The sequence below is a fragment of the Schistocerca americana genome, chromosome 2, assembly GCF_021461395.2.
Source record: "Schistocerca americana isolate TAMUIC-IGC-003095 chromosome 2, iqSchAmer2.1, whole genome shotgun sequence".
NCBI classification, from domain to species: domain Eukaryota; kingdom Metazoa; phylum Arthropoda; class Insecta; order Orthoptera; family Acrididae; genus Schistocerca; species Schistocerca americana.
Window position 1 is genome coordinate 539,245,081 of NC_060120.1, and position 72,089 is coordinate 539,317,169.

Below are 72,089 nucleotides of genomic sequence, written 5' to 3' on the forward strand. Positions count from 1 at the left end.
CGAGGCAGGATTCGAACCTGCGACCGTAGGGCTGCGTTCACACTGCCAGCCGGGCCGGGCTGACGCGTACTGGCTCGGCTCGTGCCTAGCCAGCTCAGGCCGACGAGTAGTGCATTCACATAGCGCGCCGCGCCGAGCCGGGACGGCGAAATGGGGGAAAATCCACTTCTCCCATTTTCATGTTTTAAAAATTCTTAGCGGTATATAAGACTTTGCCACATCGTTTTATGAACTTATTTTTTCCTTAAAAGCGTTACTTACGTCGTGAAAAAAGAAAAAGTCTACTTTTCGTTTCGCGTGATTTCTTAGTTTCGTAACGCTTCCCAACCGATTTTGAAGAAAGTATGCGGCTAAAGAATCTGATTTTGTACACGTGGTAGTGCAACATCTTAGCTTCGTATTGAATCATTTATCTTTCCATATTTCTTAACAGTCATTGTGAAATGATGCTATTTGTCAACGTTGTGCACTTGATTTACAAATCTTGTACTGAAAAAAGTTATGTAGCGGGTAGCTTACTGTTAGATCCGTTTTAGACCATACATTGTTGGGAATGAAATGTAGCTAAAAGTACCAAAAAGTTTTTGAAATGATAATGATACTGATATCTGTCTCTGGTCTCAAGTAATGCGAGCTATTCAGTGGCGGCAGTGCCGCGTCCGCAAGCCACGGAGTTCGCGCGGTTACAGCTTGGTTTAGTATAGGCATATAATGCAGCACAGATAAAAACTAATTACTAGTGATCAGCGCAGACCTAGTGCCGGCCCCTCTTATTATTTTAATGGTCTCACTCTCTAGATAAATCCAAATGTATAAGAATTTTTCCCTCGGCTACTGGACAATCATCTGCTATGCTTTTACAATTGGCCACACGTTGCATCACAAAAGACAAACAATTATTTGTCATCAACATCCTGCAATTAGTATGATGTACATTTCGTATTTCGAACTAAAAGATAACTGAAGCGCAATTCTGTAGTCTCGTTGTCTACTTTGGCAGAAAAAGTAATGGAGAGTTAATGAAACTACTATAGATCGGCACAGATGTGCGTTTGATTGTTCTTCATTGTTTTTTTTTTCTTCCTTGGCGGGCTGCGCTGCACTGTCAAGGTAATCCCCACTCTTTGGCTAAATGGCTGGCGGGAGGCCAAATAAATAAATTTAAAAAGATCCCCACCCTTCGAAAGCCGACAAGCAAGTCAGTAGAAAACGCAGCTGCAGTCAACAGTTGCTCGCCTTTAGCTAGTCTGTGCTGTCGTGTAGAACAATGTCTTCACTCTTTTATTGGTATTGTTTTGACTCTGCAGTAACTCGTCGAGTTTTGAAGTACAGAAGAACTAGGAGGTTATGGATTCATCCCATAAATAGCGACAGACATTTAGGAGAGTTTTTTTCTTTATATGAAGAACTTAAAAACTATCCTGAAAAATTTTATTCAAATTGCAGAATGAATCATAATACATTTCAGTATGTGCTGCAGAACATTCAAGACAAAATTTCTAAACAGAACACAAATTTTCGCCGAAGTATAACAGCAGAAGAAAAATTGTGTATAACGATAAGGTAAGATTCGTTAGTACACACTTTTTGGTTTGCAGTAGAACTTTGTACAGCATTCACTACCTCCAATTAATTGTAGTCATGCTTTTGTATTTTAAATTTCACAAACGCTTACCTCTGAGGGGAAGAGTGTTTATGGGACTCCTGAGAATCATTAGGAAGTAATTAGCTTCGTCATTTTGGGTAATGTCTTGCTGTGCCTTCAACGAAGAATTGCAGAAATACTCCTTCAGAATTTTCCTACTTTTTTTCTTCTTTTTTCTTCATGATGCAGCGCTTGGCAGTGGTAATGGTTCATCATGTGGAGCCGCTGATGACCTCACAGAATTCTTTTAATTTCCTTGTAAGATATACAGATTGATAGGCGAAGAGTTTTGAGATAATGCCCTTTGACTTAGTGGTTCTATTTCCACTGATAAGGAACTGCCACAGCATGACTTTACAATGCATTATCATCTGGTAGGGACACATTTCCGTCCCTCAGTGACACTCATATCTGTGTCCGTTTACAAGTAAATGCGAACTATTCAGTGGCGGTAATGCCGCGATCGCTGGCAAGCTATTGTTGTAAATGCATGTAAATACGGTAGATTAAATAAATGAAATAAAAGTAATTTCGCATGTATCATTACAATAAACGTAATTTTTCCTCACTGATTGTGAAATGTGAGGTAACATCTTAAAATAAAAGAAGTGTGCAGTCACACTTGTGAAGAAAGCAGAAGGGAGACGTGTGACGCGTGTAGTGCAGAAGCTGTAGTGCTGCGCCACAGGCTCGCGCCGGCAATATTAGCGGTCGCGCGGTTCAGGACTGAAGCGCCTAGAACCGCTCGTACAAAGGCTGTGTTGGTTCCCCAGGCACATAGACTTTACTCTTTACGGCCCTGACCTGCTTGCTTCTTGTCATGCTTTCTGCACCTAGTCCATACCCTGGGATTACAAGATCATATGTATTTTCCACATGGTTTGCCAGAATATCATACCATTTAAGCGATAATTCTCAATATAAAGTACATAGCAATATGCTACCAATTGCTTGTTTAGTATAATTCCGAAGATAAAGAGTGGAAATTATTCTCTAGAATCCCAATACTTTAGGGAGGTGCAGCGAGGTAGAACTTGCTGCAAACCACTGAGTAACTAGAAACTCATCTCATCTGCGAAGATATTTACGCGAAAACTCGAAAAATTAGAGGAAACTGGTAATTTCCCACGTATTTTTTTAACGAATACCATTGTCAATGCTTTAACAGATTGCAAATCATCCTACTTTACGAAGTCAACTAAAGTGTATCTCGTGTCTAGAGAACCAGAAAACATCTCTTCCACGTGTCTTTCACCATATAGATGCGCACAAGACACATGACAATCGATATTCACTCAACCAAATAAACACGGAAAAGTGTAGAAGCAGTCAACTGGACAACTTACATGGGAGGGAATAACTGTCCAGCGCAAATACACGGCCATATTGAATCTTCTCAAATTTCCAGGGAGAACACACGCGATCACGAAGATGTCCAACACAGACTGTATTAGTTCGCTATTCGCCCGCTTAGAGGGCGACATGGTTAGGTCAGCTGCATTCCTGCACCTTGGCCGGGCTGTCCAGTTCGAACGGCTCCCGCCGTAAGCCGGAAATGTCAATCGTTCCGGCCACAGGCTACAGCCACTACGCGCGCTCTCACATCACAGACAGAATCGTCCTAGGAAACCAGCCACATACATTTTATCACTCTACTTACATATTACGACTGCAGTCTCAATCTGACGACATTCAACAATGAGTGAAGTTTCGGAAATACCCCCTCCTGATGACTGTGGCTCTGCAATTACAAATATCTATATCCTTATTAATACTGGACATAATTTTCCACGTAAAAATATCTTTCATCCCCTTGCAGCTATTGCAATTTTTCAAGTCAAATCCATACCTTCCTTACGACAGGATATACTCATTTTCTTTGTAGGAACACACACATCCTTTATAAGCCTACGAATCACAGTGAATCTATCACATATCCCCTACTAAGTATAACACTTCGCAGATAACTGAATGTTGGTGATACCAAACAATATTGAGTGAAAATCCACGATGGATGGACATGCCTCACTTTATTTTTCTGGCGAGTGGTACCAGTGTGTTTGATTAACAGAACCGTAACCGTCTTATAAACAACCAGCTATTAATAAAACGCGAGTGCAACGGCTATGTTGCTGTATTCCTGCCTAAAGAGCAGTCTTGTTTCCACAGGCATATTGCCAACGATATTCATGTTAAAAACTATACAAGCTTTATAAATCGAGGTATGGTTTTGTTTCCGAATGAAGTTGTCTTCCACACAAATCCCATGACAATGAATGCAAACAGTGATCATGGGGCGTGTATTAACACACCAAAAGTGCAGTGATGGCTCGTAATAAAATTCCTGAATTTAGAAAATGATTCGGCTAAGGAACATGGTATTAACCCGGTATTTGCATCTTCCTCACGCCGCCGCTAGATATTTCTCTAGTATTTGTAATGCATTCTACCCTGATGCTGTGTCAGAGGTTCTGCGATATGTCAACTGGGTTATAGGCGATGGTTAATTGAAAATGATCATGTACAGTAGATGGTGTGCTATGGGACAAATCAGTTGAAAAAATGCAATGCTAGGTTGAGGTAAGAAATGATCACTGGCTTTTCAGATCTCTAGTGTTACGCCTTCTGTTAGTGCTGTCTGCGATTTGGAATCAAGTCTCTTCATTCATTCACATATCTGCGTTGGAGCCTATGAAGATGTCTTTCAGTGGTTACAGCCACTAGTGAATCACATTCGTGGCACTCTCATACCTCTAAAGGAGTCACCTTTTCCGAACCTGTCTGCTGCAGTAAAACTTCAGCGTGGTTTTTAGACAGTCGCTATGCATCTTTTAACTGTTCCTCACTCTCTGCCCCGCCATATCTGCAGCTTTGTGCATGTGGGCTGAAGTCGGAGAGCGCTGTATCCACCACCTTCTGCAATCTGTGTAGAAAGAGGGTGAGCTGAGTTAAAGCAACAGGACTGTGTTTTGACCACTCTGTGGAACTGGGAATATGTTGTCGTAGCTCCACCAACTGTGTACAATGAGTAAGGTAAAGGCCAAACGAAGCTTTCTCCTGCAACACGAGGTAGTAGTAGGAAAAGACAGTACAAGTAGTAACGGTAACTGGGAGAAGGATGGGAATTTTGCTTCTGCATTATGGTATGTCTCCAAATTACATACAGGTACTGCAGTCCAAAGGAGATCTGCGTCTCTCAGGGTGCATTCACGTCTGTCACCCAAACATTCTATCATGTACCATCCAACAGAGAATACAACACTACGAACTATAAAAAAACCTGATAACTTCAACAGACAACTCAATAAGATTTTACCATGTCCCTGTCTTCCAGTATATATATATATCGAAAACAAATACCGCCTGTATGCTGGCATCGAGCAATGTGGCAATCTTATTAAATATACGGGTATTGACCCACTCAGTGATTGAAGTCACTTGTACAGACCAGTGTAAAGTTTCATTACCTATACTATATATCCCACAGACTATCACTCGCAAGAGAGGGCCCCTATTTTCCTGTGTTGTTTGATATTTTGTTTTCTTCTGGCTGTAACACGTCCAACCAGCATAAGAGTACAGCTCTGTACACTGCCATACATTTTGTTTTTTCCACCACGACTTTGAGCTTTGTGGTAGGTTCTAAACTGACATTAACACGTTTAGATCCGTTGGCTCTAACTGAAGCTGGACATCACAGTGTAAATATTGTTGCTGCTGCTGTCACAAAACACACACATACACAGGATGATTTCAAATAGAAGAGACTGACAACATACGGAAACTGGAAGAGTTTCGCTACGTTGTAGAGCGTTTCCAAACAGCTGTCCGAAGGTGATTGACGACTTCTACGTGTAAATTCATCTTTCTCAGTGATGGGATAGCTCATGGCTCAGTGTTCAGTTTCGATTGCTTCCTAATGTTTCATTCATGTATGCGAGCATTATTTCAGTGCTAGCCATCCCCGGTAGGTCTTGCCCCTCCACAAAGACTCTTTCTCCATCTCAAACAAGCGGTGTCAGTTAATCATTATGTGGTAATCAACAGCATACCAGTGGATGGGATGGAAAAGACACTGTCGATGTACTGTAGCAAGCATCACAGTTGATGGTGCGATCAATTTTAGCAATGTTGCCAGCTTTTTTCGAAATTTCAACGCCTACCAGTGGCATGGCAGATGGTTCCCAGTTTCTGTCTTATCACTAAAGCCACCCCTCCACTATTTGGCGAGTACCATTGCGAATGTAGATAGATGACTGTGCAGTACTTGCATTCATAGTTAATTCTGGAACATATATATGCCAAAGTATACCAGACAGCGTCCTACATATTTCTAACACTTCGATCATAGAGCGTAATTTATGTTTACGATCGCCCACCTTTCCCTATGTCAATGAGAGTCACAGAGAATTTTCGCATTCTTAGGATAAAGTTAGAGACTGAAAGACCTCCTCACACTCTCTTTGACCAACACTCTCTGCAATACTCATCAATTTAATCTGCAGCTGACCAGAAGTAGGCCGTTACATTCCACGTCTCGTGAAGGACCAGGGCGAGCCGAATCCATGACTGCTGTTCCATTCCAATCTTACTCACGGCACCGAACCAAGAGCGAACGTTGAACAGGTTAGCACCCCTTATCAAAAAATGGCTCTGAGCACTATGGGACTTAACATCTGTGGTCATCAGTCCCCTAGAACTTAGAACTACTTAAACCTAACTAGCCTAAGGACATCACACACATCCATGCCCGAGGCAGGATTCGAACCTGCGACCGTAGCGGTCACGCGGTTCCAGACTGAAGCGCCTAGAACCGCTCGGCTACAATGGCCGGCCAAACACATGCACTCTTAAGACTACACAGCTCTGCACTTAAAACACCCCATAATCATAGAGAGGCACCGTTTCCGACTTGGTAGTCGAGTGGAATGCAACGCCGTTAATATTCCAATGCAAGAAATACACTGAAGCGCCAAAGAAACTGGTATAGGCATGCGTATTCAAATACAGAGATATGTAAACAGGCAGAATACGGCGCTGCGATCAGTGACGCTCATATAAGACAACAAGTGTCTGGCGCAGTTGTTAGATCGGTTATTGCTACTACAATGGCAGGTCATCAAGATTTAAGTGAGTTATAGTCGGCACACGAGCGATGGGAAGCAGCATCTTCGAGGTAGCGATTAAGTGGACATTTTCCCGTACGACAGTATCACGAGCGTACCTTGTATATCAAGAAACGGATAAAACATCAAATCGACATCTCTGCGGCTGGGAAAAGATCCTACAAGAATGGGACCAACGATGACTGAAGAGAATCGTTGAGCGTGACAGAAGCGCAACCCTTCCGCAAATTGCTGCAGATTTCAATGCTGGGCTATCAACAAGTGTCGGCGTGCGAACCATTCAACGAAACATCATCGATATGGGGATTCGGAGCTCAAGGTCCACTCGTGTACCCTTGATGAGTGCACGACACAAAGCTTTATACCTCGCCTGCGCCCGTCAACGCCGAAAAAAAAAAAAAAAAAAAAAAAAAAAAAATTGTTCAAATGGCTCTGAGCACTATCGGACTTAAATTCTGAGGTCATCAGTCCCCTAGAACTTAGAACTAATTAAACCTAACCAACCTAAGGACATCACACACATCCATGCCCGAGGCAGCATTCGAACCTGCGACCGTAGCGGTCGCGCGGTTCCAGACTGTAGTGCCTAGAACCGCTCGGCCACCCCGGCCGGCGTCAACACCGACATTGGAGTTTTAATGACTGGATACATGTTACATAGTCGGGCGAGTCTCGTTTCAAATTGTATAGAGCAGATGGACGTGAACAGGTATGGAGACAACCTCATGAATCCATGGCCCCAGAATGTTAGCAGGGGACTGTTTAAGCTGGTGGAGGCTCTGTAATGGTGTGGGGCATGTGCAGTTGGAGTGATACGGGACCCCTGACATGAGCTGATACGTCTCTGACAGATGACACACACGTAAGCATGCCGTCTGATCACTTGCATCCATTCATTCATGTCCATTGTGCATTCTGACACACTTGGGCAATTCCAGCAGAACAATGCGAAATGGCTCCAGGAACACTCTTCCGAGGTTAGACACGTATGCTGGCCACCAAACTCCCCAGAAATGAACATTATTGAGCATCTCTGGGATGCCTTACCCACTCGCTCTTACTCTTACGGATTTATGGATAGCCCTACAGGATTCCAGCATTGCTTCAGGCATTATTCCAGTCCATGCCACGTTGTGTTGCGGCACTTCTGCGTGCTCGCGAGGGCCCTACACGATATTAGGCAGGTGTACCAGTCCCTTTGGCTCTTCAGTGTATATTTCCAGTGGATGATACATATTCTCCTTGCACGTTTCTCTACGATAAACTACGTTGACAAACTGTAAAATGAATAAGCTACTTCCTTAAAACGTAGAACCTTTGTGATACACACACTATAGAGCTTTCCACAGGTTTATAGTGCCCAGTGTACATATCTGATCAAGGTTCAGAAATTATACTATACTCGCATCAGTCTTATAAAACGATCTTTAGTAATGGAGAATGTCTCTTAAAAGGAAAGAGACATATACATAGTAACGGTGTTTGACATGTGAAATTACACGTTATGCCGCCACTAACGCCATAAACAGGACTTAAACAGATGTACACACAGGGATTGCAGTACCTCGCAAACACCTGTCGCTAGTTTAGAATAACCCTAGTTCATGGTGTGGGTTTCTGTAGTCATGTCCTAGTTCATGAACCACGGGCAACGTATGAGTGGCCTAGTAAGTGGTCCCGACAGTTGGGATACCAGTTACTTAGGAATAAGGCTGGGCATCTCTGACATATTCTGAGTCGTGGTCACCTTTGTGCTCAGACGGCAAAGACTACCAAATCCACCGGTTAGTCCCTCAGCCGTTAGGGGTAGAACCCAATGGGACTCGGGGCAAGTAAGGCTAGCAACCTGCTTCCCTGGTACTTTAAATATGATGCTGGCAACAATCAGAGCAAAATGCCTCGGACCTTTGGAGGTGACGGAGTCCCACCTCTAACTGACAAACCAGGGACTCCTAAGATACGACTTGGCAAACAAATGGTAATGAGATGGGGTGCTATTAATATGAATGGGGGCTACTCTGGGAAGAAGGTAGAGCTGGCAGAGGCTGCAAGTAAGATGGGGCTGGACGTTTTAGCTGTTAGTGACATTCGGGTAAGGGGTGAGAAAGAAGAGGACGTGGGAGAATACAAGGTCTACCTGTCAGGAGTCAAAGCAGGAATAGCACAATGGGGTGTAGGGCTTTACATCAGGAAAGACATGGAACCCAGCGTAGTTGCAATAAGGTATGTAAACGAATGACTGATGTGGATAGATTTGACAGTGTCTAGCAAGCAAATTAGGATTGTGTCAGTATACTCGCATTGTGAAGGGACAGATCAAGATAAGATGGGTAGTTTTTATGAGGCACTCAGTGATGTAGTTGTTAGAGTAAAGGACAAGGACAGTGTTCTGCTCATGGGTGATTTTAACGCCAGGATTGGAAATCGAACAGAAGGGTATGAAAAGGTTATGGGTAAATTTGGAGAGGATATGGAGGCCAACAGGAACGGGAAACAACTCTTGGATTTCTGTGCCAGTATGGGCTTAGTAATCACAAACTCCTTTTTTAAACATAAGAACATTCACCGGTATACTTGGGAAGGCAGGGGAACCAGATCTGTCATTGACTATATAATAACAGATCAGGAATTCAGGAAGGCTGTGAGGGACACACGTGTATTCAGGGGATTCTTTGATGACACTGATCATTATTTAATCTGCAGCGAAATTGGGATTCTGAGGCCGAAAGTGCAGGAGGTCAGGTCCATATGTAGGAGGATAAGAGTGGAGAAACTTCAGGATAAGGAAATCAGGCACAAGTACATAACAGCGATCTCAGAAAGGTACCAGTTAGTTGAATGTAGTCAATTACAGTCATTGGAAAAGGAATGGACACAGTACTAGAAGTGGCTAAAGAATGTCTTGGAACAGTAGTGTGTAAAAGTAGGATGAAGCAAACAGCTTGGTGGAGTGATACAGTCAAGGCAGCCTGTAAAAGGAAAAAGAAGGCGTATAAAAAATGGCTACATACCAGAACCCAGGTAGACAGAGAAAGCAGTTATGTTGAAGAATGAAACAAAGCCAAACAGATAATTGCAGCATCCAAGAAGAAATCGTGGGAAGACTTTGGAAACAGGTTGGAGACTATGGGTCAAGCTGCTGGAAAACCATTCTGGAGTGTAATTAGCAGTCTTCGGAAGGGAGGTAAGAACGAAATGACAAGTATTTTGGACAAGTCTGGAAAACTGCTGGTGAATCCTGAGGATGCCTTGGGCAGATGGAGGGCATATTTTGAAGAGTTGCTCAATGTAGGTGAATGTGATCAGTAATGTTTCAGATTTCGAGGTAGAATGGGATAGGAATGATGATGGAAATAGGATCACATTTGAGGAAGTGGAAAAAATGGTCAATAGATTGCAGTGCAATAAAGCGGCTGGGGTGGATGAAATTAAGTCGGAACTCATCAAATACAGTGGAATGTCAGGTCTTAAAATGGCTACACAGGATAATTGAAATGGCCCGGGAGTTGGGACAGGTTCCATCAGACTGGACAAAAGCAGTAATCACACCAATCTTTAAACATGGAAACAGAAAAGATTGTAACAACTACAGAGATATCTCTTTAATCAGCGTTGTTGGTAAAGTCTTCTCAGGTATTGTTGAAAGGAAAGTGCGAGTATTAGTTGAGGACCAATTGGATGAAAATCAGTGTGGGTTTAGGCCTCTTAGAGGTTGTCAGGACCAGATCTTTAGCTTACGGCAAATAATGGAGAGGTGTTATGAGTGGAACAGGTAATTGTATCTATGCTTTATAGATCTAGAAAAGGCATATGACCGGGTTCCTAGGAGGAAGTTATTGTCTGTTCTACAAGATAATGGAATAGGAGGCAAACGTTTGCAAGCAATTAAAGGTCTTTACATGGATAGTCAGGCAGCAGTTAGAGTTGACGGTAAATTGAGTTCATGGTTCAGAGTAGTTTCAGGGGTAAGACGAGGCTGCAACCTGTCTCCACTGTTGTTCATATTATTTATGGATCATATGTTGAAAACAATAGACTGGCTGGGTGAGATTAAGATATGTGAACACAAAATAAGCAGTCTTGCATATGCGGATGACTTAGTTGTGATGGCAGATTCGATTGAAAGTTTGCAAAGTAATATTTCAGAGCTAGATTAGAAATGTAAGGACTATGGTATGAAGATTAGCATTTCCAAAACGAAAGTAATGTCAGTGGGAAAGAAATATAAACGGATTGAGTGCCAAATAGGAGGAACAAAGTTAGAACAGGTGGACGGTTTCAAGTACTTAGGATGCATATTCTCACAGGATGGCAACATAGTGAAAGAACTGGAAGCGAGGTGTAGCAAAGCTAATGCAGTGAGCGCTCAGCTACGATCTACTCTCTTCTGCAAGAAGGAAGTCAGTACCAAGACTAAGTTATCTGTGCACCGTTCAATCTTTCGACCAACTTTGTTGTATGGGAGCGAAAGCTGGGTGGATTCAGGTTACCTTATCAACAAGGTTGAGGTTACAGATATGAAAGTAGCTAGGATGATTGCAGGTACTAGTAGATGGGAATAATGGCAGGAGGGTGTCCACAATGAGGAAATCAAAGAAAAACTGGGAATGAACTCTATAGATGTAGCAGTCAGGGCGAACATGCTTAGATAGTGGGGTCATGTTACACGCATGGGAGAAGCAAGGTTACCCAAGAGCCTCATGGATTCAGCAGTAGAGGGTAGGAGGAGTCGGGGCAGACCGAGGAGAAGGTACTTGGATTCGGTTAAGAATGATTTTGAAGTAATAGGTATAACATCAGAAGAGGCACCAATGTTAGCACTGAATAGGGGATCATGGAGGAACTGTATAAGGGGGGTTATGCTCCAGACTGAACGCTGAAAGGTATAATCAGCCTTAAATGATGATGATGGAACTGAAACTCGATTTTATGCTCAAGATGCGGCAGAGGAATGGAGTAAGTCGCATACATCTCCGCTCGTCTAGAGGAAAGTGCCGAGACAGGATGGACATGTTTCATCATCATCATCATCATCATCATCATCATCATCATCATCCTGTTATCAATCGCGAGTAGACAGTGTTCTAAGTCACACACAGAACGTGCAGCCGTATACGAGTCGAACGCAAGCTATGCCACACGACTGATGCACCCCAAGAGAACAACGGAAAAAGATGGTTAAATGACCTGCACAAACATCTTCCACTCTCTTTAGAATGCATCATCAGTCTACCATTAAATTATACCTCGTTACTACTGCATCTCAACCGATCACTGCATCCACTTCCTGTCATCCTTTAACGTAAATGCAAGCAAGTTTAGAGGCAGATTGTTCCCTTTTTTCCAGGAAAGCATCAAAGACAGCAGTCAACTCACGTGTGTCATTATTACCTCAATAGGCACACAGTGGAAAGTTGCCGTACAAAAACTGTGTTAGCTGACACCGCAAGGTTGTGATTAGCGGAGAGTACAAGGAAGCACATTGTAAATACTGTTTGTTAGTATTTAATCAGTCCTGCACACGGTCAAACACGCTAACCATTCTGTAATTGTATATTGCAGCCCCAGAACTGGTAATATGTAAGAGTGTTGGGTTAGGTTAGTGTTGTTTAACGTCCCGTCGACAATGAGGTCATTAGAGATGGAGCGCAAGCTCGGGTTAGGGAAGGATGGGGAAGAAAATCGGCCGTGCCCTTTCAAACGAACCATCCCGGCATTTGCCTGAAACGATTTAGGGAAATCACGGAAAACCTAAATCAGGATGGCTGGAGACGGGATTGAACCGTCGTCCTCCCGAATTTGAGTCCAGTGTGCTAACCACTGCGCCACCTCACTCAGTATATGTAAGAGTGTCTGTTGGTCGATAGCTATATGGAAAAGCAGAAGTGATGATTTTGTATGGTGCAGGATATAAACAGTGTTTACATCATCAATATGGAACATGGTGATGTAGCCCAGTTGGAGATCGGTATCACACTAAAAAATTCAAGCTCTCCTAGACAGTATTGGAGCGGTGTAAGTGAGGAAGTGCCTTTGGCGGTAGTTTCTGTATTTCATGATCTGTAGAACATTTTTGCAGGGTTTAACTGTCAGTGCAATATGGCTGCTGTATGTTTTTCTTCGATCCATAGAGCCTAGTTTTGATGGTGAAAGTCTCATAATTTGCACATCTGCAGAAAAAAATGGCAGACAGTGCTCCCACATCGGCAGCAAAAGCACTTTGGTGGGTTTCACACCGAAAAATTCAAGCTTTCCTCGACAGTAGCGGAGCAGTGTAATTGAGGAGGTGTCTTTGGCGATAATTTCTGTATTTCATCACCTGTAGACAACATTTGCAGGGTTTTAACTGTCAGTGCAATATTACTGCTATATGTTTTATCAATCTTAACAAAATAGTTTTACCACTGAAAGTCTCGTAATTTTTCCATCTGCAGAAAATGGCGGACAGTGCTCCCACACAGCCAGCAGCAGCGATTTGGCTGGTAAATTCAGTAAGAGCCAATCACAATGCTCCATTCACAACACATCCTTTGTGCGGGGTGTAGGGGCCTGTACAGACTGGTTCAAACAAGATGGGGAAAGGTATCTACCGAACGTCCTGCGACGTCTAAGAGTAACGAAATGTCTTTTGTAGAGTGTTCTAAGACATGTCCACGCATACCATCAACCTCTGGCAGGGTGCTGCCCCTCATTTGCCATCGTGGCAGACCAGCAGCTATAGGACACCAGACATTAACCGAAAATTCCAGCTATTTTTCTCGTCTGTAGGACAGTGCTTCGACTTCTGTTTGTGTAATTGTTCTGATTTTCCCGTCTGTGCCTAGACACGTCGAGAAGTGAGAAAAATAGCATCCCCAACTCCAGCAGCAGCAAATATAAAACTGAGCCCACTCACCATATAGGCCTCAGAAATTTTTCTCTGTCTGGCAGTGCCTTCAAACAAGCATCTGAAACTCGAAAGCTGGTAAGTTTCAGAGATATTCATTTCGACTTCCAAACATCGTCGCCTTGACGTCTAAAATCAGGTATTGCAGCTGATATTGGTTTCGGGCTCAGTTTCCCAGAAAAGCGTTAGATTTAGTAACTCCTGATTCAGTGCGTGCTCAAGTTAGTGGTACTTCTCATAAAAACACAGGAAGTGTCTATGGGATGATTTTACAAGTGTGCCGCGATTTCTTTAGAGTCTGTGTCCAAGTGTGGCGGTGGTGGTATTCCTCGAAATAAAACGCGTAATTGTCTAAATATTCTTGCGTCATCTGCAAAGCTCTCTCTCTCTCTCTCTCTCTCTCTCTCTCTCTCTCTCTCTCTCTCTCTGTGCAGTGGTACGCTTAGGTCCTGTGACATCTCCAAGTTATAAGTATGACAATATTCCGCAACAACAGACGTAATAACGCCTGAAGCAGTTCATGTTCAACGACAAAGGGTATCTGTGAGCCGGGGATGAGAAGGAAGAAGGCTACAGGTATTTTCAGTGCAACAGGGAATGCCTATCACGCAGCCTGGCAGGTACCAAGTGGCGTACTGTGAGCCCGACGCGCTCCCTGCTCGAGTCTCCACACCCACTGGAAGAGGCCATGCGCCGGACTGGGTGTATGTCTTGCCTCTCATGCTTTGGAAGACTGACTGGACTTTTTTGAATGATCTACAGGTACACATTTACATTTATCAGCAAGAGTTGTGAAGTGTAACTTAGCCCCATCCTACTGCTTCATTGTTTAATGAAGAGTTTTCGTCTTCACCAAATATCATGGCTATCAACACAGCCCTCAGCTGTATGGTTACAGCTAATATGCGCATTAAACTCCTACTTCTATGGCACAGACATCTCATCCATTGAAGACAGTAAACAATTACATCCATCCTCGCAGTTCAGCAGCTAGACCAGGGTCGCACAAGGTGCATGCACCGGTGCATCGCACAGTGCAGAGTGCAGAAGACGGCTGCGCTATGTTGACAATGGTGCAGACCCCCCACTCCTCAGCTTTGCGCAACTGCGCTGCCTCACTTCCTTAGCTTGTGTCGCTCGCACCGCCTGCCTCGACCTGTTTCAAAGCTTTTACCCTGTTGTCTTCCTCATTGCCAAATACTAATGTACACTAGGTGGAGAGCTTAGCTTGGTGTACCGGTACAAAAGAGATTTATGTAATAACTGTAATGGTAACAATTTTAAATTTGGTTTCAACACAAATGTATCTTCCTATGTGCTCTTTATTTTACTTGCAATTATGCTTCCATGTTTGTGTGGCCCTGAGCTAGACACAGAATCCTTTTCCCAGCATTTCCCCCAGGCCGCCATCTTGGATTATGTGATGGGAGGGGAGAGGGGGAGGGCCAACAGCACTCTCTGTGGCAGTGCTGTGAACCATATGCATCTTGGATCAGTCATCTTGTATATATTTGGCAACAATGCAGAGTGTGGTTATGCTGCCACTGCCCAACTACTCACATTCTGCTTTATGTTTCAGAGCAAGCAGGCTACCTCAGCTAGGCATTACTTTCCCTGCCCAACCACCTCTTCTCCGTGGTGCAGAGTGCACTTAGATTTTGCCGGTCACTTTTTAGGAGCTTCATGACTTGTGGTAGCTGAAGCCGGATGTGACTTCCCCTTTGTCACCAAGATGACTTCCACATCCTCTACCTATACTGAACAAGTTCTTGTAAGCATTTCCCCCTTAGAGGGCCTGCCTAAGTCCAATGTCAGGGACAATGAACCCCAGTCTACACCCACAAGGTTCACTTTCTTTTGTGCTGCCAGTGGTACACCAATTGCACTTCTTAATGGCCTAGCCAAGAGATTTATCAAGACTTAAGACACAAATGGCTAAACTCTGCCACCACCATTCAGTGGATGATGATCTTACCCTTTTTGTATCCTCTTACTGAACCATGCTGCAAGATTGCTCCTCACCCATAGAAGAACATCAGTATCCTGCCCATTCGCAGTTCTCCATTATGCACTGTCAGGTGGCCTCACCTGACAGACTCGCTGACATCGTTTTTCCTTATGAGATCTTGTCTGGCCACCCTTCTCATCCCGGCGTGGGCCCTGGAGCTCCGAACTACCGTTGTAAGTTGTCTAACAAGTAACACACCTTACTTGAATTCCTGAAACAATTCTGGTTAAATCGATATGCCACATGACATAGTTATGTGAAAATGTACGAATTTTATTGATAGTCAAATCAAATAAGCAAGCCGGCATTTCGTGAATATAAACCACTAACACTGACACTAGTAATTGCACACAAGTAATTTCTCAAAACCGAGCTACGAGATGCAGTTCTGAGGAAAGGAGAATTCTACAATGGCGATGCACGTCACATGTTAGGCTGAAATCTTCACAGTGGGATATCCAGCAGACACAATGAGACGCCAGAGCCACTGTGCAGCCCGTCAGCAAAAGCTGCCCTTGTCCCTGCTTTTAATGACGACTTTTCGGAAAGCCTTTCTACAGGAACACAGCTAGAGATGCCAGATAAACTTCTGGAGAAATAACTCAAAACGTTGGTGACTCACTTTGGCCATCTGTGTAGAAACCCGCATGGAAAAAAGCTGTTTAACTCCGTATTACGTAGCAGAACCTAAACTCTGCGCTACGAAAGAAACGACGCCTGTGACAGGCTAGAGAAACTCTAGTGGGTGGAGTTATAACAAGTACGAACGCTCTGATTGACCAGAAAGAAAACATGTGGCCATCAGCTTTGATTTCAGCAAATTGCAGACAGAGAAATTCGCTCTTCTTTTGCAAGAATTGTTTAGTGTTTGAGCAATACGACTCGCGCCGTGCTGAGACGATTGCGAGAGTAATTATGTGAACACTTGCTCACAGGCTCGTTTTAACTCTTAACGAGTTAAGTCTCCTAGTACAGAGATTTGCGCCGAGCACTGACAGTTAATGATTGCGAGCGATTTGAGGGCAATGGTGAACGCACTATTCCAGCCAAACCGTATGTACCATGCCAGTTAGCTATAAAATAACTAGTAGTCTCGGCTTCACCAAAGCCGTAAGAAATGTATCCGACTGATGTTTAACAGTCTAGAGAGATTTAGAATAGATTCTCATGTTCCTAGTTCCCAGAGCCGCTGCTGCCGACGAGAGGTAAACACGTGTGATATTCTATTAACATTCAGAACTGCAGTCATCTCTGTCTCCCCTATTTTTTTCGTACATTCAACCATGACCTATATTTAAATATATTCACGATTGTGGGGCTTAATTGAAGCAGAAACGTGAGATATCCGATCTAACGAAAAGGACTGATCAGCCACTGCAGAGTGCTTTGTACACTGAAGTTACTGAACTGCTTTAATTGTGCTGTCATCTTTGCAGTCATATTTACTTACCATATTTACGCACCAGACACAGCCCCATTCAAATTTAGGATTTTTATTGTGCGTTTTTAACTTAATTGATATCTTTGGCCCCAATTGTACTTAATTTGTTTCTATTTATCTACCCCCAGATATGTTCATCAACCATCTTAGTATTAAAGAACCTTATAGCTAGGAATTTCGCTTCACAGTTGTGAACACCCAGTATCAATATTTTACCATCCTATACGTATTACCATTATGATTGCTATGTCATAAAGTCATACATAGAGTAAAATCTAAGAATTTCATTTTATTGCTAACATATAGTTACACCTGAACCCGTACACTAATTTCTGTTAGTGATAACATTTCCTTTACAGGGAGCGTAGAGGAACCGACATTGAGATCATTGTCTGATTACATCACTGTCTGTACTGCTGCACTCTTCTGAACCCTGCATGGTGAGCTGGTGTCTTCGTACCTTACAGGCTGTAGGTTCAACACAAATTCCTAAAACACTCACAGAGCGTCCTTGTGCAACTGTCTCAGGAAGATAGATCAGAAAGTCTCACACATGTTAAACTGTCACAGAGCTCCTTGGCCAAGCCATGTTTGCATTTGAATTACACGATGGCCCCTACTGCAGGAAGCATGTAAATGAGGTTCTCAAAGGGTCTGAAGCCTCCTGCAGGCATCAGGCATTGGTGGAACCACATGCAGTGTCCAAGTGGTTTAGGCTGTTGCGAGCTTCGCACATATGGAACAGACGCCACAGGAAATCTGAGCTACAGAACTCTGTGGCCAGACGAGCAGGTGATGACAATGCTCTGGCCAGGCCAGCAGGCAGTATGCACAGTGATGGTAGGGATTGATGACGTTCTGCATCACTTCCTGCACAGTGTGACTTGCTGGAAATAGGCCCGCATGTATCCTGCTGTGAGGCAGCTTTTTAGGTCAGCATGTGAGCTTAGCAAGGCAATTCCATCGCAACGAGCAACTGACAAGAAGATTTAGGCAGCACTTCGCTATGGACTGCCACCAGATGCGAGGATAGCACGCCAGTATTGGGGCAAGGCTGATTCTACCTCAAAGTACCATTATCCAAGATGGCGGCGATGACATCATCCAAGATGGTGTGTATGATGTCATCTGATGATGTCATCCAAGATGGCAGATTTTGGTGGGAAGTTAGAATTTTGGTGGGAAGATAGGTCAAATGGACTACCTCCACTAACCTAACTCCCCCCTCCCATCCCCTCACCCAAAAAAATGGTGGGAAGTTCAAATTCCCTAAGGACAATGCAGCATCTACTAACATTAGAAAACGGTGAAAAGACAAAGGGCAGTTGGGCTACCTCCACTAACCTAAGTCATCCAATCGCCATCTCTTCCTATGAACTGGCAGGAAGTTTGAAGATAGGTCAATTGGGATATCTCTATTGACCTAAGAAAATGGCAGAAAGAAAGAGCGATTCCATTGACCTAAGTCATCCGACCGCCACCTCCTCCTATGGATTGGTGGGCATAGGACTTGACCTGTGCTGGACATAAGTCTTTATTATTTTGCATTTGCCAGTCTTTATTTAAGCAATTTGATGCAGTACACTCATCCAGTGAGTTTGCCACAAGGTCCAGACTCAACTGACCTAGTACACAGTACTGCCACCAGAGGGCGCTGTCATCTATTAGACATAACCCAAGATAGCAGTCTGGGGTGGGGGAAAATGGTGGGAAGAGGGCTCTGCCTGTGCTGCATGCAAGTCTTTATTTTGCAGGCAGCGTCTTGACCACGAGATCTAGAGTCCAACTAACCTAGTACACAGTACTACCAGAGTGGTGCCAACATCCGCTCCATGATGTAACCCAAGATGGTTGTCTGGAGCAGAAAATGACTGCCTGCACTGGGCTGCTAGAGAGAGAGTAAGGAAGGAGTGAACTTTATTTTGGAACAATTTATTTAGGGAGGGATTTTGAGAGATAGTGTATTTATCACACTGATACAAACACTCGCCCTGATGAGCTTGGGCTCACACCACATAGCCCACATACCTGTAAACTACTTTTAAATAATGCACTACGAACAACTCCTAATTTACCGAAATAATTTTATTACACAGCATACAGACATGCACAACTCCTCCTAAATAATGCAGTACACTGATGTGGAGACACGAAATCAACTCAAACTCTCCAAATAATGCATAGCACAGCCTACAGACCTGCTAGCAAAATAATGCAACATTCACACAATCAATGTCCGGAAGCACTGCCTGCCACCCCCTGTCCAGTAGACCGCACAGGAGGCTACTGGCAGCCCCCGCAAAGTGACGTGGCCATCAGCGTCAAACCATGCACAGGTACCCTCAAGCATGAGGCGACGACATACTTGGCATCTGAGTTATTCCTCTCGAAAATACGTGTTCACCTAGGCGCTGCTGCTGACGCGACTGGACAGGAGCCTGGACCTATTTGCAGAGCACATCCACTTGACAATACAGGCCCTTCAGTCTGGAACTGCGCTGCTGCTACAGTCGCAGGTTCGAATCCTGCCTCGGGCATGGATGTGTGTGATGTCCTTAGGTTAGTTAGGTTTAAGTAGTGCTAAGTTCTAGAGGACTGATGACCTCAGATGCTAAGTCCCATAGTGCTCAGAGCCATTTGAACCAGCCATTGCTTGTCCCAAACCCATATTCCCTGTTATCTTTCTCTTGCACTCCTTCCTCTACAACCGCATTCCAGTCCTCTATGACTATTAGATTTTCATCTCCCTTTACGCAGTGCATTAGACTTTCAATACCTTCATATACTTTCCCCATTTCTTCATCTTCGGCTTGCGACGTCGGCATGTATACATGAACTATCGTTGTCGGTGTTGGTTTGCTGTCGATTCTTATAAGAACAACCCTATCACTCAACTGTTCACAGTAAGACGCTCTCTGTCCCACATTCCTATTCATAACGAATCCTACTAACGTTATATCATTTTCTGCCGCTGTTGATTTTACCCTATGCTCATCTGATCGGAAATCATTGTCTTCTTTCTGTTTAACTTCACTGACCCCTAATACATCTAGATTGAGCCTTTGCATTTCCTTTTTTAGATTTTCTAGCTTCCCTACCACTGTAAGGCTTTTGACATTTCACGCCCCGACTCATAGAACGTTATCCTTTCGTTGGTTATTCAATCTTTTTCTCATGGTCACTTCCCCCTTGGCAGCTCCTCCTGGAGATCCGAATGGGGAATATTCCGGAAACGTTTGCCAATGGTGTGATCATGATGACACCTTTTCAATTACAGGCCACATGTCCTGTGGACACACTTTATATGTCTTTAATGCAGTGGTTTCGATTGCCTACTGCAGGCTCACGTCTATGATCATTGCTGATTTTGCCGCCTTTAGGGGCAGTTTTCCACCCCCAAGGAGAAGATAGTGCGTTGAATCTCTGTCGACTCCTCCGCCCTCTTTGACAAGGCCGTTGGCAGAATGAGGATTTCTTATGCCGGAAGTCCTTGGCCATCAATGGTGATTATTAATCAAAATTTAAGTGGCGTTGGATTTTGAACCCAGGACCAAGGACGTTTGGATTATTAAAGTCACTACGCTTTTTTTTATACCTCTGCCTTTCGCTGGCAAGTGCTCTACCATCTTTTTTTTCCTTTGTCTGATACTGCAAATAACAAATGTAACAATTCTCTTCCACTTCACACTACTCCCGCCCTTAGACCACGGGTTACATTGACGCTACTAGCCCGTTCTGGTCACCGATTTTCTCGTCGACGTTATCTGATTCGAATGTTCGGGTCTGTTAGTTACTAGTACATTGCTCTCACACATTCCCTCTATCTGGTCAAAGTATTTTTCAGACAAGACATTCAGAACAATCTCACACGAATTGCTGTCTCTGGCACCAGTTTTATTTTTTTTACGTGACACTCCCATTCTGTAGAGGGCAAGCTGAAGCGCTCGTGGTATTTTCCACATTGTCTCTGATGCGCTATGCCACTATAGCTTCTGGCGCAGTTGGTGTATAAAAAGCATCCGTGTGACGTGTTTGACCGATATTCTATGCTTACTTTTATCTAGACAGTTTCACATTCGGAATATGTTATAACCTCACTAGATACTATTGAATTCCTTATTGCTACAAATATGTCGCCACCATTGGCGTCTAACTTATCTTTGCGGTGTATGTTCCAATTTGAATCTGGCATTCCGTTTCTATTCACTTATGGTTTAAACTAATTTTCGATTCCTAAACTATCTGGTCATTCCAGAATGAATTTTCATTCTGCAACGAAGTGTAGACTGATATGAAACTTCCTGGCATACTAAACTGTGTGTCGGAGCGGGACTCGAACTCGGGACTTTTGCCTTGCCTACGATAGGCAAAGGTCCCGTGGTCGAGTCTCGGTCCGGTATACAGTTTTTATCTGCCAGGGAGTTTCAAATCTGGTCATTACTACCTTGAACAGATTTAGATGTAAAGTTGAACACGTAATTAGAACTGTGATGAAAATGAACCTTAGGTGACCAGGGTATATAGCGAATCGAATGGATGGATGGTAAATTGTCCATGGAAGTTCTTTGTTTTATGAAGCGTAATGGAAGTCCATAATGGGAGGTGAGAAATGTCAACAGAAAGCATACAGAAGGGACATCGATGCGTATGGCTGAACATAATTTGTGAACGAGTTTGTGATGACCACTTTCAGAAGTGCTTGCGTGATGTTAATATCCCACAGGGCCGCAATAAATATCATGAGACTGGTTGTCCACACTAGCACCACCATTCTAATTCTTCAGGTGTAAATATGTCTTGGTACTTTATAAATGCAGTGATATGTAGTTTGCCCGCGCTACCATCGCTGTTCATATTTTACAGGTATACGGCTCATGAATGAGATGATTTTCGTAATTATTTCTCTCTGATCAAATACAAAATATTAAAAATGCAACTAAAAACTCGTAACACTTGAAAGAAGTTTCTAATAATTGTTTGTTTAGTGAATTTTAATTACTTATCTAAATCATTTTTGTGATATTTCGCTGAATAACGGAAAACCATAGCATCGTGTCTTACACGTAGATTACGGAAGGAAGGAATGGTGTGCCCCGCGATGGAGAGCTTTGTTATGCATAGGGCTACGGATTACGACTCGCTGCACGCCCACAGATGCCGGGAGCCGTGGGCAGCCATTCAGACTGTATGACTCAGGGTTTCTCCACTGGCCTGGCACGCGCTCACTGCCTACACACTCGACTTGCCCCACACAGGTACGCTGAGCCACAACGGATTCTCAGCAGTACTGGATTCCTGTCCCATAGCTTTTATCCCGTCTGTACACCGTTCAGTATCGAACGCTTAAGTGTAAATATGTTTCTCTAGAACGCTGGAATATTCGCCGAGGGCAGTAAAAGCTGCAGGGCACGGTCATTGTAGTCCATACAATGCATGCGTCCTTGGGTTACGTCACAATTAAGTTCCTAGTTTCTACTAGACTAAATGTGTTCGATGATTATAGAACAAAGTTAATCTCCTTTTCGACCTCATAAGCGCCAATAACAAAAAAAAGAAAAAGAAACAACATTATCCCGTGAAAGGAAACATCACAGTCAACGAGACAACAGATATATACAGTTAACACACGGGGCTGAAGAAGGGGCACTATACTTCACTTTTTCCATGCATCTCATGAATATCCATTAAAACGAGTCACAAAGCTCGGTTTATAGCTGCATATTTGACAAAGATTCACCGAATGTATCTCCAAAAAATTTTAGCACTAGTTTTTTTAATCACCGTTTTGTACCTTAGAATCAAACGTAAACGGAACGTTATTCAAAGGCTGTATAGCGTCAATACAGTATTTCGAAAGCACTTTCGAGGTAAACTCGAGACCACAAAAACAGATGCGCTTTTAACTTTCAAATAGGGCATTCATTTTAACTATGAGTGAATAACGGTATAAAACTTCTCAATATGAGACGATGATTTAACACTTACAGCGATTATGATGTGCGAAAGTAATAAGAAATAATATTTGTAACTGTGTGTTTTTCTTTCTGTTTGTGCTGGAAGAGCCTGTATCTCTTTCACCACCTAATCCTTGGGTGTCCCACATTTATTCTTCATGGATGGTTATGCAGAAATATTTGCTTTGGTGATTCTTGACTCCAACATCTCCAAAACCACTCAACACGAAAGTAACCAAATGAAATCAATCTTTAAAGTTAATAATAATAATAATAATGTAGATGAAATAAAGTAAAATACAATAATTAACGATAAACGTGAAAGAAGAAGTTGCGTAATACCGGTGTGAGCCTTCAGTTGATCTGCATCAGTCTGGGTCTGCTAAGCGGCAGATCGATCCCCGAAACGCAACGCTTAATAAAAGTAACGCAACGGATCTCAGTCCCGCATTTAATTGAGAAGGTAAACCTAGCATTGAATTCTAGGTACCGGTATTCCCATAATTGACTTCTAACAAAGTTTATGAAAAGTATTTATTAATAACAAATGAAAATCTTGTCGTTGTCTTCACTCCAGAGACTGGTTTGATGCAGCTCTCCGTGCTACTCTATCCTGTGCAAGCTTCTTAATTTCCCAGTACCTCCTGCAACCTACATCCTTCTGAATCTGCTTAGTGTATTCATCTCTTGGTCTCCCTCTACGATTTTTAACCTCCACGCTGCCCTCCAATACTAAAATGGTGATCCCTTGATGCCTCAGAACATGTCCTACCAACCGATCCCTTCTTCTAGTCAAGTTGTGTCACATTCCTCTTCTCCCCGATTCTACTCAGTACCTCATTAGTTACGTGATCTAACAATCTAATGTTCCGCATTATTCTGTAGCACCACATTTCGAAAGCTTCTATTCTCTCCTTGTCTAAACTATTTATCGTCCACGTTTCTCTTCCATACATGGCTACACTCCACACAAATACTTTCAGAAACGACTTCCTGACAGTTAAATCTATACTCGATGTTAAATTTCTCTTCTTCAGAAACGCTTTCCTTGCCATAGACAGTCTACATTTTATATCCTCTCTATTTCGACCATAATCAGTTATTTTGCTCCCCAGATAGCAAAACTCATCTACTACTTTAAGTGTTTCATTTCCTAATCTAATTCCCTCAGAATCACTCTATTAATTCGACTACATTCCATTATCTTTGTTTTGCTTTTGTTGATGTTCATCTTATATCCTTCTTTTAAGACACTGTCCATTCCATTCAACTGCTCTTCCAGGTCCTTTTCTGTCTCGGACAGAATTACAATGTTATCAGTGAACTGCAAAGTTTTTATTTCATCTCCATGGGTTTTTGATTCCTACTCCGAATTTTTCTTTTATTTCCTTTACTGCTTGCTCAATATACAGACTGAATAACATCGGGGATAGGCTACAATCCTGTCTCACTCCCTTCCCAACCACTGCTTCCCTTTCATGCTCCTCGACTCATAACTGCCATCTGGTTTCTATACAAATTGCCGCGCGGGATTAGCCGAGCGGTCTCAGGCGCTGCAGTCACGGACTGTGCGGCTGGTCCCGGCGGAGGTTCAAGTCCTCCCTCGGGCATGGGTGTGTGTGTTTGTCCTTAGCATAATTTTGGTTAAGTAGAGTGACCTTAGCAGTTAAGTCCCATTAGTTTTCACACGCATTTGAACATTTTTTTCTGTACAAATTGTAAATAGCTTTTCGCTCCCTGTATTTGACCCCTGCCATCTTCATAATTTGAAAGAGTATTCCAGTCAACATTGTCAAAAGCTTTCTCTAAATCTACAAATGCTAGAAACGTAGGTTTGCCTTTCCTTAATCTATCTTCTAAGATAAGTCTTAGGGTCAGTATTGCCTCAGGAGTTCAATATTTCTACGGAATCCAAACTGAACTCCCCCGAGGTCGGCTTCTATCAATTTTTCCACTCGTCTGTAAGAATTCATGTTAGTATTTTGCAGCTGTGACTTATTAAACTGATAGTTCGGTAATTTTCGCAACTGTGAACACCTGCTTTCTTTATGACTGGAATTATTGTATTCTTCTTGAAGTCTGAGGGTATTTCGCCTGTCTCATACAGCTTGCTCACCAGATGGTAGAGTTTTGTCAGCGCTGGCTCTCCCAAAGCTATTAGTAGTTCTAATGGAATATTGTCTACTCCCGGGGCATTGTTTCGACTTAGGTTTTTCAGTGCTCTGTCAAACTCTTCACGCAGTATCATATCTCTCATTTCATTTTCATCTACGTCCTCTTCCATTTCCATAATATTGTCCTCAAATACATCACCCTTGTATAGACCCTCTGTATACTCCTTCCACCTTTCTGCTTTACCTTCTTTGCTTAGAACTGGATTTCCATTTGAGCTCTTGATATTCATACAAGTGGTTCTCTTTTCGCCGAAGGTCTCTCTTTAATTTTCCTGTAGGCAGTATCTATCTAACCCCTTGTGATATATGCCTCTATATCCTTACATTTGTCCTCTAGCCATATCCTGCTTAGTCACTGTGCACTTCCTGTTGTTCTCATTTTTGAGACGTTTGTATTCCTTTTTGCTCGCTTCATTTACTGCAGCTTTATATTTTCTCCTTTCATCAATTAAATTCAATATTTCTTCTGTTACCCAATGATTTCTACTAGCCCTCGTCTTTTTACCTACTTGATCCTCTGCTGCGTTCACTATTTCGTCTCTCAAAGCTACCCACTCTTCTTCTACTGTATTTCTTTCCCCCATTCTTGCAAATCGTTCCCTAACGCTCTCTCTGGAACTCTCGACAACCTCTGGTTCAAATGACTAAGCACTATGGGACTTAACATCTGAAGTCATCAGTCCCCTAGACTTAGAACTACTTAAACCTATCTAAACTAAGGACATCACACACATCCAAGACCGAGGCAGGATTCGAACCTGCGACCGTAGCAGCCGCGTGGTTATGGACTGAAGCGCCTAGAACCGCTCGGCCACAACGGCCGGCTTCAACCTCTGGTTTTGTCAGTTTATCCAGGTCCCATCTCCTTGAATTTCCACCTTTTTGCAGTTTCTTCAGTTTTAATCTACAGTTTATAACCAATAGATTGTGGTCAGAGTCTGCCACTGGAAAGGTCTTACAGTTTAAAAGCTGGTTCCTAAATATCTCCCTTACCATTACATAATCTATCTGAAACCTTCGAGTCTCTCTTGGTCTCTTCCATGTATACAACCTTCTTCGATTCTTGAACCAAGTGTTAGCTATGATTAAGTTATGCTCCGTGCAAAATTCTATCAGTCAGCTTGCTCTTTCATTCCTTACCCTCATTCGATATTCACCTACTACTTTTCCTTCTCTTCATTTTCCTAGTATCGTAGTCCCCATGGGTATTAAATTTTCATCTTCCTTTACTATCTGAATAATTTCTTTTATCTCATCATACTTTTCATCAATCTCTTCGTCATCTGCGGAGCTAGTTGGCATACAAACGTGTACTACCGTGGTAGATGTCAGCTTCGTGTCTATCTTGACTATAATAATGCGTTCACTATGCTGTTTGTAGTAGCTTACCCGCATTCCTATCTTTTTATTCATTATTAAACCTACTCCTGCATTACCCCTATTTGATTTTGTATTTATAACCCTGTAATCACCTGACCAAAAGTCTTGTTCCTCCTGCCACCGAACTTCACGAATTCCCACTATATCTAACTTTAACCTATCCATTTCCCTTTTTAAATTTTCTAAACTGCCTGCCCGATTAATGGATCTAACATTTAACGCTCCGATCGGTAGAACGCCAGTTTTCTATCTCCTGATAATGACATCCACTTGGGTAGTCCTCGCCCGGAGATCCTAATGGGGGGACTATTTAGCTCCGCAATATTGTACACAGGAGAACGCCGTCATCATTTAACCATACAGTAAAGCTTCATGCCCTCGGAAAAAATTACTGCTTTAGTTTCCCCTCGCTTTCAGCCGTTCGCAGTACCAGCACAGCAAGGCTGTTTTGGTTATTGTTACAAGGCCAGATCAGTCAATCATCCAGACTGTTGCCCCTGCAACTACTGGAAAGGCTGCTGCCCCGCATCAGGAACCACACGTTTGTCTGGCCACTCAACAGATACCCCTCCGTTGTGGTTGCACCTACGGTACGGCTATCTGTATCGCTGAGGCACGCAGGCCTCCCTACCAAGGGCAAAGTCAATGGTTCATGGGTGGGGAGCGGGGGGGGGGGGGGGGGATGAAAAGCTTAGCTCAGTTAAATTCCCGTGTTTATTACAGTTCTTAGTGTGCACAATTTTACAAAGGACATTGTAAGATTTCTTAAGGACCACAAAGCAAACCATCAGAAATGAGATAGTATACTAAGTTGTGATAAGAAATGGTATGGTTGCTAAAGATACACTGAGGTGACAAAAGTCATGGGATAGCCGTATACACATATATAGATGGCGGTAGTACTGCGTAGACAAAGTATAAAAGGGATGTACGTTTGCGGAGCTTGTAATATTGCTACATTAATTTGCTATGATGAAAGCGGTACTGACTGATAAAAAAACCGGGTTACAAACTGTGAGCTGTCTGGGGAGGTTAATCTTGTATTACTAACCAACTGTTTCATCAGGTATCTAGTCTAAGTTTACCAAATTCCCAAACAGACTAACATTGATTATAATCTTTTACAGTCATACAACAACCGGTAATATATCTATATATAAAAAGGAGAATTTAAATAAAAAGAAAGAAATCAGTTTACATTTGGAAATTTATTTTAAGATTGTTCATTGAAATTTCAGCATATTATACGTGAGTTATAACTGAGCTGGTGCCTTGTTTAAGGATTGTAAAAATGTGAGATTTTAATCTTACGGAACACATCAAATATGGAGCCAAGATTGGGAGACTGCATACAACCCTGCATTCACAAAACAACACCCAAAGAACGTTGAAACATAAGCAAGGAGAAATTAACCACAACCAACAGATTCAAATTTCACCCAAAGAAATTACGTTCGTAACACAATCCTGTCCGTCATGTAATTACCACACACTGGTATACTAAATTCATATTAACTCTTTGTAAAATCTTCCCAAAAGGAATAGCTGAAGGCTACTTTGATGATTACACCACATGTTCCACGTGGTCAACTTGGTTTACAGAAAGCGTATAACTCCACAGTAATTTTGATAATTAAAATAAATTCGATCGAAAAGCAATTGACAAAAGAAAAACCTTGAACTGGTTACTAACGTCTTACTATTAACCTGATGGGTCAAACAGTTATATAAGCATGTGGTACTGGTCTCGCAAAGTACACTCCACGTGGGTTGAACATAAAGAAAAGCATAAAGAAAAGTTGCTATATTGTAAAATATTGTCAAGACGAGACGTTATAATCACACAAGCATTCACATTTAAGATTGATGAACTTATAGTTACTGATCAACACGTGATTCCACTTTACTCAGAAAGTAGTAAGAAAGCAACAACCGGAAAATAATATGAACTTCACACGAGAATTACACTACGCTGCAATTTAAGATAACCTTAGATATTTTAGAGCTAAACCCGAAATAAAGATGATTAAATTTTCAGTTAGGCTGAACTTAACAAATCCATTGTCCTATGGACTTAGCAGACATGCGCTTAGCCGGAGATCTTACCACTTCAGACGCTCGCCACGGTCCCACAGCAACTGCCCACTGCCGAGCGTGCTTCCTGAGGGCGGCTCACAAAGACAAACGGAAGTGGCCAGAGGGGCAGCTTCCTATACCAACATGACAACGGATGGACAGAACCATACTAAGGATAGAAACCTCTTTGCTTTTAGGAAGCGTAGCTACCTGTTCCGACGTTGGTCCTACTGTTCTCTAGCAGACAGGCTTGTCTGCTACCCTCAAGCATGCAACTACAAATACATTTGCTCATTCATACTCTCACACAGAAGGGAAGGGGGATGACAGTATCTTATCATATACAGTATATAAAAGAAAGCGGATGTAGGTTCCGTATGAGACTGTGTGACATGAATTACATATAAACTGTGTTTTAAAGTGTAGTAGTGTGACAGATCGTTCTTGTTTATGTGTAAAAGTAACACGTTCCACTACTCAGTCTCCTCCCAGATAGTCAGAAACGCCACAGTAAATTTAGAAGAGGAATTTATTCCATAAATGACAACAGATTTAAGAAATCAAACATGAAAGGAATCCAACAGACCTTTCAAGCTGTCATTTGTACTTGCCTGATTCACATGAAAAGATTTCCCGCATGATTGTAGGCGGACGACTGAAATAAACCCACTTCGGACGCGGAATTGTGGTTGGTTATCGAGGCTCAGTCTGATGCGGGACTCATCGCTGAAGACAATTCTACTCCACTCAATGAGACTCCAGATCGAAGACATGTATGGAGAAGCCCCAGACAGCTATAAGATCTGACAACCAGGAGTAATGGTCAGGACTGCTATTTCTTTTCATTGCATGATCTCTTTGGTTGTCATCCACGACACCCCTACGGCACAGCAGTATGCCGACGATATTTTACGCGCCCTTTTGTTGACCATGCTAAGCCATCACGGGTTTACAGTTCAGCAAGATAATGTCCGTCCGCACACGGCGAGAGTTTCTACTGCTTGCCTTCTTGGTAGTCAAATCCTACATTGGCCGACGAGGTCGCCGGACCTCTCTCCAATTGAGAACGTTTGGAGTATTATGGGCAGGGCCTTCCACCCATCGCAGGATTTCGCGATCTTACGCGGCAGTTGGTCAGAATTTGGCGCGATATCCCTCAAGTGGACATTCAACAATTATACCCATCAATGACCAGTCAAATAACTGCTTGCATAATGGCGGTAGGTGGGCCGTAATTGACTTACTGAAATTGTAAAGCTTTTTTCTCTTGAATAAATTATCCGTTTTTTTCTGAAATTCGAATCATATGTTTGTCTGTACATGTACATCACATCTACAGATTTCCGTGCCATTCGGGTACTAGCTCTAACCACCCGATGCCACTAGATATTCTCACTGTTATGTGCTTGTGAACGTGCAGACAGTGTTCAGTTGGAGGCCTTGCACCAATTTTCTCGGCAAGTGAACTCCAACTCCCTGCTTCTGTCGTCCAAGAGGATTCTGCTGTCATAAATGAAATCCGACGGCAGAGGAAAAAAAAAACTGGTACTCAGAGTGAATGCTATGAGAGAATAAATGCCAGAATGCTAAAGTGAATGCCAGATGCTCCTCGAATCATCAGAGCACACCTCTGCTTGCTTTGCTCAGAGTCGCCCTCGAAAAAACATTGCTCACCAATGAGAAAGATCGCTTGGTTCCAGTCATACGCACAATTTTTATGTAGTTAAATTCTCTCACTATCGACTGCCTAAAAATCGTCCACCAATCGTCCGTTGTTCCGCTCGCACCATTCTGAAAACCACAGTAAGGCGGACCTGCGCCAAAGTCTCGTGTCTATCAGTCCGCCGTCTCCTCTCAAAAAATTTTGGAAAATGGTCAGTAATCTCCGTTTCTTAAGATTTCAGAATGCCCAAGTCGTAACTTCCACGACCGTGGAATACAAAACTTTTCTGTCACTCCACCTGCCTTCTTCGAATTGTCGGCCAGTGCCCTATCACCTGTGCAGAAACCACGCTGACAGAAGGTATACGCTGTAAAACATTATGCGGAAGGCAAGTCGCCACAGTTTTTTTTTTTTTTTTTTTTTGCGTATTCGGTGGGAGCAGGTGCGGCTCCTCGATTTCCAAATTTCTCGGTAGTCAACTGCTGTGTCCGCCAACGCGGTGCCAGCAGAACGGTACGTTTGAACTTAGATTTATCCGTGTTGAAAGGGTACAGTACCGCCCGACATTGAAAATAGGTACAACATACTTCATTATTTTTGTCAGAACAACACATTTTTTTTTTGTAAAATAACTCAATTTCAATTAATACAGCGAAGCCGGATACCAGTGTGGGAAAGAATGACTATTTATTTAATTGATCACATGTGCACTCCTTCAAAATAAATCCCTACATCCAGTTTGGTGAGATCTGTGAAATGAATGAATGTATGGTCGTCTGCTAACCGCAGATAGTGAATGTATGATCATCTTTGAGACGATCCTTTGGCCACCTTTGGTGGGACCAAAGAGATGAAATTTACCTGAGCTTTGAGCGCCTGAAATGTGGCTGACCAATACAGTAGCAAGGTGCTCCCCCACTTCGACAGAGGTGCGAGAGGACCCGAAGAATGGCCATGTTTCAGCACTCTGCCGCTGGATCTTGTGCTGTTAAGACCTGTCTTGGGTGTGCTCCGTAAAGACAAAAGAGTGGAGACATGGTATGCATGTGGAATATTTAAGAGTAGTTTGAAATAATAATTTTTCTATTTCAGGAACTTTTGTGGGGAGAATTAAATGTCAGGCAGGTAATATTAATGGGATCGTAGTAATCTTCAGAAGCGACCAACGGTCACAATGAAACCACGTGTAGCAATAAGTTGAAATACTTCCGTGTGCTTAAGTTAAGCTGAATTACTAGCGTGTGTACAATAAGTTGAAATATTTAAGAAATAGCGTGTGTACCATAAGTTGAAATATTTAAGAAATGTCGTGTACAGGACTTGAAATTAGAGACGAGTACTTCCACGTGGTGAGTACTGTGTGAGTCTCAATCTGCGTATGAGACAAAGGATAAAGAGAAGTACTGGTCCATGGTATCAGTTGAGGACTCGCGTGTGTGATGAATACGTTCTTAATATTACTTTGCGTGATATGATTCCGTGTGACGCTAGATTCAAACTCAGAGAGAAGCAAGGTGAGTCGGCCGTCTATCCAGCAACGCCACTTGGCTTGCATTGCACAGAAAGACGTGCATGTATCTCCAGAGTGCATAGTAGGAAAGTAGAATTACGAAGTGGGGCAGTGTCGTGTGAAACTGGGATAAATATTAATTGAAGTGGGAAAGCTGAAAGTGATAATGTTGTGACTATTCTCTGTGTAGTATTTCATGTTGTAGAGTGGTGTATGTCATGTAATTTGGGTATGTGTGGTTTGCATGGGAGAGTAGCGAGGTAGTTTCAAAAGATTAGTGGGTTATGCTTGTTCCTTCGGTACCGCTCGGTCTGGAGGAAAGTTTCGTGATGATGATTGTGAGAGTCGAAGCGTGAGGTATAATAAAAGATCCACCATCCTATCCAGAAAGTGCACTGTAGCGTTAAATAATTACGAGACCATAAGATAGAGATTCACCATTGTAAAGCCATGCCCACTGGGCGGAATTTCTCATGTATTATTGTTGTATGTTATAGAATTTGTGTGATTAGGGTATAGAATTTATCGGAATAAATAGGATAGTGAAAAGAGAAAGATTGGTGGCCTTTTCCTTCGAATTGTATGTCATGATGTCCCGAATTTATAATGTGTGCGCCATTCATATTCAGTGCGGTGGCCACGTGTTGATAAAAGCCGTTAAATAAAAGACAAAAAGAAAATGTATTGCCAGTGCGTAGTGAACAGTCAGAGTTCTGTAAATCACTGATAGATGTGCGTTTCCGTTGCGTATTATTAATACAGGAGGATAATTTTTAACTTAATTGTGAGTACGAGAGTTCATGTTACTCGATAAATAAGAATGAATCCACTCGCTTGGCAGACCACTCATCTTGCAGGCCTGACTGCTTGATGCCACAGTATGAACAAGGCACGTGGGTGCCTCTCAGTGTTATATGGATATTATTTGAGGGCTGCGAAGACATTGTAAGTTTTTTGTGAAATAATGTATACTGCAACGTCACTTGATACTAATATTTTGTTAGCACGACGCATTTCGGTAGAATACTGCCGTCATCATAAGGTGAAAAAAACAGTCTTTACCAACTACTCATAATATTTGCCATGACATAAATACATTTAAATGTAAATGTTTATCTTCACTGTATAGGCGTACTATTGTTTTAGCAATAAAAATTAGTTTATGTTAAGACTCTTCGGACCGACGCAAACAAATGATTGTGAAAGTATTAAGATGTGATATACTTTTTACTGTTCTCTGTGTACCAGACAACGAAATAATCAACAAAAATGTAAGTAAATGCGCTAACGAAATGACTAAACATGTTTATCACATAAAGTACACACTGTAACCTGTTTATCTTCCTGAACAGGTGTCTTTTTCGACACGTAACCTCACTGGCACACACAACAAAGGAAACTAACCGAACTTCATATTAGTTACAATGTAAAAGTAACTGTAAATACATCTGATGGCAGCATGCTACCGAAACTCGTCGTGCTAATAAAATATTAATATCAAGTGACTGTTGCGACGCATATTCCTTCACAAAAATGGAACAGTACATTTCAGTGTAACTGCCGTTTGAGCGGCCAGAAGTACCTCCGACCTCAGTCAGCGTCTCGCTTTTAAGTTGCCCCAAGGGTTCCAAGCGACAGGGCAGGGTGTGTCGGTCATTGCCCTTTGCTCTGTTACCGCTGGCTGTTCACAACTTCAGTGTGCATGCGAATATTCTACACACATGCACCAACTGCCATTTACCAGATGGAAAGGAAATTAATAAAGATAGTTGCTATACACAATCACTGTTGTAGTTGTCATTTGAATAAAAATTAATGAGTTGATCGGCCTACCCATGACTTTAATGGGTGTCAGATGTGGTTTGCATATAAATAAACGAAACAGTGGAATGACTTTCTGGTTTTTACAGTGCTGAAGACCGCATATAGTTTGGTAACACACTTAATGAACATTATACACTGAGGTGGCAAAAGTTATGAGATACATTCTAATATCGTGTCGGACTTCCTTTTGCTCGACTTAGAGCAGCATCTCGATGTGCCAGGGATTCAACAAGTCGTTGGAAGTCCTCTGCAGAAACATTGAGCCATGCTGCCTCTTCAGCCGTCCATAACTGCGAAAGTGTTGCAGGCGCGGGATTTTGTGCACGAAATGACCTCTCCATTATGTCGCAAATATTCGATGGGATTCATGCCGGGCGTTTTGGGTGGCCAAATCATTCACTCGGATTATCCAGAATGTTCTTCAAACCAATCGCGAAAAATTGTGGCCCGAAAAATGTGCTGCTTCCTGATAACGCACCTCCGTTTGTCGCAAAATCGGTCCCTCAAAAAAGACTTAGGTCGGCGATTCCTACTCGGGAGAGGACGTGCGACAGGCCGTTACGAATTTCTTCCTGCATCAGGACACGGTGTTTTGCCGAATTGGTAAATTCAACCTGGTGCATCGGTGGGACGGTTAACTCATAGTCGCGGCGAAATTGCTTCATAGACATACCGATTCTGGACAGTACAGCCTTCTAATGGAAACTTTGTAATCGTCCCTTATACTTATTCAATGCTCGCCAGTCTTCTTTAATTCACTAGAGTCTTCTATTTTATTTGACTATTGTTGAAAGTAGTCACTGTTAAGGGTAACTGGCAATTTATTAAGCGCTCGCCAGCCTTCTTTCATTCATTGGTGCTTTTTGGAACAGAACAGTGTTTAACGCTTTCAGTGCTTGTCAAACTTGTTTTAGGCACTGGTGTTTTACATTTTCTTACAATAGTGTTTAATCCTGTTTGAACGTGTGTTATACAGGACATATTGGCCGTTATTTAATGCCTTATTTAACAGGGGAAAAGCCAGGAAGGGCTTTGTTGTATGCTTCGGTCGGTCTGCTGGTATTTAGCAAATCATTTTGTAAATGCATCATACACCTGTGGGAAAGGTATATTTTTGTAAGGTAGCTCGCCAGCTGATTATAGAGAGACCACATTACTTGTCATTTGCTATTTTCCGAGCTAGCCGCCTGTGGAATAATTATCTTGTGATTTGTTTATTTACCGTTTCTGCCCACTGGGCTTAGTTTATTCCGTCTGTATATTTCGTTGACTACTGCCGCTGTATGCTTTCCTGTAACCGATGCAATTAACGTTTGCTTTGCTCTGCTGTTTTTTATTTCAACTGTGTATCATTTAATGTTATTGATTTTTTCTAAATCACTCTTAAGGAAAACTAAGCAAAACGGTCTAGAGGCGAGCTTTGGCTTGACTTTAATCTCGTGGTTTGGTTGGTCACTGCCTAGTGGAGCTCTTCTGCAAAATAGCTACTAGTTTCATGTAATTCAGGTAAATCCTGAAGTACCTTCGCCAGTTGTAAAGTTTGTTGCATGGTCGCCGGTCGTTAATTGAGTTACCCTATATCTGTCGTAATTGTTTTTAATGTTTCTTGAAATTATACTCACCTAACGAAAATAGTATGTAAAATTGTATTACTTGATATTTATCATTTGACCTTTAGCCCTTTGTGTAGCTGCTAAGTATAATTATTTGCTTGATCAACAGGCGTGATTTTCTTCTAACAACTTTTGGTGTTACTGCATGATGTTTTAAATTAGTTTGGCTTCGCCATGGAAGACATTTATCATTGTAGCCATATGCTTGATCCATCAATGTTCTTGAAAAGCCTGTTAATGAGCAAAGCTATAGAACAGTTGGTAACACTTGGTTGCAACTGATTAGCACTATTTTGACAATTTCATTTTATCTCAGCAGCGTGCGGCGATTCTTGTTTTTTAATTATATTACTTTCATGCATTTCAAGGACTGTATTTAACTGTGTATTTTCTCTTCGTAAAAATTTTAGTTTTTTCTGTTAATTAATTACGGTTCAAGTATACTTTATTTCTCACTACACAGCCAACTTCCTACCGCTTCAGACAGTCACTGAGAAAGCCGTATACAGTATACAGAATGTAAATGATATGACAGGAAAACAATTTTTTTTTCTAACTCATGTACATATCTTATGAGTTCTACGTACCTAATTGTAATGAAATGACATCTTGCCTCCTACCAGAATTCATTGTCTCTGTACGTTTGTTGTAAGTGATGAAACCATATACCTAAAATTTATTTTATCATTGTTCAGCTAGTTCAGAAATTAAAATGGTTTTACTCTTAATTTCGGCTTTTCAGTAAAACATTGCTATAGCACAATGGAAAGCAAAGATTTTTCATTGTTATTTTATGGCTTCTGTAGTAAAAATGTAGTACAAGTACAGCCATCCCAAAATGAGCGTAATACCCGAAACCTATACGGCGATAAAATAAAGCTCCTCAAAAGTATTTGTTGCGATCTTTCTCGAAAGTCTACCATGTTATTTTTAGTTGTATAAGTGGCTATAAGGTGTGTCTAGTGTAAGGATGAGTTACTTAAAGGAGTACTGAATATAATGGTCGGTGGGAAAGGAGTGGCATCCAGAAAATATTGCGATTTAAAATTGAAACTAAATCAAAGATTTTGTAAAGAATTAGCTTATTTTACAACTGAACAGTTAACCATATTAATGGAATTTTCTGCCACATGACGTGACGAATTTTTGTTTCGTAACTACATATTTTTCAGCACTACAAAGGCTTTACTTCCAAAACCTCTGTCAATTTCAGAAGGCTAAGAAGGGTTTCTATCTACGGAGGATCCTATCATTGCATGCAAATGTATTGCTCCATGCTAGCGGAGCTCCCGTAGCGGAATCCACGTGTTTACTGTGCTGCAGGGAATCTGATGGCCTCTTCTGCGATGTTGCTGCCACACTCGGTCGTTGACTTCGGTAGTGATTTCTTCTTGGGTCTCGGGAAGCGTGTCAAAACGAATGAAGTATATGCGGATGCAGCTTACATCATATGATGTGATGAAACAAGGACATAGTGGGTGTTAAGCAGTAAAATAGCAGCAACATTTCCTATAGATTTATGAAAGTAGCTGTGTTTTTTATGCAAGCCGTCGAATCAATTCTCTATGTCAAGCCACATGCACCATGAGAGAGCTGATGAGTGAGACACCGAATGCACTCGACGTGACCAGTTCATGGTCAACCAATGTATAAACAGATGTCAACGGTAGATTTCCTTTTGATGATGTATACCTGGCACGATGACAAATAAAATGAAGTTCGCGTTATCTTCTCCTTCCAATCTCTTGAGTCATCAGTACGAGAGCGTTGTGTTTCGTCATACCATGTCGCGATTGTGCAAGAATCGCAACTGGCGAGACTGTACTGGTCACCCGCTTTCACTGTCGTTCCCAGAGATAGCAGACGTGCTCCATCCGAAGAACTCGCGAACCTTCCCTGGGCCCCTGGCTGACGCAGCGCGGTTAGCCCACATTCCTCACAAGGCCGGCGGTCAGCTTGTCAGCACCTGCCCGCATTCCAGTCCCTACTAGTCTGAATGTCCAGTTAAACAAAGAGAAGGCACACAAACCCCTATTCACAACTCAGCTACAAAATGCAGGTGTGTTTCACGCCAGCTGTCACACCACAAACTTCATAGTAATTGAGGCAATTTCTCTATACATTTTACAAAAATACATAATAGTTAATGACGTTTCCTGTAGTCAAAGATCAATACCTAAAGACCATTTATTTCCTGGAAGACTTGCTTTTTTACTTGTTTCTTTCGTCATCCACAATTTTGGTTTGGCTGATGGTCGAGTGCGGAGGCACTGCATTGTCTGACACTTGCCCTGAGGCGTGGCAGAAGAAATATCCGGTGATAAAGGACGTTAGTTGCTTTTAGGGTTCTGCTCCTGCATCGGTAAAAACGGAACCCTTGCAATTTCACATTGTTGTTCCTTTGGTAATCTGAAGACCTCTCTTTCTGGGGAACGTGTGGAAATATCAGGTTGAATTTTATGTCAAATACTGAGGTTTCGGGCGTATGGGATGTAAACAAAAGTAAACTTTTAAGTCAATACAATGAAAAGAAACTGACATTTATGTTATCTACTTTGATTCTCGCAAACTCACTCATCAAGACCTGAAGAGTACTTCCCCTTGACCTAAAATTATGAAATTTGGCAAGAAGGGTCACAGTACAAATAAAGGAAGAAATCCGAAAATCGTCAATTTGTGATTATATCAGAAGAAAATTCTTGTTTTGTCAATTTTTGCCCGTCTGTCCTGTTACCACCCCTTTTTCTTGGGATCGAGTTGATATCAACTAGAAATTTATCTCAAATGCTAAGGTCTATGGACCCTTGGCGGTGTAAAATGTTTAAGGTTCTGTGTGAATGCATTGAGACGGTGTGGCCATTTATCTCTCATATTTTGATACTCGCAAATTCACTCAACAAAACCTACAGATGAACTACGTATATAAATAATTATGTTGTGCGGAACAACCAAAGCGCGAGTCCTACTACATTTACTTAATCTCTGGAATGTGATTGACGACATTTTCAGTCTTATCCTACCTTCTACAGTTACCTCTACTACCTCCTTTTATGCCCCAACAGCTTTTCGCCTCTAACCGTTCTTCCCTAGTGAAACTAGTCTCAATGTAACGATCATTCTCCTCGCTTACATTTTATCCCCCTGGCGAGAATTGTCCGTAAATTTATTTCATCGCTCATTCGCTCTGATACCTTCTAAGCCAATACTTAACCTGTTCACTTAATTTTTAACAGAGTGAGTCTTTTTGCTTTTACTCTCTGCAGAAATGTGAGGAAATCGTATTGCATCGTTTATCGGTACTTTCGATGACATAACACTTTAATAGCTAATACCGCCCTGAACATGACAAAATGCTTCTCAGATAAGTGTATCACATTCTCCATGAATTCATCAACTGAGTGCAGAAATTAATCCGATATGAAAGTTGCGGAACCGGATTATTTTCCACCGAGGATATCCTTTCTCCCAGAGAAGAAATTTCATCGCTATCGCTAAACAGACGATCGACCGAAAACATTCCGCCTGTAATTCTGTCTTCCTTGACGAGTGTCAGATGGTGTCATATTTCTTACGGATATCTTGCGTACGGAGTACTTTCTAGCTTATAAATATTAAAAATGTCATGGAGACAGGAATATATTCTAGGAATGTATCTAAAAATTGAAGCATGTACTTAAGGGGGCGATGTTCATAGTTTAAGAATTTCACACACTCGCCGATTCAAGAGAACTATTGGTAGCTCAAGTTAGTGTTGGACAGAGATCTGACAGACAACTGAAGGAAGGAAGACTAGAACGTTGCTTCGTCAACGTGGAGGCCACGAAGAGGGGCACAAACGGCAGAAGGAAGGAAAGAAAGAAAGCTACGATTTATATCTCATCGAGGAATATGTAAGCGGTCAGATATGGCGGAGGAAATATTCTGCCTCCTTTTCAAAGAAGCAATCGCGGTAGTCGCCTAAAAACCCAAATTTGGAGGACTGAACAGAGATTTGAACCACACTCCTCCCAAATGCGGCTGCATTGTCTTGGTAGACTTAGGGATAATTATAACAGCCGCAGCCTTCTTGAAATACCCACACCGCAATGTCCTGAAATAAAGAAAACTGAAAAACGAATTGCATGACCTAAACAACATTTGCTCGCCACTCCTTGTGAATGATAATTTACTGTCGTGAGCACGATGCCATCTCACACAGTGACAAACTCTTACAGCTGAGTCGAGCTACCACAGAGCAGCGACTATTCAGTTACAACGGATTCACACAATGCAATCACGTACAACTACCGGGTGATCAAAAAGTCAGTATAAATTTGAAAACTTAATAAACCACGGAATAATGTAGATAGAGAGGTAAAAATTGACACACATGCTTGGAATGACATGTGGTTTTATTAGAACAAAACAAAGTTCACAAAATGTCTGACAGATGGCGCTGGACAGCAAAACTGCTACCGTGACGGGTGAGAGGAACCCCGATATGTTACAGAATCGCATCATCCCCAGCCTGGCTGATAAACACCTGCTGGAACGTACGATGTTTATGCAGGATGGCGCTCCACCCCATATTGCTAGATGCGTGAAATATCTCTTGCGCGCGTCGTTTGGTGGTGATCGTGTGCTAAGCCGCCACTTTCGTCATGCTTGGTCTCCCAGGTCCCCAGACCTCAGTCCGTGCGATTACTGGCTTTGGGATTACCTGAAGTGGCAAGTGTATCGTGATCGACCGACATCTCTAGGGATGCTGAAAGACAACATCCGACGACAGTGTCTCGCCATAACTCCGGACATGCTTTACAGTGCTGCTCACATTATTCCTCGACTGCAGCTATTATTGAGGAATGATGGTGGACATATTGAGCATTTCCTGTAAAGAACATCATCTTTGCTTTGTCTTTGTTATGCTAATTATTGCTATTCTGATCGGATAAAGCGCCATCTGTCGGACATTTTTTGAACTTTTGTATTTTTTGGTTCTAATAAAACCTCATGTCATTCCAAGCATGTGTGTCAATTTGTACCTCTATCTACATTATTCCGTGATTTATTCAGTTTTCAAATTTATACTGACTTTTTGATCACCCGGTATTTGAGTGCATATCGTGATATAGGCAGCTGAAGTCCTCATCAGATCAAACCAATGTGAGGCGCTAATACGTCAACAAAGTGAACTTCAAACCAGTTTGGTTTCTCCCTGGGAAAATTTCGCACAGACGGTATTGAGAAATTTTCTTGCTTCTACTTTTAATACCTTTTAATTTAATTAAGGTTAAAGGTACAATTAATTGACATCAAAGCGGACAGCTATATTACTGAATAATGAAATGAGGAACTTGCTAAATAGCAATCTCTGCTATCCATAGTTTCCGAAGGTTAATCCGCATGAGTTTTAAAATCGTTGTTCACCAGGTCTGCTTTCCTTAGAGAAAATGTAGAAGGAATTATTGCAGTTATTTTCGCTACTGTCTTTCAGTTGGACTGGTACTGACTGACCGGTGTGTGTAAAAATAGAGGCAGACTGCCATTATATTGTGATGCATCCTGAGAATTTAATAAATAATCTTCTGAAGTTAATTTACAGTCTACTTCAGAGTTCTTATTGGGATCAAACCTGTGACTAACATACGGATTACAACTGTTGCAGAAATTACCACTATATTTCATCGAGTGGGACTACAAAAAGAGTTCACAATAAGATTATACATATTCATAGTATTTTGTCAACCAGATTCTAAATGAAAGAAGAAAGAAGCTGGTCCTTATAGGTTAAGGTTCATTTTAGAGATTAAAATTAACAGATAACTAGTGTGATGTGTCAGCACAGCAAGGAATTCAACCTTTTACACAACGACACAAGCTCAGCACAATAGGCTGTGGTGTGGCAGGACTGGACCAAGTGACATCAGGCAATCACCATCGACAGTTGCACTGAACATTTATTTGGCACATTTAAACAAGACAATTAACAAATAAAACCATCAACGCATTTTTAAAATTACCACACATATTTAAATTTACCAATTAGATGACAGCAAGTTACTTAAAAAAAAAATTCGTAAACCACGACACTTATGGCCTATTACACATTTAGTGAAATGAGTTAATAATTACTCAAAAACTATGATCAACCTGAACAATGTACTAAAATTTAACGAGAAATGTAGTCTTCCGTTACTGCAGTGATTGGTGTACCAAAGTAATTCTGAGTACAGGGAACAACAAATCAGATACCATGGTACACAGCAACGTTACTTAAATGGCAGGCACCCTACAATGCAGGATATAAAATTTCATGTGACCAAGTAACCTCGTGCGATTCAACAAATCACGCACAGAAGCGGACGCCCGCCCACTCAGCTGTTTCCAATACAGGCTCTGCATGGACCCCAGACTGACATCTGCCTTAAGTAACTAAAAACAATAATTCATTACACCATATCATCTGTAGAATTAATCAACCTATTAATGAACATCAGCTAAGCAGTACAAATTTATTATCTTATGTGCGTAAGGCCAATTATACACTCCTGGAAATGGAAAAAAGAACACATTGCCACCGGTGTGTCAGACCCACCATACTTGCTCCGGACACTGCGAGAGGGCTGTACAAGCAATGATCACACGCACGGCACAGCGGACACACCAGGAACCGCGGTGTTGGCCGTCGAATGGCGCTAGCTGCGCAGCATTTGTGCACCGCCGCCGTCAGTGTCAGCCAGTTTGCCGTGGCATACGGAGCTCCATCGCAGTCTTTAACACTGGTAGCATGCCGCGACAGCGTGGACGTGAACCGTATGTGCAGTTGACGGACTTTGAGCGAGGGCGTATAGTGGGAATGCGGGAGGCCGGGTGGACGTACCGCCGAATTGCTCAACACGTGGGGCGTGAGGTCTCCACAGTACATCGATGTTGTCGCCAGTGGTCGGCGGAAGGTGCACGTGCCCGTCGACCTGGGACCAGACCGCAGCGACGCACGGATGCACGCCAAGACCGTAGGATCCTACGCAGTGCCGTAGGGGACCGCACCGCCACTTCCCAGCAAATTAGGGACACTGTTGCTCCTGGGGTATCGGCGAGGACCATTCGCAACCGTCTCCATGAAGCTGGGCTACGGTCCCGCACACCGTTAGGCCGTCTTCCGCTCACGCCCCAACATCGTGCAGCCCGCCTCCAGTGGTGTCGCGACAGGCGTGAGTGGAGGGACGAATGGAGACGTGTCGTCTTCAGCGATGAGAGACGCTTCTGCCTTGGTGCCAATGACGGTCGTATGCGTGTTTGGCGCCGTGCAGGTGAGCGCCACAATCAGGACTGCATACGACCGAGGCACACAGGGCCAACACCCGGCATCATGGTGTGGGGAGCGATCTCCTACACTGGCCGTACACCACTGGTGATCGTCGAGGGGACACTGAATAGTGCACGGTACATCCAAACCGTCATCGAACCCATCGTTCTACCATTCCTAGACCGGCAAGGGAACTTGCTGTTCCAACAGGACAATGCACGTCTGCATGTATCCCGTGCCACCCAACGTGCTCTAGAAGGTGTAAGTCAGCTACCCTGGCCAGCAAGATCTCCGGATCTGTCCCCCATTGAGCATGTTTGGGACTGGATGAAGCGTCGTCTCACGCGGTCTGCACGTCCAGCACGAACGCTGGTCCAACTGAGGCGCCAGGTGGAAATGGCATGGCAAGCCGTTCCACAGGACTACATCCAGCACCTCTACGATCGTCTCCATGGGAGAATAGCAGCCTGCATTGCTGCGAAAGGTGGATATACACTGCACTAGTGCCGACATTGTGCATGCTCTTTTGCCTGTGTCTATGTGCCTGTGGTTCTGTCAGTGTGATCATGTGATGTGTCGGACCCCAGGAATGTGTCAATAAAGTTTCCCCTTCCTGGGACAATGAATTCACGGTGTTCTTATTTCAATTTCCAGGAGTGTACATTAAGCCACGAGCGAACTAGATACACAGCCAGCCGGCACTCGCGGAGAAAGGGGGGCGGAAAATACACAATAACGCAAGCAGGACACAACCCAGGACCCCGCACCCGCTACCAAGACAAACAGCAGAAGTCCCGATAAAACGAAATCAAAATGCAATTAACTAGGGTGCAGGCTAACGGTATATCGAGACCCCCCCCCCCCCTCCCCGCCGATGCAAAACACAAAGCGACTTACAGAAAATAGCCACATTTTAATTTTTAATTAAATCAGAATTACAATATCCACATACTGTCATTGAAGGAATTCTTTTACTTTCTTTAATAGAATCAGTTTCAAACTAAACACACAATAACAACTGGCCTCTCAGTAACTCTTAAGAATTTATGAAACTACTCTTTCAGAATTAGACACGTGTCTCTCAGACACACTATTACTTCAGATAGATGCTTAACAGTAATGTTATTGCAATTGAAGGCAAGGGAAAATTTTATCCAAGTATATCTATAGCAACTGGCCAACTTATCTCCGTCGTGTGATACAAGTGCAATAACCAGGTGGCACTTAGACAAGGACAAGCTAAACTTTTTTCAATGACTGTTAAACACAGTAGCATTCTACAGACAACGTATTAGCACCCCAGGCCCTAGTAAATGTTAATCATTACATCACATACAGCTCTCACTAAAACCTTGCGTACTAAGCAAGTTGAAATTATACACATTCGAGGACAGACTCAGTAGGAGTAGCAACGGCCGGCCAAGAAAATGAAGTCAACAGCGCAGATATCAGTAGTCGATTCCGGCCACAATTTACAGTACAAGTAAGGCCCTTACCCTCTTGCATCTTCGACGAATGCAGCCGTCGCAGATCCCGGTGCCAGGAGACATGCAGGAAGCGAAATACACCAACGGCTTCCCAGTAACGTGACTGCTTCCACGCCGGCGATATTTCCTACGGCGCAGTTACCCGGGTAAACAGCCCCTTTTAGATGTGCTCTTCCTGTTGCCCCGCACAGCACATGTACTGTCAGCCAGACTTGGCAAACGACGTTACTGCTAGGCGTCCGAAAGCAAAATCCTCGCTACTTGCTAGAGCTTACCCCTCGCTCCCCGATCGGACCGGAAGATGGCGCCACCGCGCGCTCTGCGAACACCACCGGAGAGATGACCCATGCCGGCGGCGGGAATATCGTTGATCGAGCCAAACGGCTCATTATGTTTCAATCATAATTCAAGCGGTCAATACTGTTCTGCATTTTCAGATTTAGCACTCAATCTTAGCTTCTCTTTCCTCAAAGAAAAGAATTACTTATTATCTGTGCCTCTTATATTTTATGTAACCTGTGGTCCTCTCATGTTTCAGTTCAGAATTGAATGTCATTACTAGAAAATATTTTGCGCTTATAGTGACAGCATAAAATGTTATAACCCTTGTTCATTTCATTGCCGGTGAGACTACTGAGGACAGTAGCTCAAACGCGGCTTTATCACTGATGAGCGACGAATTTCCGTGGCTAATTAAAAAGTATTCTTTTTTGTTAACAGTGACCTGTCACATACGCAGGACGAATTTTATTTTATACAACCGTAACCTATTACAATGCTCATTTGTACTTTTGATGGTGTGCACGTTAATTCATTCTACTGAAAATGGAAAATAATAAAAAGAAACTGTGACAACAAAATTAGCACAATCAACATATTAAATTAAGATTTATTTAAATTTTCAGCTGACAAACGGATACAGGACGTAACGGCAGAAGTGCAGATATTTTCATATGTGGTACTTTAACATATGAACACATTAGTGTGTTCGTTGTTTTTTCTCTGTATTCAGTCGACAGTCTTCCCACATACCCTTCAAATAATTTATTGCCTTATGTTTCCTGCACAGCTGTAACTGCATTACCAAGTGGACCACGCCTTTCACTATAGGCGTCCATGCATCGAGATTGCAATACTTGAACCACTAGCCAGGGGAAAATAAGCATTCATTGGGTTCCTCCTGCCGCACGTACTTGGAGGTACTAACAAACTTCAAAATATGCTATCCCTAATAGCTATAATTATTAGTCTGTGAATGACGTACATAGTGATGTATGTTATTCAGTACACAATCCTGAGTCACCAATAAAAATATCTTCAGTCATATCCGTTACACCCTGTATTTCGCGCCACAAGTTCCAGTTACATACAGACGCTTAAAGACATAGTGCCACGAGTTAATAGAATCCAAACGGATAGAGACTTGTTTCAACTTCAGTCGTCAGTAGGCCGTTCATGTGATGTGGTTGAGAAGAGATCTGCTCGAACCACTTAGTCACCCCCAACAAGGATCACGTTAATACCGTGTAACCCCGCCTCTTGCCTTGATAAAGGCCACTATACGGAAAAAAAAAAAAAAAAAAAAAAAAAAAAAAAAACTCGGTGAGTTTCTTCAGTTGTGCGGTATCCTGCTGAAGCCACTTATTGATGATCGGATACATCTGGCAGGACGACCAAATAGCGGGGATGCTGACTGGTACGTTTTACCCTCAGTGCAAAACAGTCCCCGGTATTTCTACGGGGTTGAAATCGAGTGATTTAGCGGACCTCTTGAGGTGACGTACGGTGCACGAGTGTTTGTCAAACCAGGCCTGTAGGCGTGCAGCCCTGTGAATTTTGCTCTTTTGATCTGGAAAGACGGGAGTCTCCGCAAAGATGTGGGAGAGAAATAAACGTCCTGGATCCTGGCCAAAGTAACAGTATGAGTGTGACCAAATCATATTACGGAAATCATCACCAAAACTTCACAAAACTAACCCTGGCCTCAGCTACACACAGAACACACCGCGGGCTAAACGCCTTCCCCACTGGGCTGACCGCTAGTGTCGCAGGTTCGAATCCTGCCTCGGGCATGGATGTGTGTGATGTTCTTAGGTTAGTTAGGTTTAAGTAGTTCTAACTTCTAGGGGACTGATGACCTCAGAAGTTAAGTCCCATAGTGCTCAGAGCCATTTGAGCCATTTGAGCCCCTGGGCTGCCAGGGCCCTCTACGCTTCTCGTTATTTCAAAAGAGGCAAAATCGCGACTCTTCGGTCCACACTATACGCCTTTAGCGAGCTAATGCCGAGCCTCTGTGTTGTGTGGCCCAAGGACGACGTACAGGTTTAGGCCTCGCTCTAAGGATCTGCCTTTTGCAAGACACCCGATTCCAAATGTCCACTGAGCGTGGAAGTCTTCGTAATTACTCAGAAACTGATTGAGATGGGCTTACTTTTACTGACAGCAGCAATTCCCTTTGGGTTTAAAATCAGTTATTATTGACGACGCGTGACACCCGTCTCCGCTCCCGGTCGATTTGGATGTTTGTTGTAACAACTGTTCTGACACCGCGTTGTATGATTACGACTCGTACACGATTCCTTGTGAACATGTAGGACAGTCCCCGTTAATATACCTGCAAATCGGGCAGCTGCATTCACGGTGTGGTCTTGGGCATGACCAAACCCGATAGCTCTCTTCTGTCGCGTTACCATGTCAGCCCATTTAATCCGGTAATTTCATACAGCCGACTGTCACGAACAAATTAAGGGTTTAACTCTTCCTTTTTGCTGCAGATGAGTTAAATTGACGAAAAGTGTAGAGACGGAAGTTTTAAGAGACCCAAAATATTACTCTCTCGGTATAACTGGTCTGCCTTCATATTCTCGCGACCGTGCAAGTTTGGTATATCTCAAGTCTACCAATTTTATTCATATGGGCAAAAGGTCTTCGTTAATTAAATTATATGAAGTTTCTGAGCGATTACTATAATTCCTATTTTATTTCCGTTCATACAGCATCGCAGTTTCACTTACTGATCTGTCAATAACCTATTAATGAGATGAGTGGTATCAAATAAAAGAACGTGAGACAATGCTTGAACGAAAAGGAGTAATTATGCTCACTTGTAGGAATTTGCATTGACACATACATCTTCACAGATCATGGCTAGGAGGAGAAAAGGTAACGAAGGAAGTGACAAAAGAAGTATGCCAGACAGAGATGGAGACTGCTTTACAATGCTAAGAAAGTTACGAAGTTTATTCCTCCTAATTTAAAACATTTTAACTGAATTTTTCGTCTGTGCTTGGCAGAACATGATAATAATATTGAAAAGGATAAACACTTCCTAATGTTCTAAAAATTATATTTATTTGGTCATGAACCGGCTTTTGGCTTCTCAGGCCATCTTCTGATGATAACTGAATGTTGCAAACACAGATAAAAATGATGTGCGACTTATATAGATATTCTTTGCACAGAAAATACGAAAGTGACAAAGTGTTTACATAGGAAATTATTACAGTAATTACATTAAATAAAAAGGGGAGCGTAAACAAAGTTTTTATGTTCAAACGTTGAGAAATATAATAAACTTACAATTTGATTCTAGTATTTATAACGAAAACTTAATTTAACAAGGGGAATATGTAAACTGAGTTGATTATATAATACTACGCTGGCATTCTCTGTCATGTGTTTGTTGATCTCCATTATTTCCAGAAGGGTCATATTTCTGCTTTTTTTTTTTTTTTTTTTTTTTTTTACAGAATGTAGAAGTTTACATTCTATATCATATGGATAATTTCCTACTAAAAAGCGATCAGCAAAGATCGAATCTTTCTTCCTTAACGGCCAGCTTCTCTCACGTTCACTTAGCGTAATTGTCACAGCTCTGCCTGAATGACCAATACACACTTTCTCACACTCTTGCAAGTGATTTCAGATACACCCTTCTGTACCAAAGGTTGCATTTTGTCTTTAATATTGAATAACAATTTTGATATGTTATTGGCATTATAAAATGCAGGTCTGCAGTTGCAAGACTGTTATGCAAAATTGTCCGAAATGTTGACAAGATACGGAATTTTGCACCAGGCTTCGAAACTATCGAGTGACTGCTGTTGGACTGCGTTCAGAAGTGGTGTAATTTCATTCATTTTCCTTTTTTCGCAGAAATTTTTGTGAAGAACCTAAAGGTGTTCCGAAAGGATAGGCTAAACACAATTGGCGGTGGCGTGTCTGGTACTGTTAGAAGCAGTTTATCTGGTTGCAAAATTGAAGTAGATAGTTTCTGTGGGTTAGTATGGACAGAGGTCATTCCTGGCAACTGGAGTAAAATAATATTAGGACCCTTTTACCGACTTCCCAATTCAGGTGGTACAATTGCTGAAAGGTTCAAAAGAAAACTTGAGTTTAATTTCAAAAACGTACCCAACTCATATACAGGGTTATTACAAATGATTGAAGCGATTTCACAGTTCTACAGTAACTTTATTATTTGAGATATTTTCACAATGCTTTGCACACACATACAAAAACTCAAAAAGTTTTTTTAGGCATTCACAAATGTTCGATATGTGCCCCTTTAGTGATTCGGCAGACATCAAGCCGATAATCAAGTTCCTCCCACACCCGGCGCAGCATGTCCCCATCAATGAGTTCAAAAGCATCGTTGATGCGAGCTCGCAGTTCTGGCACGTTTCTTGGTAGAGGAGGTTTAAACACTGAATCTTTCACATAACCCCACAGAAAGAAATCGTATGGGGTTAAGTCGGGAGAGCGTGGAGGCCATGACATGAATTGCTGATCATGATCTCCACCACGACCGATCCATCGGTTTTCCAATCTCCTGTTTAAGAAATGCCGAACATCATGATGGAAGTGCAGTGGAGCACCATCCTGTTGAAAGATGAAGTCGGCGCTGTCGGTCTCCAGTTGTGGCATGAGCCAATTTTCCAGCATGTCCAGATACACGTGTCCTGTAACGTTTTTTTCGCAGAAGAAAAAGGAGCCGTAAACTTTAAACCGTGAGATTGCACAAAACACGTTAACTTTTGGTGAATTGCGAATTTGCTGCCCGAATGCGTGAGGATTCTCTACCGCTCAGATTCGCACATTGTGTCTGTTCACTTCACCATTAAGAAAAAATGTTGCTTCATCACTGAAAACAAGTTATGCACTGAACGCATCCTCTTCCAAGAGCTGTTGCAACCGCGCCGAAAATTCAAAACGTTTGACTTTGTCATCGGGTGTCAGGGCTTGTAGCAATTGTAAACGGTAAGGCTTCTGCTTGAGTTTTTCTACATATCTGTAGTGTGTCGTGACCATATGTCAATGAATGGAGCTACAGTGAATTTATGAAATCGCTTCAATCATTTGTAATAGCCCTGTAATTATAATTGGTGGTGACTTTAACTTACCCTCGATGCGTTGGTGAAAATATGTGTACGCATAAAACATCACCCGAAATTGTGCTAAATGCATTCTCTGAAAATTATTTCGAGCTGTTAGTTCATGAACACACGCGAGTAATAAACGGTTGTTTAAACCCACTTGACCTCATAGCAACAAATAATCCTGAGCTAATAACAAGCATCAAACGGATACAGGGATTAGGGAACATAGGGTGGTCGTAGCGAGAGTGAATATGGTAACCCCCAAATCCTCCAAAGATAAACGAAAAGCATACCTATTCAAAAAAGCAGATAAAAATTCACTTTGTCGCCTTCCAGAGAGAGAGAGAGAGAGAGAAACAGTCTCCGCTCCTTCCACAGTAACAATGTGACTGTAAAACAACAGCTGTGGCTCGAATTCCAAGAAATAGTTTCGGCAGCAGTTGAGAGATTTATACCAAATAAATTAACAAACGACGGAGCTGATCCTCCTTGGTTCATAAAACGGATCAGAACACTGTTGCAAAAACAACGAAAAAGCATGCCAAATTTTAAAAAATGGTTCAAATGGCTCTGAGCACTATGGGACTTAACACCTGTGGTCATCAGTCCCCTAGAACTTAGAACTACTTAAACCTAACCAACCTAATGACATCACACACATCCATGCCCGAGGCAGGATTCGAACCTGCGACCGTATCAGTCGCGAGGTTCCGGACTGCCCAAATTTAAACGGACGCAAAATCCCCAAGATTGGCGATCTTTTACAGAAGCGCGAAATTTACCGCGGACTTCAATGCGAGATGGTTATAATAATTTCCACAACAAAACTTTGTCTCGAAACCCTGCAGAAAATCCAAAGAGATCCTTGTCGTATGTTGTAACGCCGGAAATGCATATCCTCCTATTTCCATCTATTGTACTATAATTTGTTTTCCTTATTTTTGTTACCTGAATATATGACGTTTCTGTGTCTTTACATATTGTAATTGTTTTACTATTTGTATATATATATATTTATGCATTTATGTCGATGTATAATTGGTTTGTTTCGTAAATATTATTTGTATTTTTACGCTGGGTCTTGCCTAGGGAAAACTGCTATCGAACGATTACATCGATAGGTCGTGTGAAGACTCAAAGTGTGTAGGATCTTTGGTAGTGTTAACTCTGCCGCGTGGAGCGCGGGCAGAGCTGTGGGAGTCTGGCTGGAGTAGCGAGTGGAGCAGGTGTGTTGTGTGACGCTCCCGCGAGTTGCCGCGCTTTCGGGGTTTGGCAGCATGTAATTGCGCTCGACTCGCGATGATAGTTTCTGACATGGTGTCGCGGACGGGAAGCATTAGCTGGCGCACATCAAGAGCCCGTTTCGTCTGGTGACCGTGTCGAGAAGAAGGCGCGCCAACATCCAGCTTCTGCAACAGCGACGACCGACAATGAGTGACTGTCGCCACCTCCTCGATCGACGGCTTCAAACCTTCAATCAACCAACAAGGAAGACTAAAAGCACGTAAAGTTTCAGAACTGTATGGCAGACCTCAGATTTTCAAATTGTTCCATTTGCCTCGCAAAATTACAGCAACTTAGCATGAACCTTTGTTGCTCATTGTCCCAATTGCATTGCCAAGCAGGGTCCCTTCCTTTTCCGAAATGAACCCGTGTGTCGTTGAAATTCAAACGCCAGCATAATTCCATTTCACTGCTTTAATTTCAAAGTTCAATTTAAGTATTCATAGCTGGCTACAATAGTTAGATTACACAAGCACAAATTAAGAGTGCGAGTTTTGTTACCGTATTTTAGCTTACCTGTGACTGCAGCTCAGCTTGGTACGTACTAAATTTTACTATTGTTAATTGTTCAGAATCGTTTAATTCAAGTTCAAAGTTAATTCTCTTCTTTCTAAATTGCGTAGATTCAAGTAGCTTTAGAAATGATTGTTGAGGTAGTCCAAGACTAACTGTATTTCGATGTGCTTCAGAAAGAAAGCTCGCTATTAACTTCAGTCACTAAATTAACTTTCGATTTTCCGGTTTCATTAATTCTTTTGCTAAATTAAGTGTAGCGAAATTTATTACTTCTGACAAACTTTCAGTTTTCACACTACACGTGTCAACCTTCAGTTGCCACGCTTCTAGTGCTAATTATATGTGTGATAACCTTTCTTTTTCAGTTATTATAGTAATTGTCCATAGGACTGGCGACCGTAATTTCCCCCAAATCTCAAATATCTGATTACCGCTAGTTGATTGTTAACGTAACGGCCGCACATTTACTTTCTTTATTAACTTTATCCCTATTTCAAAATTAATTTCCACCAGTTTCATTTGCATTTTTCCTTTCATTTAGATGTAACCCTTTCCTCCCTCTTTACCGACAGGTTAACTTCGGTGACGATTGCTTTTCCAAAATTCCCATTAGGTACACGCGGTTTCATTTTTTCACTGTCATTAAGGTCGATAAGTGAGGGGGAGGTTACACGTGGCGACCTCGTGACAGGACAATCTTCAAATTTGAGGTTGTTCTGGACACTAATTTTGCATTGTACAAATCTCGTAACAAAGTACTGGTTACGAAATGGTCGATACGTCAGCGAGAATATTAGTGTGAGGAATCCTAATTAGATTTGAGATTTGGCATTTATATTGAAAATTATTAAAATGAGTGAAGGCAACAATTACCAAAATTTGGTAGGCTTGGATAAGGAACAATCGGTCGAACAGTGGGGAACGCGCACCGCGGTACCCATTGTTCAGGGACAGGCGGCTAGCATGAAAGACGCGACCGCCGAAACGCAACAAAGAGCAGAAACGGAATTCCACACTTTAGAAAATGTTTCGGAGTCGGAAGTGAAAACCAAATGCGAATCCCTTGATGACGAATAAGGGGGGACAATTAAAGAGGAATCCGCTACGGAAATAAAACCGGTAGTTTCCGGGAATTTAACTGATTTATTAAATGTTTTGATTAACGAAATCAAGAGTCAATCGGCCAAGCAAGAAGCTCAGTCTGAAAAAATTGAACGAAAGCTAGACAGTCACAACAAAGCCATTAATGTTGTTAACAACAATGTTGGAGTTGTTAACACAAAAGTTGATAAAATCTAAGAAGATATTGTTGTGATTAATAGCGAAATCGGTAATCCTAAACAGGAAATGATAGGCGTTCAGGCGGAAATTGCGAGCATAAATACTCGTTTTTATTCCGAAATTAGCAGAATCGAGAAAAGTGTAGGAGAATCAGTTGCTCCGATCATCGAGAATAAGGTGACGGAACAAATTCAATTAGTGAAAAAAGAGGATCAAAAGAAGGTGGAAACTTTAAAGGCTTTAGTATCCGAAGTAGATACCAAAGTGACGAAGCAGGCTAATACCTGCGAAGAGAAAAAAAGGGAAGTAGAAACGCTTGCGACAACCACTTGCCAAGTAATTACGAGAGTGTCAGAATTAGAAAAGAAACTTGACGAAAAACAGAACTATGTGCCAATCTATGCACATAGTTCGGAATTGTTGACGAAAGAGGAGCGGTTCGACCCATTGAAAAAAGCCGGTATACACGCGACGGATTTCATTAAGAATTGTGAAAGAGTTTTACCCAGATCATGGACTAATGAGAGAAAAATTAATGCGATTATTGATGTGTTGGCTGGTGATGCCAAGCGTTGGGGCTTAAACCTCAACATTACGGACCTGACTTTTGACGAATTTAAAAATTTGTTTCTGGCTGAATACTGGTCAGAGCAAAAACAGCAATGTGTCTGGCGCGAATTTGTCGTATCGAGGCCTTTCGATGCGAATTCGCGCGGTTCGATGAAGGAGTTTTGTGAGGGCTGGATCCGCAAGTTGGAATACTTGCGTGATCGCAGCACGGAATCCGAAATAGTCTGGGAACTCTACAAAAAGCTTCCAGATGATACAAAACGCAACGTAGGAAGCAATTACAGAACAATAAATGATTTCCTGGAAAGAGTGGAGGACGAGGACAATTGGCGCAATAATCGCGACAGTGGTAGAGGCCGTGGTAACAACAACGGGTACCACAGCAACCACAACAACGACAACCATGGGAATAATGCATACCGCAACCATGGCAGCAATAACAATAATGGTTCGGATCGTAATAACAATCGCTACAATGCAAATAATAACAGGAATGACGGAAACCAGTATCATACTAACGTGATACGGGCTTCACAGAATAGTAATAACGCCAGAGGGTGTGATCAGCCGCCTCAGCAGCATCCGGGGACCGTATCTGCTGGGACGAGACAGGGAAACCATTAGCCGCGCCGGTGAGGGGCCGACCGGGCGTGGAGAAATTTTGGCGGCCCAATAGCAGGAAGAAATCCAGGTGTCGTCGATATGAAAATTCCGTGTGGAATAATCAACGGCGGGAGAGTGAGCCAGTGTTAGGAGAAAGGAGTGCGCCCACAAGTAGTAGATCAGCTGTATACACGGCAGTAGGAAGTACATTCACTGTCAGTGAGAACAATTTAAGTAGTGTTCTGGAAATCGATTATAAAGTGGCAGCTGTAATACCCACAGCGGAACTGGAGATTGAGTTTAAGAATGATTCGCAAGTGTTGAGAGAAGATCAGATGTCGGATAAAACGTCCGTCATCGAGCGAGGGGATGCAGAGAGGGATGAGGTCTGGTTAAGGCAGTTCGGTCGCTTATACGACGAACTAAGAGATTATAGGGGCCTGTATGGGAGAAGTGTTTATGGGGAGCGCGTGCAGGATTTTCCGCGTCTCGTCCCGCAGGAAGATAGTGTTTGTGAAATGATAGAAAGTTCTGACCCTAATCGGCAGACTTTACTAGAAATAGTTGATGTTAATGGGGAGCACGAGCAAGATTGGTCGTGTTTCGTCCCGCAAGAGTTGGATGTTGAAGTAGTAACGGAAAGTTCTGGCCCTAACCGGCAGACCTTACCGAAAGTTTCAGTGGTAGAAGTAGCCGACTCATCCGACGCAAACCTCCAGTTTAAACATTGGGAAAGTATTAAGGAGAAAGATTGCGAAAATTTTAGTGATAGCCGGACACGATTGGTAGAAAAGCACATAGATTACAGCGTGTATGAGGCTAGAGCTGACATTATACAGTCAGACGATAACAGTGTGGGTTGCGCAGATCTAGAGGAAGTAATTGCAGATACTACTGGGCACATTGCTCCAGGTAGATTGGCAGATGAGATCAATCTGACTAAAGAGGAATCAACGAAGGTGACAATTAGTGATTTGATAGCAATGCAACACTCACTAGTTGACGAGTTACAGGAAAAGGTTTCGGTATTGGAGGCGAAGCTACAGACTAAGCCTCAGGACAGACGAGTTGGAATTAAAACTGTATGTGAACAGAGGCTGAAAAAGCCGCCAGATAAACCGGATTTAGGATCAAAGCCGGATGGTTTTTTCTGGAATGACCTGGATATAGACGAGGATTTCCTGTGGGAAAATAAAGAAACAGTCGAGGACAAGTGTAGACAGATGGTAGTGTCTGTTAATATGCACGACCTACAACTAAACATGTTGATTGACACCGGTGCAGAACTGAGTGCTGTATCTGGGAAAATATTTGAGTTACTGAAAGACAGACCTGGCATCGTAGTTATGCCAGTAACAGGAGTGAAAATTATCGGTGCTACTGGGAAGGCCAGTAAACCGGTCACAAAACAGATTTTTGTCAACTTCGAGATATGTGGGGCACGATTTGAACAAGAATTTGTCGTCGTGCCAGACTTAACTACGGAAGTAATTATCGGGTTAGATTGGCTATTAAAGTACCGTGCAGTGATTAACTGCGAAAGCAAAACTTTGACATGTACGTCCCAAGATAAAACAATAGTAGTTAGTTTTGACGAGGCAGGAGACGGTGTGCATAGGCAATACCAGCCTATACACATTGTTAACTGGCCGGATGACATTGACGTAGGAATGAGTTTGAACTGCCGTAACATGAGGAATTTCGGCATTGACGAAAGTGTAGAAAGTGAATTGGAAGAGATAATCAAATTCCCTCCACGGATTAACATTAGTATTGGTGTGAAAAAAGATCGTTTGCGAGAAGTAATGAAGCTAAAAGCCGATGTTCGCATACGTCGTCATGACGCTAAAGTGCGTTTTGCTAAGTTTGCAATCGGAGACTTAGTACTTGTAAAAGCTCATGAGAAATCGAGCGAGATAGACAATGAAATCTCTAAATTTAAGTTTGTTTATAATGGACCATATAAAGTCATTGGTATACCTCACACAAATGCTTATTGCTTAGAGTATCCAAGCTCTGGAAAACTATTAGGTATACGGAACATTGTAGACCTGAAATTGTACCAACCTAGGATTGATTAATACCACAGAATGGGTAATTTGTACAGTATGTAAAATAGAGTGTAAGATTTAACGATTTGCTAGATTGCCATGCTTTCGACTGACCAAGGTCATTAAAGAAGTTGTAATTAATAAGTAATTAATTTTGATTAATCAATTTAATTTTAATCAATTTAACCATGATCTAATCAACTGAAAAATCCAAGCTGCTAGTTTTTTTCAGCTGAGTCACAGTAGATTAAGGAATGTAAATATGATTTTGTAAATAGCTGTAAGATTCCATAAATATGTGATTTACTTGTCATTGCCGATGTACTTAGACGCTGTTTTAAGTTTCAGGCTAGTACATGCGTGTGATGATGGACAGTGTTGAGTTATCCACTGTGATAGTGTTTATGGACTCCTTGAGATTACTCGGGAGTGAGTTTTACCGAAAGAATTCAGTGAAACGGACGTTCTGGAAATGTCGTTACAAGGGCGAGAGAGATCACTCGTGCCGCACAGGCGGGCGCAACAATACTGGCGGGGCGGAACCGCTGTCGGCTCTTGTGCCGCTGTCGGCTCTTGTGCCGCTGTCGGCATTCTTTGTACTTGCGAGTACGGAAGGCGGAGTTGTTTTTCTTCCCGGACAGCTGATATGAAAGAATTCTGTTGTCAATATTTATGTTTTTGTCGATCTGCTGTATATTATTTTCTTGTTTAGCGTTAAGTGCACACTCATGACGAGAATATTAATTATGAAAAGTTTATATAAAATACATATTCTATGTAATTAATTATTAATTTGCGTATTTTGATATACCTGTTTTCTATGACCATTTAATCTGATTAATTTTGTAAATAGTATTCCATTTCTTGATACTGCTAGGAATTTAGATTTTTAGAATAGCTAAACCATTTTCTATGTTTTCTATGAATTTTAATATGTTGTCAACCTGTTTTATTTTGATCAAGATGACAGAGTGGAATAAGATTAGGAGTGTCTCCACTCAATTATTATCGTCTAAAAATTGGTTTATGGTTAATTAGGCGAATGCTAAATTTTGTTGATGTTTTGAGCATATGCATTTCCGCTGTTTCTTCTTTTTTTGGAAATTTTCTGAATCTGTTTACGTTACACGAACATCCTCAGACAATGTGGGGCACGTGTAACGCCGGAAATGCATATCCTCCTATTTCCATCTATTGTACTATAATTTGTTTTCCTTATTTTTGTTACCTGAATATATGACGTTTCTGTGTCTTTACATATTGTAATTGTTTTACTATTTGTATATACATATATATATTTATGCATTTATGTCGATGTATAATTGGTTTGTTTCGTAAATATTATTTGTATTTTTACGCTGGGTCTTGCCTAGGGAAAACTGCTATCGAACGATTACATCGATAGGTCGTGTGAAGACTCAAAGTGTGTAGGATCTTTGGTAGTGTTAACTCTGCCGCGTGGAGCGCGGGCAGAGCTGTGGGAGTCTGGCTGGAGTAGCGAGTGGAGCAGGTGTGTTGTGTGACGCTCCCGCGAGTTGCCGCGCTTTCGGGGTTTGGCAGCATGTAATTGCGCTCGACTCGCGATGATAGTTTCTGACATGGTGTCGCGGACGGGAAGCATTAGCTGGCGCACATCAAGAGCCCGTTTCGTCTGGTGACCGTGTCGAGAAGAAGGCGCGCCAACATCCAGCTTCTGCAACAGCGACGACCGACAATGAGTGACTGTCGCCACCTCCTCGATCGACGGCTTCAAACCTTCAATCAACCAACAAGGAAGACTAAAAGCACGTAAAGTTTCAGAACTGTATGGCAGACCTCAGCTTTTCAAATTGTTCCATTTGCCTCGCAAAATTACAGCAACTTAGCATGAACCTTTGTTGCTCATTGTCCCAATTGCATTGCCAAGCAGGGTCCCTTCCTTTTCCGAAATGAACCCGTGTGTCGTTGAAATTCAAACGCCAGCATAATTCCATTTCACTGCTTTAATTTCAAAGTTCAATTTAAGTATTCATAGCTGGCTACAATAGTTAGATTACACAAGCACAAATTAAGAGTGCGAGTTTCGTTACCGTATTTTAGCTTACCTGTGACTGCAGCTCAGCTTGGTACGTACTAAATTTTACTATTGTTAATTGTTCAGAATCGTTTAATTCAAGTTCAAAGTTAATTCTCTTCTTTCTAAATTGCGTAGATTCAAGTAGCTTTAGAAATGATTGTTGAGGTAGTCCAAGACTAACTGTATTTCGATGTGCTTCAGAAAGAAAGCTCACTATTAACTTCAGTCACTAAATTAACTTTCGATTTTCCGGTTTCATTAATTCTTTTGCTAAATTAAGTGTAGCGAAATTTATTACTTCTGACAAACTTTCAGTTTTCACACTACACGTGTCAACCTTCAGTTGCCACGCTTCTAGTGCTTATTATATGTGTAATAACCTTTCTTTTTCAGTTATTATAGTAATTGTCCATAGGACTGGCGACCGTAATTTCGCCCCAAATCTCAAATATCTGATTACCGCTAGTTGATTGTTAACGTAACGGTCGCAAATTTACTTTCTTTATTAACTTTATCCCTATTTCAAAATTAATTTCCACCAGTTTCACTTGCATTTTTCCTTTCATTTAGATGTAACGCTTTCCTCCCTCTTTACCGACAGGTTAACTTCGGTGACGATTGCTTTTCCAAAATTCCCATTAGGTACACGCGGTTTCATTTTTCACTGTCATTAAGGTCGATAAGTGAGGGGGAGGTTCCAATGTGAACTATGCTATCAGCAAAGACACAGTCAATGCCTTCTCTGCACGATAGCAATGGAAATACTGTCGACTACTGTGCTGCCAAAACAGAGTTACTGATCACAACCTTCCGACATTCCTTCACCAAAGGAAACGAAGTAAATATTCCAGAATTCGAATCAAGAATAGTTGCAAGCGTGACTAACGTAGAAATAGATATCCTCAGAGTAGTGAAGCAACTTAAATCACTTAACAAAAGCAAGTCTTCCAATCTAGATTGTGTACCAGTTAGGTTCCTTTCACAGTGCGCTGATACAATAGCTCCATACTTAACAATCATATACGACCGTTCGCCTGACGAAAGATCCGCACCCTAAGACTGGAAAGTTGCACAGGTCACACCAATATTCAAGAAAGGTAGTAGGTGTAATCCACTATATTACAGGCCCATATCATTAACATCGATATGCAGCAGGATTTTGGAATATACATTGTATTCGAACATAATGCATTACCTCGAAAAGAACGGTCTATTGACACACAGTCAACACGGGTTTAGAAAACTTCGTCCTTGCGAAACGCAACTAGCTCTTTACTCACACGAAGTGTTGAGTGCTATTGACAAGGGATTCCAAATTGATTCCGTATTTCTAGATTTCCAGAAGGTTTTTTACACTGCCCCACACAAGCATCTTGTAGTGAAATTGAGTGCTTACGGAATATCGTCTCAGTTATGTGACTGAATTCGTGATTTTCTGTCAGAGAGGTCACAGTTCTTAGTAACTCACGGAAAGTCATCGAGTAAAACATAAGTGATTTCTGGCGTTCCCCAAGGTGGTGTTATAGGTCCTCTGCTGTTCCTTATGTATATAAACGAATTAGGAGAGAATCTGAGCAGCCGTCTTAAGTTGTTTGCAGGTGACGCTGTCGTTTATGGACTAGTAAAGTCATCAGAAGATCAAAACAAATTGCATAACGATTTAGAAAAGATATCTGTATGAAATTGGTAATTGACCCTAAATAATGAAAAGTGTGAGGTCATCCACGTGAGTGCTAAAAGTAATCCGTTAAACATCGGTTGCAGTATAAATCAATCAAATCTAAAGGCCATAAATTGAACTAAATGTCTAGGAATTACAATTACGAACAACTTAAATTGGAAGGAAAACACAGGAAACGTTGTGGGAAACAGTAACCAAAGACTGTGTTTCCTGGGCAGGACACTTAGAAAATGTTACAGATCTACTAAAGAGACTGCCTACACTACGCTTGTCCTCCTCCTTTTAGAATACTGCTGCGCCGTATGGGATCCTTACCAGATAGGACTAACGGAGCACATAGAAAAAGTTTAAAGGACAACACATGTATTAACGCGAAATAGGGAGAGAGGCACAGAAATGATACAAGATTTGGTGAGGACATAATTAAAACAAAGGCGTTTTCCGTTGCTGCAGAATCTTCTCACAAAATTTCTATCACCAACTTTCTCCTCCGAAGGAGATAACATTTTGTTGATGCCGTCCTACATAGGGAGAAACGATAATCAACTAAAATAAGGGAAAGCAGTACTCGCACGATTTTTCCGCGCGCTGTACGCGATTGGAATAACAGAGAATTAGTGTGAATATGATTCGATGAACCCCCGGCCAGGCACTTAAATGTGATTTGCAGAGTATCCATGTAGATGTAGACGTCGATGAAGAATCACCGTTTCAAACGGAACTACAAACCATCAAAGAAATCGTTTCCAGCAATTCCTATAGCTCTTGATCACCAAAGACACAGTTTACAGTTAGTCCATTATAATAAGCAATGTTGCTAAAAATACTATTACATCGATATCCTGTAGCCTTCATTGAGGCAAGGAAATAATCATATTTACTTGACGAAACCAAAATTAAATGTCTTTCATTAACACTAAACTGTCCACGAATGATAAATATACAGGGTGGTCCATTGATCGTGACCGGGCCAAATATCTCGCGAGATAAGAGTCAAATGAAAAACTACAAAGATCTAAACTTGCCTAGCTTGAAGGGGGAAACCAGATGGCGCTCTGGTTGGCGCGCCAGATGGCGCTGCCGTAGCTCAAACGGATATCAACTGCGTTATTTTCAATAGGAACCCCCATTTTTTATTACATATTCGTGTAGTACGTAGAGAAATATGAATGTTTTAGTTGGACCACTTTCTTCGCTTTGTGATAGTCGGCGCTGTAATAGTCACAAACATATGGCTCACAATTTTAGACGAACAGTTGGTAACAGGTAGGATTTTTAATTAAAATATAGAACGTACGTAAGTTTGAACATTTTATTTCGGTTCTTCCAATGTGATAGATGTACCTTTGTGAACTTATCACTTCTGAGGACGCCATGCTGTTACAGCGTGATTACCTGTAAATGCCACACTAATGCAATAAATGCTCAGTATGATGTTCGTCAACTACATTACATTTAGCAATACGTGTAACGACATTCATCTCAACATCAAGTAGTTCGCCTTCCGTAATGTTCCCACATGCACTGACAATGCGCTGAGGCATGTTGTCAGGCGTTGTCGGTGGATCACGATAGCAAATATCCTTCAACTTTCCCCACAGAAAGAAATCCGGGGACGTCAGATCCGGTGAACGTGAGGGCCATGGTATGGTGCTCCGACGATCAATCCACCTGTCATGAAATATGCTATTCAATACCACTTCAACCTCACGCGAGCTATGTGCCGGGCATCCATCATGTTGGAAGTACATCGCCATGCTGTCATGCAGTGAAACATCTTGTAGTAACATCGGTAGAACATTAAGTAGGAAATCAGCATACATTGCACCATTTACTTGCCATCGATAAAATGGGGGCCAGTTATCCTTCCTCCCATAATGCGCCACCATACATTAACCCGTCAAGGTCGCTGATGTTCCACTTGTCGCAACCATCGTGGATTTTCAGTTGCCCGATAGTGCATATTATGCTGGTTTGTGTTACCGCTGATGGTGAATGACGCTTCGTCGCTAAATAGAACGTATGCAAAAAATCTGTCATCGTCCCGTAATTTCTCTTGTGCCCAGCGGCAGAACAGTACTCGACGTTCAAAGTCGTCGCCATGCAATTCCTGGTGCATAAAAATATGGTACGGGTACAATCGATGTTGACGTAGCATTCTCTCCCACACCGACGTTTTTGAGATTCCCGAAACTACTGCAATTTGTCTGCTACTGATGTGCGGATTAGCCGCGACAGCAGCTAAAATACCTACTTGGGCATCATCATTTGTTGCAGGTCGTGGTTTCTCATGTGGCTGAAGACTTCCTGTTTTTGCTTAAATAACTTAACTATCCGGCGAACGGTGTGGACACTTGGATGATGTCGCCCAGGATACCGAGAAGCATACGTAGTACACGCCCGCTGGGCAGTTTGATTACAATAGCTATACATCAACACGATATCGACCTTTTCCGCAATTTGTAAACGGTCCATTTTAACACAGGTAATGTATCACGAAGGAAATACCGTCCGCACTGGCGAAATGTTACTTAATATCACTTACTTATACGTTTGTGACTATAACAGCGCCCTGTATCAGAAAGCGGAAAAAGTGGTCCAACTAAAACATTCACATTTCTTTACGTACTACACGAATATGTAATAAAAAATGGGGGTCCCTATTTAAAAAAACTCAGTTGATATCCGTTTGACCTATGGCAGCGCCATCTAGCGGGCTAACCATAGCGCCATCTGGTTTCCCCCTTCTAGCTAGACAAGTTTCGTTCTTTGTAGTTATTTCGTTTGACGCTTATTTCGTGAGATATTTGGCCCGGTCATGATCAATGGACGACCTTGTATAGTGTTGCAAATGTATTAAGAGTTCAAATAAGTATTCATCTGTGGTCAAAAATTAAATCTTCCACTATTTTCTTTACCATGCCCACGCATTGTTCGGATATATACAGATTAAGGTATTACTGTTACTCATTATGGTGACTCGTCAATTGGTTCGATAGTTTTACGTTTCATTGAGACACAACAGTCGGGTAATTCTCACAAGTACTAGTTGTAGACTACACTTAGCTCTTCTGATTATTCAAAGCCGTAACACCAAAACAAAAATGGTTTGATTACGTTTACAGTCTTTTCTTTAAAAAGTCTGTATAAAATTTGGTGAGTTATATCATCCATTACAGTTTTAAATGGGAAAGTCAACTGAACAGGACGAGTGACGTGGATATGGCAGGCGATGGACCAGGTGCGTAGGACTGCAGACGCGATGGCGTACAATTAATTTATTTTTGCTACGTAATATAGACTCCTGGAAATTGAAATAAGAACACCGTGAATTCATTGTCCCAGGAAGGGGAAACTTTATTGACACATTCCTGGGGTCAGATACATCACATGATCACACTGACAGAACCACAGGCACATAGACACAGGCAACAGAGCATGCACAATGTCGGCACTAGTACAGTGTATATCCACCTTTCGCAGCAATGCAGGCTGCTATTCTCCCATGGAGACGATCGTAGAGATGCTGGATGTAGTCCTGTGGAACGGCTTGCCATGCCATTTCCACCCGGCGCCTCAGTTGGACCAGCGTTCGTGCTGGACGTGCAGACCGCGTGAGACGACGCTTCATCCAGTCCCACACATGCTCAATGGGGGACAGATCCGGAGATCTTGCTGGCCAGGGTAGTTGACTTACACCTTCTAGAGCACGTTGGGTGGCACGGGATACATGCGGACGTACATTGTCCTGTTGGAACAGCAAGTTCCCTTGCCGGTCTAGGAATGGTAGAACGATGGGTTCGATGACGGTTTGGATGTACCGTGCACTATTCAGTGTCCCCTCGACGATCACCAGTGGTGTACGGCCAGTGTAGGAGATCGCTCCCCACACCATGATGCCGGGTGTTGGCCCTGTGTGCCTCGGTCGTATGCAGTCCTGATTGTGGCGCTCACCTGCACGGCGCCAAACACGCATACGACCGTCATTGGCACCAAGGCAGAAGCGACTCTCATCGCTGAAGACGACACGTCTCCATTCGTCCCTCCATTCACGCCTGTCGCGACACCACTGGAGGCGGGCTGCACGATGTTGGGGCGTGAGCGGAAGACGGCCTAACGGTGTGCGGGACCGTAGCCCAGCTTCATGGAGACGGTTGCGAATGGTCCTCGCCGATACCCCAGGAGCAACAGTGTCCCTAATTTGCTGGGAAGTGGCGGTGCGGTCCCCTACGGCACTGCGTAGGATCCTACGGTCTTGGCGTGCATCCGTGCGTCGCTGCGGTCCGGTCCCAGGTCGACGGGCACGTGCACCTTCCGCCGACCACTGGCGACAACATCGATGTACTGTGGAGACCTCACGCCCCACGTGTTGAGCAATTCGGCGGTACGTCCACCCGGCCTCCCGCATGCCCACTATACGCCCTCGCTCAAAGTCCGTCAACTGCACATACGGTTCACGTCCACGCTGTCGCGGCATGCTACCAGTGTTAAAGACTGCGATGGAGCTCCGTATGCCACGGCAAACTGGCTGACACTGACGGCGGCGGTGCACAAATGCTGCGCAGCTAGCGCCATTCGACGGTCAACACCGCGGTTCCTGGTGTGTCCGCTGTGCCGTGCGTGCGATCATTGCTTGTACAGCCCTCTCGCAGTGTCCGGAGCAAGTATGGTGGGTCTGACACACCGGTGTCAATGTGTTCTTTTTTCCATTTCCAGGAGTGTATTTACTGAATACCTTAGTTTTTTAGGTAGTCTTTACTAGTCACTGACCAGTCTAGAAGTAACAAAACACAGGCACATTATACAGTGTCTCTGTGCATCATTCTGTCAGCTGTAAAACACTTCTTATTTGGCCGTTGAACGTTAAGAATGCAGGCGTCGGAAGTAGCGCACCGACGACAACTGAGTTCAAGGCGATCACTCCGGGCGACCTAGAGTTTGCTTCGCGCCATGCTGCCATGTTGACTGGAGCTAAGACATATAGCATTGATTTAGAAAACGCTCTGGGCGTGTGCGTCATCAAAAATTTCACAGCACTTTGCACTATTCACTGAATGAAGCGACGACTCCTTTTGCGACTGGAATTGCCGTTCGTCCACACAACAACTCAGCACTGATAAGTGAAACGGACTTCTCATTTTCAGACAGTTTATTCAGTGGGCGGCACAATTATATCGCGTCACCACCTATTACTGTTTACTTCTTATTCATCATAAATAGCTCTAGATGCACACATCACAAGCAATTGATAGGATCAAATAGGTTTATTCTTTCCTCCTTGTCTTACTTACATATATGCGCTTAGGCCTCACTTACGAGCAATGTAATTACTATTCAACTAAGAATTCATCTGATGCTTTTACATTGCGTTACATATTTATATTTAACTATATCTTCCTTTCTTTAATCGGGTAGATCATCTGATTGATCGGAGTAGTAATATTCTACGTCTGGTTTCCGCTCAGACGGGAACACAACTTCAAACATTTTGTGTTCTCGTCAACCACGCTTATTAAGGCAATGGCATTCATTCATTTATCGAAAGGTAAATGCAACAGACTGGTAATCCGCGAAATAGTTCGTGACAAGCACCAATGCGTGCAGAAATCAGTCTTACCAAAGGAGACAAAAAATGAAAATTCTAACTCTGCAGCTTACGGAAAGATAAAATAGAAGTAAAATCCATTTACCTGAGACTTTTACATAGAAGTCTGTAGTATCTCTAATTATTGGTCCGTGAAAATAAGTTTCAAATATTAGTACAAATCTATATTTTCACTCTAGTTATCCCAGGTGGCCTTTTAAAGGCATAACTTTGTTTTCTCACTTATTCAAATATAATATACTATTAACTTGTCTGGTGTGAGATTAGTTACTGTTTACAAATACGTGTATACACACTAACAAAAATTCTTGGAAATATAGTCCAATTATTATGTGCTATTCAATACTCTGTACTTTCTTCAAAATTTTAGTCAGACACATGTTTTTGGCACACAGAGCATCATATTATTATTTATTGATTAACATTAATGGATAAATTGTTTATTTCCTATTACATACAGGACTGGAGTCTAGATTACCCAGTCAAGCAATGATTTAAATAATGAAAAACTGCACTAGTTATTTCTTTTTTCGTGCTTAGCATAATGTGTTTCGAGAATTTATTCTCGTTTTCAAGTGATTTTGTTTAAATGAATATTTTTGTTTGCCTACTTACAGGTATTGTGACTCCTCCACTACGAAGAACGTCACACACATCCAAATAATCACTTACACTGCTTATCTTTGTAATCAAAACATGCTGTAAATATTTCACAAGGAGTCTGCACACAGTCAGAGCAGTTAAAGTGTCCCTGTGCGTCCTGACAGCCGTTGGCTAATGAACGAAGGGGTAGTGTCGTGTAATCCAGAGGTCTACTGAAACGGATTGTTTAATATTTGATATATTATGACTGCACAGGAGACTGGATTCCTCCCAATTTACGTTGGTCAAGGGCCTTGAAGATGGTGTAATGGAACACCAAAATTGTTACGTAAATAAATTGAATGCAAAGGAGACGGCTGTAAGTGTTTTTAATTTCCATTTCAGGATCCGAACAGGCCACACCGTAACTAGGGCTACCAAACTGATGGGGCCTCGCCGTTTCCCTTGAAAATGAATATGAAGCAGCAGAGCAGGCATTGTCCAACAGTGCTCCAACAGAACACTGCCTGAGCAACTGTTAACTGGATGTCAAATATTAAGATAGATCAGTGGATGTGAAATGCTTTGTAAAAACTGTTTTTTTGTTGTTGCAGAACTGGTATTTATTTTGTTCTTGAATCTATGGTTTATATTTCTTACATAAAATTTGTGATGTGTCACTTTGTTTTCTTTCATATTTGTAATCTGATACTTATAGCTCTTAAATTTGGGTTTTTGAACTCAGTCTTCTGTAGGAGACACTGTATTTTCTTTTTTCTGTTCATCAAAATATGTTTCGACATCTGTGAATCATCTTCTGTGGGTCTCGATTTAACGCTGGATCCACATTAATTGTAAATGTGGCTCTGTACAGGTAAGCTTGCATTTGGAACATTTTATGGTCTGACAGCACGTCATGTTTTCCGGCCCGTTATGCATTTCTGGCATTTTGTTATTTGGTTGTAATTGCATACACCAAACATACACAACAGGACGAAGAAAAAGAAGTGCTGTCGAACCATAAAAAAGCTATTTTCTCAATTATTGTAGCTTCAGAAATAAATCGAGATTCCACAAAAGATGACAATAGGTGTGGATATGTGTTTGGATAAAATGAAAAAAGAAAATACATTGCCTTTTCAGAGGGAGGAGATTAGAAATCACAAATTTAATACACAGACACAGAAAAAACGTCAACAGTAGCCTTGAACCCCATCAAAGGTATTGTAGATCTTACTTCTCCATGTTGTTGTTGTTTTCAATCTAAAGACTGGTGTGATGCAGCTCTCCAAGCTGCACCATCCATGCAAGCCTCTTCATCTCAGAATAACTACTGCAACCTACATCCATCTGAATCAATTTAGTTTATTCAACTCATTGGCTCCCTCTACGATTTTCACCCCCCCCCCCCCCCTCCCCACTTCTCACACACTTCCCTCCATTACTAAACTTGAAGTCTCAGAACGTATCCTATGAACCGATCCATTCTTTTAGTTAAGGAAACGCTTTTCTCGCGATTGCCAGTCTACATTTTATATCGACTTCAGCCATCATCAGTTATTTTGCTATCCAGATAACAAAACCCATCTACTGCTTTAAGTGTCTCGTTTCCTAATCTAATTCTCTCAGCATCATCTGATTTAATTCCGCTACATTCCATTATCCTTGTTTTGCTTTTGTTGATGCTCATCTTATATCCTCCTTTCAAGACACTGTCTATTCCGATCAACTGCTCTTCCAAGTCCTTTGCTGTCTCTGACAGAATTACAATGTCATCGGCGAACCTCAAAGTTTTTATTTCTTCTCCATGGATTTTAATACCTACTCCGAATTTTCCTTTTGTTTGTGCTGTGTTGGCAGAAGAGCCAACACCGTGTTGCTTTTGTTGATGTTCATCTTATATCCTCCCTTCAAGACACTGTCCATTCCGTTCAGCTGCTCTTCTAAGTCTTTGCTGTCTCTGACAGAATTACAATGTCATCGGCGTAAATTCTGGAACAAGTTCAAGACACTCACAGGACAAAACATCGACAGGACCTTCAAACTAAACATAGACAACTCCCCTACAACTGACCCAACCCAAATAGCAGAAGCCTTCAAAATTGTCTTAGAACACGCCCACAGATTTCCACAGGACCCCCTCTTCAACAAACTCTTCCACCACACAGTCGCTACAGAACTCCCCCTTCTACTCGTCTCCCCCACGGCCCCTACAGAAGAAGATACAAAACTTCAGAGTGTAATCACCGAGAAAGAAGTAGAAAATGCCATCTTCGCAGGTAGGGATTAAGCCCCTGGCGAGAATGGAATACGGCGTATTCACCTCCTCAACTGCCCCCTCAACACCATCATCCCCCTCCTTACTCTACTCTTCAACTTCTGACTTTCTCATAACACCATCCCCACAGCGTGGAAATCCGCCAAACCAGACAAACCCAAATCAGATCCCAAATCCTACCGCCCCATATCCCTCCTTGATGTCCTCCGCAAGACCTTTGAGAGAATAATTACAGACAGACTCACTCACTATACTGACGAACTCCAACTCATCCATCACCTCCAGTCCGGCTTCCGCAAACTCCAGTCCGCCAATGATCGCCTTCTCCGACTTACTTTAGACGTCAGGTGACACCAAAACCTTGGACAGTGCATGCTCGCTGTCTTCTTGGACATCGAGCAGGCATTCGGCAAAATTTGGCATGACGGACTTTTATACAAACTGCTAAAGACAGGCTTCCCACCCCAGACAGTACGACTAATCAAAACCCTCCAACAAGACAGACGTCGCCAAATCCACATCGACCACACCACATCCTCTTCCTTCTCCCCTGAAGCAGGTGTAGCTCAGGGTGGGATCATCTCACCTCTGCTCTACTCCCTTTACACAATCGACATCCCCATCCTGACAAGACCAACAGAACAATTTCAACTATACTCAGAAGACACAGCTTACTGGAACTCTGGACCCTCAACAAACACTATCAACAACTAGACAGCGATTTTCCTTACCAAACTAGAAGTTGGATGCGACAGTGGAGCATTAAACCCAACCCCTCCAAAACCCAGCTTATCCTCTTCAAGCACCATAACATCCCCAACAAAACCAATCAAAACCCTGACCACATCTCCCCCACGCTGTTGGGCATCCAACTCACCCTTTCCTCCCATACCAAATACCTAGGCGTCCATCTGGATAAATACCTAAACCTTAGCAGCCATGTAAAGGAGACCTTGAATACAGTTCGACAACGCCAATCCCTCATAAGGCGAATACAACGCACATATACAGGCTGTAATGACAAGACTGCCATAAACACATATAAAACGTTCCGCCCACTCTTCGAATATGTAGCAGCGCCCCTTGCTTGCATCTCCAAAACACAAGCCGAAAGACTCTACCGTACCAAGAGATGGACTCCCCCCTCCACCTCCAGAAAAGAGGTATTTGAGGAAGCCAACCTAATACCCATACAATCCAGGCTAACTGACCTTAGAGCCCTATACGGAAAAACCACACTCGCCTCCCGACCTGACCTACACACAATATACACCCACAGAACCCAACACAGAAACAAACCCAAACACAAATACACCGACCCATACAGAACAATTATAAACAACACCCTCCACACCTTCCCTGACACAATACATCAACACGGACACTCAAGACAATGACATTCTCACCCCTCCCTACCTCCAGGCACTGAACCCCGACCGCCCCCCACCATAAACCCGCCTCAATAAAGCGCAAATAAGACAACAAGACAACTCCACTACCACTGTCACCCTAGCAACAACCCATTATACATCATGTCCAGTGGCATGAGCTCAACTCTAAATTAAGTTATTGTAAAGCCATAACAGACCATTCCGCACCCATAAAAATTGTTAACCCACCCCATCCCTACTCCCACTCATGCCACTGATACCGAATAATTCAATCATGTACCATCAAAACACAAAAAATGTTACTAGTTTATAAGTTAGCATTAAGTCCAGCAAAAACAAAACCATGCATAACTGATAGTGTACAAGGAAACGATCATGTATTATTAAAACAACAAAAAGTAAGTTAAGGAAAATTGTAATTAGTTTATAAGCTCAGCCTAAATAAAGAAAATAAAGAAAAACAAAAAATACCATCTTCTGTGGCCCCATTAGAGCAATAAGCTCTCCAGCGGGCCATTCGCATCCCTCCAGGAGCGGAAATGAATAGGTTAAAAAAATGGCTGCAGCCCAGTTGAAGGCTAACTGTTCTACGAGCTTCTATAGCAGCGACTTAGGAACTGTATCGTTTCGCCTGTATTACGAATCGTAAATACTGAAGAGATTTTCATATTTTGTCTGTCGTCCGTTGCTTGCGACACACCATTGTAAATTCCTAAAGTTAAGTATCGTCCTTTACCTTACCGTTATAAAAATTCATTAATACGATTTGCTTGAATTGTTGTCTAGCAATCTGAGGAAGCAGCTTTCCTAGGCACTCTGTATTAGACGAGTGGGCAGGACACAACTTGTACAGATTGAGTACCATCGGCAGTAGGCTACAATCCTGTCTCACTCCCTTCCTACAACTGCTTCCATTTCATGCCCCTCGACTCTCATAACCGCCATCTGGCTTCTGTAGCAGTTTTAAAAAGCCTTTCGCTATCTGTAATTTACCCATACCACCCTCAGAATTCAAAGAAAGTATTCCAGTCAACTTGTCAACAGCTGTCTCGCAGGTTATAAAGGCCATAACGTATGTTTCCCTTTCATTTTTTTTCTTTTTGAGCACTATGGGACTTAACTTCGAAGGTCATCAGTCCCCTAGAACTTAGAACTACTTAAACCTAACTAACCTAAGGACATCACACACATCCATGTCCAAGGCAGGATTCGAACCTGCGACCGTAGCGGTCTCGCGGTTCCAGATTGTAGCACCTAGAACCGCTCGGCCACCCTGGCCGGCTTTCCTTTCATTAGCGTATCTTCTGAGCGAAATCGTAGGGTCAATATTACCTACCGTCTTCCTGTATTTCTCTAGACTCCAAACTGATCTTCCACCACGTCGGCTTCTACCAGTTTTTCCATTCTACTGAAAAGAAAACATGTTAGTATTATGCATTATTAGACTGACAGCTCGGTAATATTCACACTTGTCAGCACCTACTTTCTTTGGAATTGGAATTATTATGTTCTTACTGAAGTCTAGCGATATTTCTTCTGTCTCATATACCTTGCACACCAGATGCAATAATTTTGTTGTGGATGGCTCTTCCAAGGATATCAGAAATTCTGACGCAATGTCGTCCACTCCAGATGCCTTGTTTCGACTTAGGCCTTTCAGCGCTCTCTCAAATTCTTCTCTTAGTATCGTGTCTCCCACCTCATCTTCATCTACGTCTTCCCTTTCCATTGTATTGTCTTCATCTCCTTTGTATAGACCCCCCTATATATTCCCTCCTCCTGTCAACTTTACCTTCTATGTTTGGTACTGGTTTTCCATCTGAGCTCTTGATAATCATACACCTGCTTCTCCTTTCTCCAAAGACTTCTTTACTTTTCCTGTAGACGGTATCTCTCTTCCCCCTAGTGAAATATGTTTCTAAATCCTTACTTTGTTTTGCAGCCTTTCCTTAGCTTAGCAATTCTACACTTCTTATCAATCTCATTTTTTAAACGTTTATATTCCATTTCGCCTGCTTCATTTGCTGCATTTTTATATTCTCTCCTTTCATCAATTAAATTCAATATCTCCTATGTCATGCAAGGATTTTTACTATGCCATGTCTTTTTACTTATTTGATCCTCTGCCACCATCATTACTTCATCTATTAGCGCTACCAATTCGTCTTCTACCGTATCGCTTTCCCCTGTTCTAGTTAATCTTTGCCTAATGCTCCCTGTGAAACCTTCAAGAACCTCTCCTTTTACGAACTTATCCAGGTCCCTCTCTTTATTTTCCTATCTTTCTACAATTTCTTCACTTGTAATCTATAGATCATAACCAATAACTTGTGGTCAGAATCCACACCTGCCCCTGGAAATGTCTTATAATTTAAAACCTGGTTTCAGAATCTCTGTCTTACCATTAGTGTAACGTCCCCTTAGAAAAATTTATTAATGACTGTGCTGGTAAACCTCTACGTTATTTGATTTTCAAACAGCTGAGAAAAACTCAACGTACTCAGACAGTTTTCTCTTTACTTATTCTGATCATCACCAGACTGACACACAATATTTTTTAGCGCAACGCAATATGACTTTCAATAATCCCTACAAAAAAAATGGCCCTGACTGACAATAACCTATACCTTCCATGAATCACAAATCTCACAAAAATCTTCGTTACTCGAACTACTGCAATACAGTGAGCGCCAATACCGCCAGCTAAATAAAAGATTCTAACTACTGAAGGCATATAACTA